We start from the raw sequence: 72089 nt of genomic DNA on the forward strand, positions 1-72089 counted from the left end.
GTCATCTTATATCACACAGACTATCACACCATAATCTAAATGAATAAACAAATTCCTTTAAATCAATATCAGTAATGCCTAAATATCATTAAAGCATAAACTTAACTCATTTATCTCCACAAAAATGGGAGGAAAATGCTACAAAAAGTAGACCGAGACTACTGACTCAGTGTCGTTGCCTAGGGTAATAAAAGTAGACCAGGGATGGATAAAGCAATATTTAGTTTGATGTTATCAATACTTAATGCATTAATTAATATTATACCTCTCATACTGTTGTTTACCTGACATATATTTTCAAACATTAAACATACATAGATGACCTACGATTTCGTCCTGTAGAATGGAACATCGTAAAAACAAATATACGGAATGTTATTAACAAATTGTATATATATATATATATATATATATATATATATATATATATATATATATATATATATATATATATGTTAGGAGGAAGTCAGGGTATAAAACTTCTTAAGTAGTTATTTAACGTCGAGTGTACCTTTTTCGTTGGCATTTTCACAGTTAAGGACCATTTGTCATTCGATTAAATGTGTCGAAAATATATATAAAAATATAATTGTCCACGCCTTTTTCTTAAAATAAACCATTTATGCCGAATATTTGACAGGTGTCTTTGTCTTTCTTGCAACACCCAGAGCTCTAGAAACAAAAACTTTTGTCAGACGCAGGCAAGGTCATGTAACCTTTCAAAAAATCAGGTGAGTTATTTAAATATTTACTTGTCTCAAATAGCCTTTTAGGTACTGTTTTTATAAAACAAAAGCAGCTCGCTCTTCCGGCAAATACCTGTTAGACGTATCTGGTCCTATGTCAAATTTATACAGGTCCTAAATATACAGGTATCCTTTTTTGTTTTTGATGGGAGGATGGTGTATATTTTAAATAAACAACGGTTTTCTCATTGTCGTTTTATTTCATATTTTGTCAAACGGAATGGTTTCTAAAAGTATGTATATCCTAAAAGCGGCATGTGTATGTTATCAGAACAGAAAAATCTAAACATCTGCTTAATTGCCAATAAAAGCGGCATGTGGCGGTTATCGGAACAGAAAAATCTAAACATCTGCTTAATTGCCAGATTATATGACATCAACATTACACAAGAACATAATGTGCTGCATAGTTCTTTTTTTTTTTTTGGTTGTTGTCAGAACGGAAATGGAAGTCACGGTAGACTGACTAATGTTCCAAACGGAAATGCAAGTCACCGTAGACTGATTAATGTTTAAAACAGAAATGCAAGTCACCGTAGAATGACTAATGTTCAAAAATAAAAAGTACAAGTCACCGTAGGCTGACTAATGTTCGATTAAGAAATACAAGTCACCCTAAACTGACTAATTTCGATTAAGAAATACAAGTCACCCTAGGCTGACTAATGTTTAAAAGAGAAATGCAAGTCAACTTAGTACTGACTAATGTTCAAAACGAATCTTGATAATTCTTGTTTGAAAGACAAATCTTGAATGTAATGGATATAAAAACAAACAGGACGCCGTGGCTTGAGACTAGCTTCCCAAGCTCTAGTAAAAGCTTTAGAATAAAGAAACGAGTATCAAACACGTCAGCCCGTACTCAGATGCGCATGTCAACGTGCAAACTCGGGAGGTTTCAATACAGACTAAATCCACGTTGGAAGAAAAAAATTGTCGACAACCGATACACCAAGGTAAAGACCCACAAATCATACCCTAACACGAAGGACCTACAAATCATACCCTAACACGAAGGACCCACAAATCATACCCTAACACGAAGGATCCACAAATCATACCGTAACACGAATGACACATTTCTCTCACACCCTTGATAAATCCCGACCTTCTTGTAAAACGTTTTATTTTGGATGAAATGAATAAATGTCGTGCTGGATTAACATACAAATAACAATCCCACACAGTTTGTAAAGTTAAAATGTTTAACAAAACACCCGTGAGATAACTTTACCCCTGATGTATGACTGTCACATTCATGCAAACGTTTGAACTTCTCAAACAATGTTCAATGTGTATTGCAATTAAAGCTACTCAATAGTCAAAGGACTTTTCAAAAGCTAAAAATATGTCCACAATTAAATTTCCATTTTGTACAAATCCCACAGAGTTCGTTGGTCGCTAGTATTCTTTGAAATAATCAATGATCAACACATAAAAGTGAACTTGATGCACGTATTCCTAATTTGTGCGGAATCGAATAGGATGACAAGCTTCTATAGGAAGTAGTTAACTGACTGGAACAGGTTAACAACACACACGCACACGCGCACACACACGAACATTAAGTTGTTAGCTTTCATAACAACATGCATTGGAAAACACTGTTAATGTTTAGTTAAGATGTATTATAAAATATTAATATATCTTACGGAAATAAGATATTTGACGAACGAGTAGACAAACGAAATGTCGGAATGCCAGCATCCGAACGCACTCTTTTATTTGAAAAACGCGTAACGGATTATTTCATGGAGCTGGTATGGATTAATGGTTGTGTTCCAGTAATCACAATCAGTAGGTTGTGGATTCAAATCCTGCCCTGAGCAGCCTATGACCGCTGCAGTGACGTGTGTATCTCTCAGCAGGGAGCGCCACTTCCATTGCATCGGCACTATAAAGTCTTTGATATGCTGTTATGTTGTTGTCAATCAAACATACACCCGATGAAACTGACCTTTGCTACGCACAAGGAACATCAAACTAACTCGCGAGGCAAACATAATTACATTCAGTAAAATGGACTGTCGCGGTAACTCAAATATAAAGACAACTGAAACACGTTTTTAGTGTTTAATTCGCAGGGCTGAGTCCTTTGACTTCTTTTCGAAAAATAAATAGTCCAACGTTATGGATCCCTTCCAACAGTAATTCGCACAAAATTCTACTTAGGGTATGAAGACATTGAAATGAAGACCTAAACTGACATTTGGAAAATTATACGAGAGGTAATCAGGCTGTCAATCAGTTCCAAACTTAACGTTGAGCTAATACGTAAAAGCACAGTTAAAAGGAAGAGAGATAGCGCTTAAAGGAAGGGTTATTAAAACAAAATTAATGAAAAATAAAACAGAATCATTCTAATGTCGTTAAATCTTCTCCAAATCGAAAGCAAAGACTAAAATGAAGCCGACTGGGGATGCTGCTAGAAGCAAGTACTGATACTTGAGCTAACGGTACCTGGAAGATGTTGACCATACTTCAGTCTCTACATTTGTAACAATTTAAAGTTCGTTGATTAATTCTGATTCTCTCTCTCCCGGTGGCTTAATGGTTAGAGCGTCCGTCTCAGACGCGAGAAGTCGCGAGTTCGAACCCTGGCCGAGTCAAACTAAAGACTTTCAAAAATGGTACTTACGGCTGCCTCGCTAGGCGCTTACAGTTAAGAGGCTAGTGTTAGGGCTGGTTGGTCTGGGGTCAGGATAATGTGACTGGGTGGGACATCATGCTAAATGTCTGTGGCTTGATGCCCCAGTACTAGACATCACTATTAACTGCCACACTGCAGACATCGTAGCGATATGACTGAAAAATTGTTAAAGTTACGTTAAAAACCCAAATCACACACACACACACACACACACACACACACACACAACCATGCTTGGATTCTTTCGCCAAATTGAATTTATGTCGATTGCTTGCTTTTAATACGTTTAGCTCTACAACAATCAAGTTATCACTACTTCATAAAGCAACAATTGGTTGGTGTAACAACTGATAGGGAAGTTTTTTTGAGTTGAAAGCTTCGTATGTACGTGATTAGTTACTGTCCCGAGATGTACATATAAACAGCGCCATTTTTTTTGCACCCGGGAATTCACTATTAGGGTTTACATAACAACATACAAGGCACTAATCATTATCTTACTGCACTATTTTCAGAGCTATAAATTGTTGTCAGTGCAAATTACAGATCAACACCATGTATAGTTTTCAAAGCTTCGTTTGCACATAATTTTTTTAATATCATAAAATCAACTGCTAGATGGGAAGGACTCGAACGTGACTGTATATGCGTCTGCAACTAACGATGTCAAAATATAAATATATTCAAAGTGGACAACAATAGGACGACTTCTGCACTTGAAATATATTTCATAGGATTTAATACGGTTGTAACAACATAATTCCACAGATAGTGAAAATACAGGTCTCAATGATAACATGTGCTCCATCTACAAACGGGTCCAGACATCCGATATCGGGGAAAATAAGGTAACCTACTGTACGGACAATTGCTCTTTGATCTTCAAAATATGCGGACAGAAGCTTTTAAAAAGGAATTTATAATTAATAGAAGTGTAGGAAGATGCAGTCTGTTCCGGTTTCATTTTGAACAGTTAAAGTTTTTAAAGAAATATTTGTTAGAAAAGAATTATTGTTTCAGCTGTGATTCTATCGATTTATTTGCTATCTATCTATCTGTCTGTCAATCTATCATGATCGATCGAGTGAACTTTAGAGTTTTTAGTTAGTTAAGGCCTTTATCCAGGGAGCGAAGTCATGGTGGCCTTACAGGACTGGTTCACAGTTCTTCCGTATAATTAGTACCGTGTGTCCTATATTGGAGACAAGAGTTTAGAACCGAACCGAGCAGAACTTGAATGATTCGACAAAACCCACATAGCCAGTACAATATAGAACAATAGATTGTTCAATAAATGAAGGATCACACGAATGAATAATGGCGACACAATCTCTGTGTGCACATAAATCCTAAATAGAGGTGGGGAGAGAGAACAATAGTGAGAAAAAATATTTTAAGTTGGAATGTATTATACACATATTTATCTAAGTATTTTGAAGTTTTAAAAACTTCATTTTTAAGTAATTGTATTAGTTTTTGCGTGCTTAGGTTTTTGACAAATTAAGGATCAATATAAGAATTTCTAAGTGAGACGTATAGAGGTCTGAGGAAGACAAAGTGGTATCATCTTTCAACATTATTATCTTCACACAGTTTACATCTTCTTTAATGCCGTTCGTTTTCTACATGTTTGTCAATCTCAATACTTGAAGACTTTATATGGCTGGCATTAACAAATATTATAATATAGGAAATGCTTCCGAAGATATTTTTAGGACTTCAGAAGCATGCCGTATTTTGTCACCATGTATGGGGTTTATCTTCTTGCCTTCATATTTGAAACTTACCTCATATAAATTTTGTAACATTTTGGAAGATTAAATCAACAAATCATTATCTTTTGAAATAGTTATTCAAACAATTTCTGATCTTTCAGTCGTTATAATGGCTTCCAGCGTAATTTGTTCTCCATAGAATTGTTGTCAGTCGAAACAAAAGGACCAGTAAACTACTGATAGAAAATACATCTTTCAGTTTCAGCATATCATGAATTTCTTTGCTAAGGACACTTATTTATTTATTTAAGGCACTTCTTTTTTTAAGGCACTTATTTATTTTATTTAAGGCACTTATTTATTTATTTAAGGCACTTATTGATTTATTTCTTATTTACAATTCAGAACAAGCATATTTAAAATATCTATTGCTTTTTCTCTTCTTCGCATCTCTCGTGTAGATCTCATGAATGGATGTTATTTACACACTCAAGTTTTAACGCTCAAAACTAGTTATTATACATGTACGGTTTTCTTTAATGGTTTGTAAGCCTTCAGTTATTATCCATCGATTGATGACGGAGATCCGATTCAGTTGGCGTCGAAAACGATGGAAACCATGTAAAATCTCTCTCTCTCTCTCTCTGTCTCTCTCTCTCTTCGAAGGGTCTCATTACGGAGCCAATAAAATAAATCCTTTATGAGTCTGACTTTGACAGTCCATGTTTCCCCTATTTCCAAGGACCTCAAGACAACATACTTTGTCAACTAAAAGGTTCTCAAACTCCCAAACACTAAAGAAAATGTCTAATTTTCCCGAACGACCAAACATCACGAAACTCCAATAATGTCACAGTTGTATGGTCTTCTTGTTTCACATTTGCACGATTCAACAGTAAGCCTTTCAATGCCAAATATTAGTACTTCACACCTTCCAATACGAAACACGACCCAAACACCCAATGCAAAGAATTATTCATATCTCAAGTTAATAAACACGTACACTTAAAATAGCCAGATAATTCACTTCGTTAAGATGCTAGGGAAGGTCCATTTTACGAAAATAATCCATGCCAAGATACAGTCCCGTGAATGCCGCACATTAAAAGGCCTGCTTCTAGAAATTGGCTAATTAGTTAGGCTGAGAAATGTCTTCACAAAACCGAGTGACACAAACGTCATACTTGTGGTCATGAATCACTGTTGATTACTCCTCCAGAATCAACCACCAACCTGATTCTTGATTCCACTGAAATAAGATAAAGCATCATCATTCCTCGCGTAAAAATGAAATACATGTAAACAGTGAACAAAATGTACATAACGTTCAACCAAACATGACCATGACACTACTTTGACTGGAATATCAAGGCAGCAAATTCATGTATATTACTAACAGATTACATGTATATTCAAACAAAGCTTTATCTACTCGAGAGAGATCATTAACAAAAATGATGGCCACGTTTATAGTTACCCTGATGTCTTACTATTTGATCGACAAGTCTTCCGCAGTAAAAGGAAGGAAGATGACATTTTCTCTCTTTTGCAACAACTATTACCTCGAATATCTCCGTTACAACCAACAAATGGTCTAACTAGTAGATACCTGCTACCACGACGAATATACTACAGGCAGAGCGATGGCGATTCTTACTGGCTGACCAACCGTTTTCTACAGAGAAACTCACAATGTTAACTTCGCCAAGCCTCTGACATCACATCCTCACTATCAGCAACAAGTCTTCCAACATGCCCACAAAGAGAACTCGCGCGATACACTGCTGCTCACATTTACAAACTCAGGCTGTTATGACCACTAAAAGGCTTTCTCAGGAAGCTTTCATTACAACATCCACACGATCAAAGGTAACTCCTGAATGAATGCGTTTCCAAAAGAGAGCTTTGCACGTTCTAGGCTTTCTAAGCCAAAATATTCGGTCATTCTTCGGCCGAACCAAGAAATTTTACCCCTGAGACCACAGCCCAAAACAATATCAAGTAGATGCTTACAAATAATCCACGATACCCAGTATCATTTCAAAAAAAATATCACAAATAAGTTTTCATATGACATTGCAATGGTCCATCTATCAATGCTGCTAATTGATCTTCGCGTGGTATGAGCAATCTTTCAGAGATTCCTCAAAGAAACATGATCTTTGCGAGCTGATGCTTCTATTTATGCATGATGAAAGCCCTATTAGACTATTACCGATGCTATGCTGGTACCCAACAGTTTTCGAAGTACACAGTAGGAAAAGCTTCTGAACATGCAGGTGCCTAACAGGTAAAAAATACTGCCCATTCCTCCACCTTGCTTACCACGTCGAAAACGTAGGTACAGAGATTGCGATTCCCACAGGTCAGCGCTTCACCCAGGACCTCAGCGACCACGTTTTACAGCACAAAATCTTAAGTAACCTCCAGACCATGCTAGCTGAAATTTCATCCCCTCATCCAACATCACTATTAATAAACAAATGCTACAGCGACATGAGAAAACGTTTACTAGCATCTAAGCAATTGCATCTTTGAATGGGTTAGTTAACTACTTTTACCAACTCTAATTTACTCAAATCTTGCTCAAAAAGAAGAAACAAATTGTTTCTGGAAGCTGATCCCACACAATTTATCAAAAACAAAACAGGCATTTGCCTATACATACAAATATTAAAACTCAAGTCACTGTAGAGGACGTCGACTTTGTATATTCAACACATTGTTATAACCCAATCATTCACCACGGATAGAATGCGTAAAAGGCATGCCATTCAAATTCTAGCAAAAGCCTTGACATAGCATCGGTGCGCCCTCGTACGCTGAATTAACTTAGCTCTCTGATCAGATGTAGAATCTGCCACACCCGCTTGGTACTAACATATCGTTCTCATGTTCGTTTTTTTTTTTTTTTTTTGACTCCTGGCCTGCCCTCCGCCATGCCATAGGCTCAGCTCTTTTTTATATCCGCAATGAGATATGGCGACCTTTCCTCTTCTTCCTCTGTCTCATTACTCCCATCAGATGACTCTTCCTCGATGTTGGTAGGTTCATGTTCGCTCTCACTTCACCAGTCATGGCTTCAATAAACTGAAGAGAACAATGTGAGTCGATCTTGCAACCCTGGTGACCTTAATATTACACAAAGGCACCGCCTCATCGCACTTCCAATTCCAAATTCTATGGACAGAAGTCCTAATGTACAGTATTTATGAGACTTTATGGCAGCATATGTTTCGTAAAATGGACCCTCCCTAATTTCTTACCATAGGATATTATTTGGATATTTTAGCCGTACTTGTTTAGTAATTTGAGATAAAAAAAAAAAATTGTACTGGGTGTTTGGGTTGTGTTTCGTATTGCTTGGCGGGAAATATTAATATTCAGCTTGGAAAGCTTGGAAAGGCTCACTGTTGAATCGTGCAAATGTGGAAAAAAGAATTAAAAAAACATGCAAGTTTCGTGATGTGTGGTCCTTAGATGATTAGAGCCAATTATTGTAGTATTTGCGCGTTTAAGAACCCTTCAATTGTCAACGAATGTTATCTTAAGGTTCTTATGTATAGGGGGTGATGCCAGGATATAGCCTAATATAAATATCATAATAAACCCTGTTTTGTGGCATCTTTTACACCTAGTACAAAGGCCCGAGTGTCGACTTTGAAACACCGTGATCAGACATGATCTAAATGGCCCCAACCATTACATTAAATTTTCTTATCTCAGAAATGAACTAAAAGTAAATGCAATCGTGCTTAGAGATTATTCTGCAATTTGAGAAAGCAGTAATTCTACTTCTCGATCAGACAGTAAATTGAAATCTTGACTAATTAGGAATCAGAGCAAACAAAACTTGTCCCACGCGCTATCTTGATATCGGTCAATTCTGAAATAAATGTCTTTTAATTTAGTCGCTACCAGGTAAGAAATGAGTAATCTAAGTGTCATTTGTTCCCGGGCAACTAATTGTGCAATTATAAAACTATTTTCTTGAATTACTGCGGTGAATGTGCGCAGTTATAGAAATGTTTTCTTCCATTAATTCCGTGCTCTTAGGGAAAAAAAATCAAATTAGACGTAACGTAATTTTTGTTGTTTTAGGCATTTATGGAAATGGAAATATGTTTTCAGTTGGAACAGAACAACAAAAGCCTTTTAAAACATATCCGTCATCTTGTATTTTAATTATTATGCTATTTTTACCCCCCAAAATCCTACATAGCCAAGATTCAATTAAGATTTCTGCAGTTTGACGTAGTTTGAACCATTTCTTTGTCGTTCAACGACGGTCTTAATGTTAAAGATATAGTCTCAGTACAAATACAGAAATAACTTGGCTGTGCCATTTTCTTTGGGACTGTGGCAGTGAAAAGACATCTGACAAAGCACCTGATTGGTCATTTACTTGCCTGATCGTTTTGATTGACGAGGCTGGCCTCACACAAGAACAGACTAAACCGGTAGGTTTGAAAGGCCGTTTTTTTCAGTAAGGTAAAGGAATATAAATAAAATGTGATCAAACATTGACTAACTGTTGAGAGTAATACTTCTATAATCTAACTGCCTCCTCAAGTAAATGTTTTACTACAGGTACTTTTTAACACATGTAAATTTATTTTCGTAAGACTTTTGAGTCTTTTCCAGTCTAGGTAATTCGTTTTTGACTTCCTTTGAGCATTTATTTTGCACATTTGGACTCTCCACATTTGTTTTCTTTCATTAGTAGTTTATTGAAGGAATTCAGTCACAGCTTCATGTTTACCTTAGCTAATATATAGATTGGAAGAAAAATATTAATTATCCGAGAGATGTATGGTTAATACACCTGGAAACGTAATCAAAAGGTGTTGCAGTACATGTGCCAAAAGTATATTAAGATATAGAATATAAAAAAATTGAATCTTTAAAAAAAAAATCTTTAGTCTGAATCTTTATGAAAATGTCATGCTAAGCTGATGGTTGCTGGCGAATACGTTCTAGCTATTTTGGCAAACTCTTAACTGGTAATTGATAATTCCTTAAGTGATAATATGTTTCTTTTTTATCTCTCACTGTCTTTATTCCAGTCTCTGGCGTTTAAGTCAGTTAGGCAAGCATGCACATCTATTTGCTGTCTCGTTTGTCAAGTAAAATGACTTTAAATGACGTAATTGGGACAGCACATAAGACGTCAACATGTGTGGCTTGTTCTAGAATGGAAATCTACAAAACGAATAAGACAAACGTTGTGGTAAAACAGATTCGGATTCGTGCAATGTCGTTTCAGGAACAGGTCTTCATCCTGTGAAAATGTCCATCCAATGTCCATCCAATTTGTATGTACAGTGTTTGATCTGATCACATATAATCTTGTAATTTTCATCTGTAAATAGTTCTTTATCGCATATACCAAGATGGTTTGATGGGGATAAGTTTTAGGGAGGAACAAAACTGCACTTAAAATACGTTATTATATTATTCGAGAAACAATACGTTCTTTTCCTTTAGGTGTTTTTATGTTAAAGAGACACAATTTACTCTAGTATTACTATCATTATTTTATAAATCCGTCGGTCTTGGAATGCCAGCTATGGTCATACCAAATATTGCGCAGAAATTTAAGCATATGAAAGAATAATAAATAAATATCGTCCTTTAGTTGATGACGCCTCTTTTTTAATAAATATTATTATCTTTAACTCTGCTTCATTCTTTTTGCATAAAGTCTTTTGGAGAATTATTGCACAGCAATTTCTTGCCTAGCTTGTCGCGTGAAAAAAGAACTATAGTATATAATATCGAAAGCCCATCTCTTGCGGCATGGCAGGTCGGTTCTAAAGTCACGGTTGCAATCGTTATCTTGAAAAGGTCTGGAACGGAAATAGAAATTTGAAGTCATGCAAAATTATATCATAACTAGCCGTTATCTTCTGGCAGTCATCCTTAACAGTTCTGTATTACGTGTAGTGTTTGATCTTCGGTTGGAACAATTTCGATCTTTCATTTTTTAGCAGTAAACTAATTTCGCTATTAAGTTGCAGTATTTGTACTGATATGACGCCAATCATAAATCTCCTTTTACTTTCTCCATCTGTCATGAATAATGATTGTGGCGTGGGAATTTGATGGGGGTGGGGGGTGGGGGGTGGATGAATGTTGTGGAAAGACATTCGTTCAGATTTTTAACTTCACAAGCAATGTCATTTTCTCTACTAGTTCATTTTAAAATTTAGTATACGAAATTGTTTTATTTAAATTTGGATTTTTAAGACAAATATCATTGTGATAATTATCCTGGTTTGATTCGGAATCTGAGACAGATGAGATAATGTGAGAAAGATATGCGTAGAAGATACCGGGTAAGTGATAAGATATATTCGAACCGATGACGCATTAATTTTTTTATTTTTTCTGTTGGATTGCAATGGCAAAGATTTGTTGGATGCCATAGGAGTCATTCCTAAGTCTTATATCGTACATATACTATGTTCATTTAATTTTTGTACATGGGCGTCGAAAAGATTTCTGCATCCATTTTTCTGCCCGTGTCTGTTAACGTGGTGTGCCCTTGCGATATTAGCAAATCTTCCTCTTTCCTTTTGACCATGGCTCCTGTGCAGCCCACTTAACGGATATCGGTGGAATGCTAATCCAATTAATTATAATTCTGGACATTTTATTCTTCTTCATGTTATCTCAAAGACCATGTCTACAGCCTTTGTCATCTCGTACAGGTCATTGTTTGTAATCAATCATCCAATATTTAGGGAACCTAATTGTTATTCATCAGTGCTTGTCGTAGAGGATATCACAAGAAGACCTTGGTTAGAAATTAATGTATTTAGCCCCTACCCCGCTCTTTGGACCCTGACTACAAAGTCAGTTGCTATCATACTTGGCATGAAGATGTTTGGACCCTGACTACCAGGTCGGTTGTTATCACACCTGACATGGAGATATCTGGACGCTGACTACCAGATCAATTGTTATTGCACTTGACATGGAGGTGTTTGGACCCTGACTCCCAAGCCAGTGGTTATCACACTTGGCATGAAGACCAATACAGATCGTCTAAACGTTCTCAAGCCTACTTGACGTCCTTTTTATCTCTCGAGTTCTGCCAACGACTATGCAATGAATTCCGGCCATAAAGTATTCAGTAATTGTCATTGATAATAGACACGAATGCTTAATATTTGACGTGAAAACACTTCCTATTTTACAGACATCCGGTTTGTCAATTCTTTTTCTTTTGTTTCCTAAGCCTTTCTAATCGACGACGCGTCACCTTTACCATTACTTAAAAGACGTTTTTGTTGTTGTTTTGTTCTTCATTTTTTGTGTGTGAAGTATTTGCATACAAAACTTTGAAGTACTAACTTTTAAGCCAAATTTGATACGCAGAATAACTGCCATGTCTGAAACTGATGAAGCTATCTAACCATAACATTATTCCATAAGCGTTTGATTTTTTACATTGCGTATGATTTTAACTTACATTGGTGTTCATCCAGTGTGAGAACTTAGTAATTCAAAAGACGCAGTATCACATGACATTACGAAAATGAGTACACAGTAGTCATGTACCATAGTAATTCAAAAGACGCTGTATCACATGACATTACTAAAATGAGTATACAGTAGTCATGTACCATAGTAATTCAAAAGACGCTGTATCACAATGACATTACTAAAATGAGTATACAGTAGTCATGTACCATAGTAATTCAAAAGACGCTGTATCACAATGACATTACTAAAATGAGTATACAGTAGTTATGTACCATAGTAATTCAAAAGACGCTGTATCACAATGACATTACTAAAATGAGTATACAGTAGTCATGTACCATAGTAATTCAGAAGACGCTGTATCACAATGACATTAGTAAAATGAGTATACAGTAGTCATGTACCATAGTACAATAAAATAGCTTTTTTTTTTGTGGAGTTAGTTCATCGCAGCTTTCATATTGCAACATACTTCCGTTTTTGCAGGTCACCCTCTGGCGAGTTTGCGTATTCGTTTTGTCGTAACATTATATATGACATGTCCACTCTAAAAAATACACAGTATGCGAACGGACGCATGCACGGAGACGACAGAACACACAGTTCTTGCTTGTGTGATCAGAGATGGGACAGCTATATGGAATATTAAAATCGATCCGATGTAGGACAACTGTATGGAATAATAAAATCATTCCGATGCAGGACAAATTTATGGAATACTAAAATCATGATACAGAACAAAATATATGGAAGACTAAAATAATCCCAATGCAGGTCGATGTAAATATCATATTCTCACATTTCAGTTCTTGCGAAAATAATCAGAAAGTAGTTGCAATCGGTAACAAATATATGGTGTTTATTAATAAGCGTTTTATGTTATTAATTTCGCATAGTAATGAAGAACACATAGTATATCTATACAAATGTCAGTTAAGCATAGTAATGAAGAACACATATAGTATATTTATACAGATGTCATTTAAGCATAGTAATGAAGAACACATATAGTATATCTATACAAATGTCATTTAAGCATAGTAATGAAGAACACATATAGTATAAAGAACACATATAGTATATTTATACAAATGTCAGTTAAGCATAGTAATGAAGAACACATATAGTATATTTATACAAATGTCATTTAAGCATAGTAATGAAGAACACATATAGTATATTTATACAAATGTCATTTAAGCATAGTAATGAAGAACACATATAGTATATCTATACAAATGTCAGTTAAACATAGTAATGAAGAACACATATAGTATAAAGAACACATATAGTATATTTATACAAATGTCAGTTAAGCATAGTAATGAAGAACACATATAGTATATTTATACAAATGTCATTTAAGCATAGTAATGAAGAACACATATAGTATATTTATACAAATGTCATTTAAGCATAGTAATGAAGAACACATATAGTATATCTATACAAATGTCATTTAAGCATAGTAATGAAGAACACATATAGTATATTTATACAAATGTCATTTAAGCATAGTAATGAAGAACACATATAGTATATTTATACAAATGTCATTTAAGCATAGTAATGAAGAACACATATAGTATATTTATACAAATGTCATTTAAGCATAGTGATGAAGAACACATATAGTATATTTATACAAATGTCATTTAAGCATAGTAATGAAGAACACATATAGTATATTTATACAAATGTCATTTAAGCATAGTAATAAAGAACACATATAGTATAAAGAACACATATAGTATATTTATACAAATGTCATTTAAGCATAGTAATGAAGAACACATATAGTATATTTATACAAATGTCATTTAAGCATAGTAATAAAGAACACATATAGTATATCTATACAAATGTCAGTTAAGCATAGTAATGAAGAACACATATAGTATATCTATACAAATGTCAGTTAAACATAGTAATGAAGAACACATATAGTATAAAGAACACATATAGTATATTTATACAAATGTCATTTAAGCATAGTAATGAAGAACACATATAGCATATTTATACAAATGTCATTTAAGCATAGTAATGAAGAACACATATAGTATATTTATACAAATGTCATTTAAGCATAGTAATGAAGAACACATATAGTATATTTATACAAATGTCAGTTAAACATAGTAATGAAGAACACATATAGTATATCTATACAAATGTCATTTAAGCATAGTAATGAAGAACACATATAGCATATTTATACAAATGTCAGTTAAGCATTCAATGGTCGTCATTCAATTTATTTATACAAATGTAAAACTTCTTATAATATAATTGGACTGATTTTTTCACTTCTGATCACGTCAATGCGTTATTACCAACTACCATTTTTAGAGTATCCCAAATGTTCTTTATATATTCAATTAAAACAATGCAGTATCTGTTTCTTCAGTAGAAAGCTGGAAGCTTATTGAAAACTGTCTCTCCTACTGGAAGCTTATTGAAAACTGTCTCTCCTCTTGGAAGCTTATTGAAAACTGTCTCTCCTACTGGAAGCTTATTGAAAACTGTCTCTCCTACTGGAAGCTTATTGAAAACTGTCTCTCCTATTGGAAGCTTATTGAAAACTGTCTCTCCTACTGGAAGCTTATTGAAAACTGTCTCTCCTATTGGAAGCTTATTGAAAACTGTCTCTCCTATTGGAAGCTTATTGAAAACTGTCTCTCCTACTTGAAGCTTATTGAAAACTGTCTCTCCTACTGGAAGCTTATTGAAAACTGTCTCTCCTACTGGAAGCTTATTGAAAACTGTCTCTCCTACTGGAAGCTTATTGAAAACTGTCTCTCCTATTGGAAGCTTATTGAAAACTGTCTCTCCTATTGGAAGCTTATTGAAAACTGTCTCTCCTATTGGAAGCTTATTGAAAACTGTCTCTCCTATTGGAAGCTTATTGAAAACTGTCTCTCCTATTGTAAAGAAGCTCGAGCGGTATCAAAACTGAATTACTTGAAATTGATAGATCTCTAACACACACACCTCTATCTGTCTATCTATCTATCTATCTATCTCTCTCTCTCTATCTATCTATCTATCTATCAATCTCTCTCTCTCTCTCTCTCTCTCTCTCTCTCTCTCTCTCTATATATATATATATATATATATATATATATATATATATATATATATGTATATATGTATGTATGATAGTATTATTTGTATTGAAATATTAATTCTGCCTACTATTATCAAGCGTTCTTCTATAAGAATCCAGGGATAGCACTTTCCGTTCTGTCTGGTGTATATTTATAATTCTCTCTCTCTCTCTTTCTCTCTCTCTCTCTCTCTCTGCAAAAAGCGTCGAGAACAATATCATTCGAAACGACTAATGTATATGTAATCGACGTGTCAGTTAAAAACATTAAGATAATTTCATAAAGGTTTGAACTGCAGAACTATATTAGTATATTCATTTCATCAAACGACTTGATAAATCGATTTGTCAGATGAATGTTATCTCCCCGGATATGTTGTAAATATTATGGATGTTTTTAAGTTCTTATGATTGCAGTTCCATATTAGAATTTTAATTTGCATTTTAGTGATTTTTTCATCAGTTGTTCAGATGATAAGAGATAGATATGTTTTTATTGAATTTTGTTTCCATAACATTTATTTTTCATTTAAGACCTCAATTAAACCGAACATCAGGTACTCGTCTTGGCCGATGCTTTCCTAGTCTTTGGAGTAATCAATATAAATACCGGTTCGACAATACCTTCGATCATTTTCCCGTTCTCTTAATGTGCAATATCTAGGAGAAAAGAAGCTGGGCTGATTATAATCAAAAACACTAAATAAACACTGAATATTAACATTGATTTTTTTACACCTAATCGGATGAATATTGCTTTCTGTGATCCATTATTAGTTTCAATACTGGACTTTGAAAGAACGACTTGAGTGATAAACATTCTTTTATGCCTGTTCAAACCTTATTCATTTTACGTCGACTGATTAACATATTCGTTCAACTTATACAAAACTGTTCTTGACGACTCAGATATTGGCGTATTGTGGTCTTTCATGGTCGAGGAAACCTGATAGCCCGTAGGAAACCACCTACCTTGGATGGAACTTGGCATTACGTGCTTACAGTTGTATGATGGAACTTGGCATTACGTGCTTACAGTTGTATGATGGAACTTGGCATTACGTGCTTACAGTTGTATGATGTATGGAACTTGGCATTACGTGCTTACAGTCGTATGATGTATGGAACTTGGCATTACGTGTTTACAGTTGTGTGATGTATGAAACTTGGCATTACGTGCTTACAGCTGTATGATGTATGGAACTTGGCATTACGTGCTTACAGTTGTGTGATGTATGAAACTTGGCATTACGTGCTTACAGTTGTATGATGGAACTTGGCATTACGTGCTTACAGTTGTATGATGGAACTTGGCATTACGTGCTTACAGTTGTATGATGGAACTTGGCATTACGTGCCTACAGTTGTATGATGTATGGAACTTGGCATTACGTGCTTACAGTCGTATGATGTATGGAACTTGGCATTACGTGTTTACAGTTGTGTGATGTATGAAACTTGGCATTACGTACTTACAGCTGTATGATGTATGGAACTTGGCATTACGTGCTTACAGTTGTGTGATGTATGAAACTTGGCATTACGTGCTTACAGTTGTATGATGGAACTTGGCATTACGTGCTTACAGTTGTATGATGGAACTTGGCATTACGTGCTTACAGTTGTATGATGGAACTTGGCATTACGTGCCTACAGTTGTATGATGTATGGAACTTGGCATTACGTGCTTACAGTCGTATGATGTATGGAACTTGGCATTACGTGTTTACAGTTGTGTGATGTATGAAACTTGGCATTACGTACTTACAGCTGTATGATGTATGGAACTTGGCATTACGTGCTTACAGTTGTGTGATGTATGAAACTTGGCATTACGTGCTTACAGTTGTATGATGGAACTTGGCATTAAGTGCTTACAGTTGTATGATGGAACTTGGCATTACGTGCTTACAGTTGTATGATGGAACTTGGCATTACGTGCTTACAGTTGTATGATGGAACTTGGCATTACGTGCTTACAGTTGTATGATAGAACTTGGCATTAGGTGCTTACATTTGTATGATGTATGGAACTTGGCATTACGTGCTTACAGTTGTATGATGTATGGAACTTGGCATTATGTGCTTACATTTGTATGATGTATGGAACTTGGCATTACGTGCTTACAGTTGTGTGATGTATGGAACTTGGCATTACGTGCTTATAGTTGTGTGATGTATGGAACTTGGCATTACGTGCTTACAGTTGTGTGATGTATGGAACTTGGCATTACGTGCTTACAGTTGTATGATGTATGGAACTTGGCATTACGTGCTTACAGTTGTATGATGTATGGAGCTTGGCATTACGTGCTTACAGTTGTATGATGTATGGAGCTTGGCATTACGTGCTTACAGTTATATGATGTATGGAACTTGGCATTACGTGCTTACAGTTGTATGATGTATGGAACTGGCATTACGTGCTTACAGTTGTATGATGTATGAAACTTGGCATTACGTGCTTACAGTTGTATGACGTATGGAACTTGGCATTACGTGCTTACAGTTGTATGATGTATGAAACTTGGCATTACGTGCTTACAGTTGTATGATGTATGAAACTTGGCATTATGTGCTTACAGTTGTATGATGTATGGAACTTGGCATTACGTGCTTACAGTTATATGATCTTCTAAAAAAATAGTATAAAAGTCCATGAAAGTTACTAAAAATAAGCATGACTCTTTACTGATTGCTTCCTTTGCATTGCGTGTATTGTGTTTTCAGTTGTAGTCCCCTCTCAAGCATGACGATTTACATTTGTCTTTACAATGACGAATTACTTTTGTCTTTACAATGACGAATTACTTTTGTCTTTACAATGACGAATTACATTTGTCTTTATAGATCACTAAGTCTTGCTGTACAGTTAGGCAATTTTGAATTTTAAAATATTTAAATTCCTTAGTCTAACACATTCTTTCAAAATATGAAAATGTGAATATGAATTAAAATATAAATTTTAAAATATATTTATTCTGTAGTCAAAAACATGCTTTCATACGTTAATGCATTCAGAGTCATTGAAAAAGTATTCAAAAGGATGATTAGTTTGAGCGACAAATTACCAGTTGTTCTGAATTTTTGTAGAATAAAATTTTGATGTGATTGTCGATGACCAGATTATATAAGAATTGATTTATGGTAAATAAAATGACGGGTCCTCTCAATTCTTTACATTATATTATTTAAATCAACTAATAAATTTCAGGATCAATCCCAAGATTATGCGTCAGCAATGGTGCGTATTCTAAATTGGAGATCATGACATGAGATAATTTAGTGTTTAACTTGTGCTATATTTATTTAAGTTTTATTTGTATGTTAATGAATGTATAATAGCAGTAGGATAACAGTAATATAGATAACACAAATTTATTATTATATCGATTCATGTGCAAGGAACCCTTACAGACTAAATATTCGGTACCCCCGGGTAATTTGTTTTGAACGAAGTCGATTACTGCTTGTTTTATTGCACATTGAGTCACCCTTGGGAGATTATTTAGGCTAATATGATACAGCAAGACATACAAGTAAACACATTTTTCATAAATTTAGGACCGCCAGTTTTTACAAGTAAACTCATACTTCTCACAAATTTTGGACCCGCCATTCTTATACTTCTTACGAATAAACACGATAATGCCCTAGTCAAACTGGGCTTAATACTTTTCCAGTCACAAGTTATTCTTCAATTTAAAAATGCACACTTTTTTTGCCCAACGAACGAGACCGGATCTTCAATGAGAATGTTTATTTTGATGAGGGTGTTACCACTTTCACGAAAAATATTACAGTTCAATATTTAGTATTTTTATATTCTCATTCTTATCTCCGTTAACTTTACATTATCAAAATTGTGCAGTACTTTACGATACTGAACACCCTGATATTGTATGCACGTGCACGACACGTGGACCTCAAAATAGTATAGTGTAGTGTGAACTACATTGTAAACAAACCATGTACGCTCATGTAGTAGGCGCTTTAGGTTTTGGTTGATTAGTAGTCCGAGTTTCCTCTGACCCTTGCCACCCCATTTTTTATATTTGGACATTTATGTTGGGATGTAGTGTCAGAGTCCATTCTCGATCGAAAAGTTGGAATTCGCCGACACCATTTGGTGTCGGTAAGAGGTAGCCGCTACTAGCCGGCCCAGCAAACTTGAACGACCTTTCATCAAAATATACCTACATGAAATCGATAGGAATGAGTTATTTTCTCAGAAATTGCGATAATAGCATTCGTTATGTCTTTAATCCGCTGACAGACGAGACGAAAGTACATCGTTGCTAAAATTTGACCTGGATCTGGCCATTTGCATTCCTAGTCACGTTACTACACAACTCTCGCAACCTACACGTCAATGACATCAGAGGTTATACAGTAATGTGATATCAACAGTACACCATTTCTAGTGTTGCTGTAGGAAAACAAATCGAACATATAAATGAAAGTCACATAAATGTTAAAGAAAAATGAAACAAATAAATAAACTTCTCAAAATATTTATTGTGGAAATAACGACCGAAAATCGGTAAATGTTGCAGCAACTCGAAGAAAACTAGATTCACTACGCAGAGAGCACATGTCAATGTGGTTATCATGTGACACCAACCAACACATCGCTGACACATGCTCGGTACTTCTTGAAAATGGTTTTCTCCACCCTGCTGCGATACGACATGTTTCTGGTCGTTGTTCTTAGAATAAATATGTTGAGAATTAAGTGGGCATTATATTTATTTATAAACATTAAGTGACTTCTACACAATATGTCAAAATTTTATCTACAACAACTTTGGAAATTTGTTTATTGTCGATATCACGTGACTCTATGACCTCTGATGTCATTAACATGTAGGTTTCGAGATTTGTATAGTCATGTGACTCAGAATGCAAATAGTCAGATCCAGATCAAATTTCAGCAACGAAGTACTTTCGTCTGTCAGCGGATTAAAGACATGACGAATGCTAAAATCACGAATTCTGAGAAAAGAAATCATATACCCATCGATTTCATGCAGATATATCTCGATGAAAGGTCGTTCAGGTTTGCTGGGCCGGCTAGTAAGCGGATATCCCATGCCGACACCAAATGGTGTCGGCGAATTCCAACTTTTCGATAGGGAATGGACTCTGACACGATACCCCAACATAAATGTCCAAATATCAAAAATGGGGTGACAAGGGTCAGAGGAAACTCGGACTAGTTGATTAGATTTCTTTGTAAATGAACTTAAAAAGCTGCTTCGTCCATCTGAAAGCATAGATGATAACGTTAACAGTGTGGACGAATTCACAGAATCAGAAACGAAACTTTCAAGCAAGCACACGAATGAACGGGATATTCGCAATGTCAACAACAAACGTGAGAGACGCAGTAATTGAAAATATCGTTCTGACAATTGAAATAGTTATTCAGGAGAAATATATATATATATATATATATATATATATATATATATATATATATATATATATATATATATATATATATATATATATATATATATATATATTCGCAAATAAAATGGTTCCGACCATGACTGATGCTCTCTGGGGTTATAACCTAAAAATAGCATAGTATCATATTGAGGGCAAGGGCTATCGCATATCTAATATGCACAGGGCAAGGGCTATCGCATATCTAATATGCACAGGGCAAGGGCTATCGCATATCTAATATGCACAGGGCAAGGGCTATCGCATATTTAATATGTACAGGGCAAGGGCTATCGCATATCTAATATGCACAGAAATTGTGAATTTGTATATCAATTCATCTCATTTGAATTATTTGGATCTTTTATTTGTTGGAACGCAAAATTTCTGTAATACTTTGTACGGCATTCTTTTTTTGTCATGTCTAATAATGATGAATTATAATTTAGCATGAAGTATCAATACTTCTGCACTTATTTATCTCACATAATCATTCGAATTCATCAAATCTGGAATTTCAAAATCAATTCCTTTATCCAAAACAAGTTTCATGAATCAATACACTTTGAAAACTGTCCTTAGACATGTGAATGTTTTCCTGTTCATTTATTATCTCTACCTCAATATTTAAATTCATCAAGTTTTGAATTTAGGAATTAATTGATTCCTTTGTTCAGCACGGGCTTTTGGTGAGTGAAAATAATCCAGACAATTTAACAGTAATAAACGATGCTTTGTTTTGGCGGGAAACGAATTGTATTGAAGTTTTATTATGACGTCATTTGATGTCCATGCAATATTTAAACTGCTTCGTTTTTTCATTCATTATTTTGTTGTTTTTTCCTTCTCCAAAGCTATTAAACTCAAACGACTGCATTAGGAAAATCTATACCTCTATTTAAGATTTAAAAAATTAACGAAACGAATAGGAAATATCTGTCACGAGTTACAATGAGTATCGCATGTACGGCTGGACAAGAAATAATCTGTCACGAGTTACAACGTTTATCGCATGAACGGCTGGACAAGAAATAATCTGTCACGAGCTACAACGTGTATCGCATGCACGGCTGGTTAAGAAATAATCTGTTCCCAGATAAGTTCTTTTTCCTTTTCCAAGACTTTGTTCGTAACTCAGTTATTTCTTTGGGAATACCCCTACAGTACAAAGTTAGTTTGATGAAATATAGATAACAAGAGTTTCAAAGAAACACTATATCTCGTCCTTTTATAGTTTGGACTCAACCTACAATCTTTTTGTTGGTTGCTGTGTAGTTAGGCCCAATCGGTTAGTGTCAGACCCAGGGACAAATTCTCGCTAAAATAATGAATTTACCAATTCATGGCAAGTTTACACATAGTTATAGGATGGAATTCTGAATAGTTTCCTAGTTACGACACAAAAGTCTTTCCACAGGGAGTGCCCGACAAACTTGGGTACCTATGCTAGTTGCATAAAAATCTGATCATTGCAAGCCAAGAAAGTTTAGAGCTTGGAACTCTTAGGATAAAAGCAGATCTAGGAACCAATGCAACTTAAGTTAGTTCCCTTTATGAGAGTCTAATGCAGTCATAGCTCTCCTTCAGGGTCTGGGCACTACAAAGCGGAAAGAGACAATGGAGCAAAGTTTATTTTTTTAAAAAGTTAGCAGTCTACTAAAACAATGTTCCAAAGACACACGCATATTTCACAGGAAAGTTATATTTAATTATAAGAAAACATGTATAAAGTTAAAGGTCATTTTTGACCTTCATTACCTCCTCACCAACAGAAAATCTTGGAAGTATTTCACTTTGACAAGGTTAAACATTTCCTATTCTCTACATTTTATGTATATCACGTTTCATCAATTTTCTATGAGTAGTATTTAGACGCATGAGTGTGCACAAAGATATGGATAATGAGTTGACGCCCTAAACACCCACGATGGATGAGATTGGCATCGCTACACATGATATATTGGTTTGTTGACAAATGTATTTTGATTCGTATCGGTCCCAAGATTCGAGAGAAAACTGGATTCTGAAAGTGTTCTGTTTCTCGAGTTTAAATCATTTCTTGGAAATTAATAACGCTAGGATTTTAATGATCCGTGCAAAGTACTGACGGTTATGTTTGTATACTAATTGATTTGTTTGCATAGCTATATCAGATGTGTGTAAGAAATACATAGCTATATCAGATGTGTGTAAGAAATACATAGCTATATCAGATGTATGTAAGAAATACATAGCTATATCAGATGTGTGTAAGAAATACATAGCTATATCAGATGTATGTAAGAAATACATAGCTATATCAGATGTATGTAGGAAATACATAGCTATATCACATGTATGTAGGAAATACATAGCTATATCAGATGTATGTAAGAGTTATATCAGATGTGTGTAAGAAATACATAGCTATATCAGATGTAAGAAATACATAGCTATATCTGATGTATGTAAGAAATACATAGCTATATCAGATGTGTAAGAAATACATAGCTATATCAGATGTGTGTAAGAAATACATAGCTATATCAGATGTATGTAAGAAATACATAGCTATATCAGATGTATGTAAGAAATACATAGCTATATCAGATGTATGTAAGAAATACATAGCTATATCAGATGTGTGTAAGAAATACATAGCTATATCAGATGTATGTAGGAAATACATAGCTATATCACATGTATGTAGGAAATACATAGCTATATCAGATGTATGTAAGAGTTATATCAGATGTGTGTAAGAAATACATAGCTATATCAGATGTAAGAAATACATAGCTATATCTGATGTATGTAAGAAATACATAGCTATATCAGATGTGTAAGAAATACATAGCTATATCAGATGTATGTAAGAAATGCATAGCTATATCAGATGTATGTAAGAAATACATAGCTATATCAGATGTATATAAGAAATACATAGCTATATCAGATGTATGTAGGAAATACATAGCTATATCACATGTATGTAGGAAATACATAGCTATATCAGATGTGTGTAAGAAATACATAGCTATATCAGATGTGTGTAAGAAATACATAGCTATATCAGATGTATGTAAGAAATACATAGCTATATCAGATGTGTGTAAGAAATACATAGCTATATCAGATGTATGTAAGAAATACATAGCTATATCAGATGTATGTAAGAAATACATAGCTATATCAGATGTGTGTAGGAAATACATAGCTATATCAGATGTATGTAGGAAATACATAGCTATATCAGATGTATGTAGGAAATACATAGCTATATCAGATGTGTGTAAGAAATACATAGCTATATCAGATGTATGTAAGAAATACATAGCTATATCAGATGTATGTAAGAAATACATAGCTATATCTGATGTATGTAAGAAATACATAGCTATATCTGATGTATGTAAGAAATACATAGCTATATCAGATGTATGTAAGAAATACATAGCTATATCTGATGTATGTAAGAAATACATAGCTATATCAGATGTATGTAAGAAATACATAGCTATACCAGATGTATGTAAGAAATACATAGCTATATCACATGTATGTAGGAAATACATAGCTATATCAGATGTGTGTAAGAAATACATAGCTATATCAGATGTGTGTAAGAAATACATAGCTATATCAGATGTATGTAAGAAATACATAGCTATATCAGATGTGTGTAAGAAATACATAGCTATATCAGATGTATGTAAGAAATACATAGCTATATCTGATGTATGTAAGAAATACATAGCTATATCAGATGTATGTAAGAAATACATAGCTATATCTGATGTATGTAAGAAATACATAGCTATATCAGATGTATGTAAGAAATACATAGCTATACCCGATGTATGTAAGAAATACATAGCTATATCACATGTATGTAGGAAATACATAGCTATATCAGATGTGTGTAAGAAATACATAGCTATACCAGATGTGTGTAAGAAATACATAGCTATATCAGATGTATGTAAGAAATACATAGCTATATCAGATGTGTGTAAGAAATACATAGCTATATCAGATGTATGTAAGAAATACATAGCTATATCAGATGTATGTAAGAAATACATAGCTATATCTGATGTATGTAAGAAATACATAGCTATATCTGATGTATGTAAGAAATACATAGCTATATCAGATGTATGTAAGAAATACATAGCTATATCAGATGTGTGTAAGAAATACATAGCTATATCAGATGTATGTAAGAAATACATAGCTATATCTGATGTATGTAAGAAATACATAGCTATATCTGATGTATGTAAGAAATACATAGCTATATCAGATGTATGTAAGAAATACATAGCTATATCAGATGTATGTAAGAAATACATAGCTATATCTGATGTATGTAAGAAATACATAGCTATATCAGATGTATGTAAGAAATACATAGCTATATCAGATGTGTGTAAGAAATACATAGCTATATCAGATGTGTGTAAGAAATACATAGCTATATCAGATGTATGTAAGAAATACATAGCTATATCAGATGTTTGTAAGAAATACATAGCTATATCAGATGTATGTAAGAAATACATAGCTATATCAGATGTGTGTAAGAAATACATAGCTATATCAGATGTATATAAGAAATACATAGCTATATCAGATGTGTGTAAGAAATACATAGCTATATCAGATGTATGTAAGAAATACATAGCTATATCTGATGTATGTAAGAAATACATAGCTATATCAGATGTGTGTAAGAAATACATAGCTATATCAGATGTATGTAGGAAATACATAGCTATATCAGATGTATGTAAGAAATACATAGCTATATCAGATGTATGTAAGAAATACATAGCTATATCAGATGTGTGTAAGAAATACATAGCTATATCAGATGTGTGTAAGAAATACATAGCTATATCAGATGTGTGTAAGAAATACATAGCTATATCAGATGTGTGTAAGAAATACATAGCTATATCAGATGTATGTAAGAAATACATAGCTATATCAGATGTATGTAAGAAATACATAGCTATATCAGATGTGTGTAAGAAATACATAGCTATATCAGATGTGTGTAAGAAATACATAGCTATATCAGATGTAAGAAATACATAGCTATATCAGATGTATATAAGAAATACATAGCTATATCAGATGTGTGTAAGAAATACATAGCTATATCAGATGTGTGTAAGAAATACATAGCTATATCAGATGAATGTAAGAAATACATAGCTATATCAGATGTATGTAAGAAATACATAGCTATATCAGATGTGTGTAAGAAATACATAGCTATATCAGATGTGTGTAAGAAATACATAGCTATATCAGATGTGTGTAAGAAATACATAGCTATATCAGATGTATGTAAGAAATACATAGCTATATCAGATGTATGTAAGAAATACATAGCTATATCAGATGTGTGTAAGAAATACATAGCTATATCAGATGTGTGTAAGAAATACATAGCTATATCAGATGTGTGTAAGAAATACATAGCTATATCAGATGTATATAAGAAATACATAGCTATATCAGATGTATGTAAGAAATACATAGCTATATCAGATGTGTGTAAGAAATACATAGCTATATCAGATGTGTGTAAGAAATACATAGCTATATCAGATGTATGTAAGAAATACATAGCTATATCAAATGTATGTAAGAAATACATATCTATATCAGATGTGTGTAAGAAATACATAGCTATATCAGATGTGTGTAAGAAATACATAGCTATATCAGATGTGTGTAAGAAATACATAGCTATATCAGATGTATGTAAGAAATACATAGCTATATCTGATGTATGTAAGAAATACATAGCTATATCAGATGTGTGTAAGAAATACATAGCTATATCAGATGTATGTAGGAAATACATAGCTATATCACATGTATGTAGGAAATACATAGCTATATCAGATGTATGTAAGAAATACATAGCTATATCTGATGTATGTAAGAAATACATAGCTATATCAGATGTGTGTAAGAAATACATAGCTATATCAGATGTATGTAGGAAATACATAGCTATATCACATGTATGTAGGAAATACATAGCTATATCACATGTATGTAAGAGTTATATCAGATGTGTGTAAGAAATACATAGCTATATCAGATGTAAGAAATACATAGCTATATCTGATGTATGTAAGAAATACATAGCTATATCAGATGTATGTAAGAAATACATAGCTATATCTGATGTATGTAAGAAATACATAGCTATATCTGATGTATGTAAGAAATACATAGCTATATCAGATGTATGTAAGAAATACATAGCTATATCAGATGTGTGTAAGAAATACATAGCTATATCAGATGTATGTAAGAAATACATAGCTATATCTGATGTATGTAAGAAATACATAGCTATATCTGATGTATGTAAGAAATACATAGCTATATCAGATGTATGTAAGAAATACATAGCTATATCAGATGTATGTAAGAAATACATAGCTATATCTGATGTATGTAAGAAATACATAGCTATATCAGATGTATGTAAGAAATACATAGCTATATCAGATGTGTGTAAGAAATACATAGCTATATCAGATGTGTGTAAGAAATACATAGCTATATCAGATGTATGTAAGAAATACATAGCTATATCAGATGTTTGTAAGAAATACATAGCTATATCAGATGTATGTAAGAAATACATAGCTATATCAGATGTGTGTAAGAAATACATAGCTATATCAGATGTATATAAGAAATACATAGCTATATCAGATGTGTGTAAGAAATACATAGCTATATCAGATGTATGTAAGAAATACATAGCTATATCTGATGTATGTAAGAAATACATAGCTATATCAGATGTGTGTAAGAAATACATAGCTATATCAGATGTATGTAGGAAATACATAGCTATATCAGATGTATGTAAGAAATACATAGCTATATCAGATGTATGTAAGAAATACATAGCTATATCAGATGTGTGTAAGAAATACATAGCTATATCAGATGTGTGTAAGAAATACATAGCTATATCAGATGTGTGTAAGAAATACATAGCTATATCAGATGTATGTAAGAAATACATAGCTATATCAGATGTATGTAAGAAATACATAGCTATATCAGATGTGTGTAAGAAATACATAGCTATATCAGATGTGTGTAAGAAATACATAGCTATATCAGATGTAAGAAATACATAGCTATATCAGATGTATATAAGAAATACATAGCTATATCAGATGTGTGTAAGAAATACATAAATATATCAGATGTGTGTAAGAAATACATAGCTATATCAGATGAATGTAAGAAATACATAGCTATATCAGATGTATGTAAGAAATACATAGCTATATCAGATGTGTGTAAGAAATACATAGCTATGTCAGATGTGTGTAAGAAATACATAGCTATATCAGATGTGTGTAAGAAATACATAGCTATATCAGATGTATGTAAGAAATACATAGCTATATCAGATGTATGTAAGAAATACATAGCTATATCAGATGTGTGTAAGAAATACATAGCTATATCAGATGTGTGTAAGAAATACATAGCTATATCAGATGTAAGAAATACATAGCTATATCAGATGTATATAAGAAATACATAGCTATATCAGATGTATGTAAGAAATACATAGCTATATCAGATGTGTGTAAGAAATACATAGCTATATCAGATGTGTGTAAGAAATACATAGCTATATCAGATGTATGTAAGAAATACATAGCTATATCAAATGTATGTAAGAAATACATAGCTATATCAGATGTGTGTAAGAAATACATAGCTATATCAGATGTGTGTAAGAAATACATAGCTATATCAGATGTGTGTAAGAAATACATAGCTATATCAGATGTATGTAAGAAATACATAGCTATATCTGATGTATGTAAGAAATACATAGCTATATCAGATGTGTGTAAGAAATACATAGCTATATCAGATGTATGTAGGAAATACATAGCTATATCACATGTATGTAGGAAATACATAGCTATATCAGATGTATGTAAGAGTTATATCAGATGTGTGTAAGAAATACATAGCTATATCAGATGTAAGAAATACATAGCTATATCTGATGTATGTAAGAAATACATAGCTATATCAGATGTGTAAGAAATACATAGCTATATCAGATGTATGTAAGAAATACATAGCTATATCAGATGTATGTAAGAAATACATAGCTATATCAGATGTATGTAAGAAATACATAGCTATATCAGATGTATGTAAGAAATACATAACTATATCAGATGTATGTAAGAAATACATACAGTCGCATATTACACAAAAGTATTGTCTTGTTAATTATTGTCTTATCTTTATCTTAAGAAATGCTACAATGCATTAACTACATTAAAAATTAATATGACTATATCGGTTCGGAAACGGCTTTTCAACATATGGGGCCGTCCATTTAATTTTTCTAATAAGGAACTTGTTCGGCTGGGTTCAGTTGGCGTTTGAATTTTAGCAGACACTAGATAAACGTTTTAAAGTGACTCAGCTTAATTCTTTGATGGAGCCAGACATTCAAGGTCGGTGGACTATCTGTTTTTTTAAACACGTTAATATTATTAATCCTTGATCGTTTCTGCGTGGATTAAATATAAGCCGTTCTACAGAATTCGGGGTGGGGTGCGTCAAGCGTACGTATGCAGGTGGATGTGTGTAAAAAGGTACGCTCGTGTACAGGGAGGGGGGAGAGGTCAAGCTTTACCGGATTTTTGCGCACGTACTAAATGGATGGCCACTATCCTGAAACGATCCCATAAATCTAACACGGAGTCTTATAAAGTAGTATATTTTTTAGCCTTCATCTATTTTAAAATTTAGTTTTGGGCTCCTCTATGATATATTTGCCAAAGATTCCTCATTAAAATGCGTGTATGTTCATCAGTGCTATCAACACTTAAGCATGTCTGCTTCAGTCAGTGTTTTATTGTACACTAAATCAAATCAAACGGTCAAATACTTCGGTCATAAAATGAAATAAAAATAATTAAAAGAAACAAAAAAGATGGGGGGGGGGGGGAAGAAAAACTCAAACCAGATGTTCTCGATTCATGCTGATTTTCATAATCAGGCTTTCATTTTCTATCAAAATGATTACACATTTTTTCAAACAGCTTTGAATCGCCACTGATCGTTTCCATGGGTGACGGATCACAAGCCGTTATAATGTTTCAATACTTATTTATGCTAGTCAGATGTCAAAATGTATCTATACTTATTTATGCTAGTCAGATGTCATAATGTACCAGTACTTATGTATGCTAGTCAAATGTCATAATGTACCAGTACTTATGTATGCTAGTCAAATGTCATAATGCACCAGTACTTATGTATGCTAGTCAAATGTCAAAATGTATTAATACTTATTTATGCTAGTCAAATGTCAAAATGTGTCAATACTTATTTATGATAGTCTCTTGTTTGTTGCACCATTATTTTAATTCTTCATAGTTTGAATTTTCATTTGTTTCGGGAGCAAAATTAGCTTCTATTTTCCTGATTATACTCTGATCAAAATATCTATGACCAATACCATATGAATACCAATACAATACTATGACCAATACCATATGAATCCCAATACAATACTATGACCAATACCACACGAATGCCAATACAATACTATGACCAATACCATATGAATACCAGTACAATACTATGACCAATACTATATGAATACCAATACAATATTATGACCAGTACCATATGAATACCAATACAATACTATGACCAATACCATATGAATCCCAATACAATACTATGACCAATACCACACGAATGCCAATACAATACTATGACCAATACCATATGAATACCAATGTAATACTATGACCAATACCATATTAATACCAATACAATATTATGACCAATACCATATGAATACCAATACAATACTATGACCAATACCATATGAATACCAATACAATACTATGACCAATACCATATGAATACCAATACAATACTATGACCAATACCATATGAATACCAATACAATACTATGACCAATACCATATGAATCACTTTATGTAAAAATGACTGCTGGATAATGTTATACAAATCAAGACGGAAAGTAGAAATCAATAACATCAATGGCACAATTTTATATTCAGACAAAGAGCGTATCTTATATACGGTAGGATAAAAGTGGTAAAGTTTTCGTGATATGTTTTTGTATTGCATTTAGCTTGCATTTAATAGTGTTTTATTTTCTTGTCAGTAATGATACAATAACAGTAAGGTTGATATTGATACAGATAACAACAATATATTGGTCAATTAATTCACGAATAAAGCTTATTAGCACACAAAATAAGATAAGTGGATTTTGTAATGTGTCCCATATGGTGGGTTTGATTTATACCCGGAAATCAATAGCCACTAGACCTTTACTACCTCCCCGAGTCATACATTGAAACACGAACCTATTTGTTAGGCTTTGTCTATTTTAAATTTGACCATCAATATTCACCAATCACCCATCACCCAAAGTATTATCTGAAAGTTTTTGTTTTTGCCATCCGCCCTATGGATGGAAAGGCTGAGTTATTTGTGTTAACAATGAGTGGAAATCGCACCTCCTCCCCATCTCTGGAACTTGCCTTTTATCATGTGTTACGACTCTATGGTTTTAAACTATGTAATAGAAAAGAAGTGAAACCAACAATTTCAGTAAAATTCAACAAATACTGTATTGGCTGAGAAAAAACAAAGTGAAAATTCAAAAGACTTTTTACAGTATTGTGAATTAAAGTCCAAATAATCCTAAATGTCCCATCACAAGTCCAAAAGTATAGAATGTTCCGAATGAAATCCAGCAGTTTGAAATATCATGATGTTCCACAGTAATAAAATCCAGAATGTCTTTGAATAGGTTCCGATGATCCCAAAGATCCCAAATTAGTTTCTTTGTCCAGAAAGCCAGCGCACTTTGTAATTCTAACGAATAATTTAAACATTAATTCCTCTAAAATTAGATCTGAACACAACTAAAAGTGATTCCACATACTGATCTTAAAAGAGGAATGAAAAATGTGTTTATAAAAAATCCATATATACATATATCACCTGTCCTGCGATGCAATAGATTGCTCTGGAGTTCTAAAATTTCGGATGGAAATTTTCACCAAATTGTCAACAAGTTCGCTTTCAGAACATTCTAACCTCGTAAACAAGGTTTGCTCTTAGACTCATATTTTAGAAAATATCTTAAAGAACGTTACAATAGTCTGGTAGGCAAAACCTCTACTCTAAATCAGGAACAAAGATCACAATATAAATGAAATATCTCTAATGCATTACATTTTATTCATTTTTTATTCTAAAAATAAATAATCAAGAATTTTTTCTGTCGTCTTGTTTAAGTTTGTTTTCAAAATTTGAAATTTGTTTACCTTTATAAATCGCTTTTCTGGCAATAAGTCAATGTTTTTCATTCACTGAAGTACATTTTTAGAAAACAAGATGGATGCCAGTACAGACCGTTCAGTTGAAAATTCTAGGTCCTTCATTTTTCGTAATAAGAATGGTTATATTACTGCCGCCATTTCATTCACGCAGATTTCGTTGTGAATTAATATATGATATTTTTGGGAAGGGTGGGTGGCAAATAAGTGATAGTAGTTATTATCACTATTTTAATTATCCATAATACCAATACTTCACCATCCATTGCAACCGACATGATACATACTCCACATCGGTGTCATCTGCCTGGGTACCACCTCTGCTGTCGGGTAAAACCATTCGGATGTACATTGTTCTTTCCTTCATATCTTTTGTATGCATGCAAAGTTGTATAAACAGAAAATGTTTGCCCATCCTCCACCCCAAATGAAATAAAAATAACATTAAATAATGAAGCTGAGTTTACCTGATAGTGCTTTTGTGTGCCAACAGAAAAAAAAATTCACAACTCTACCCCCACCCCCAAATATGTATGAGTTAAGGTTTTAGTCTAAGTATGTTGTTAGTTGTTTATTTTTCCTAAACCTGTTTAATTATTCTCTGCATACTAGGATTGCTTACTATGAAACTTAAGCAATTCATTCAGATATATGAATGCTTGCCCCTGTGACCTTCTGGTCAAGGTCACCTTCATCAAATATTTGCAATAGGGTTTGGGTAAAGTGTTTTCATATAATTATGTTTCATTAACCCCATGACGGATTTTCTTCATACTTGGTTTGAACCCTTATGAGGCTAAGACAGTGTATTGTATGACGTCATATTTTCAAGCCCATTTCATCTTCAGGTCGAGATCACAGTCACAAAAGATTTGCATTAAGGTTGTGATTAAAGTTTGTTCATCTGGTTATATTTGCTCAACCAACTGAAGTATTTTGTTCATACCTTGTTTGAATCATTTTGAAATTAAGACAATTAATTCTCTGACATGCTTGCTCAGCCTTTGACGCTTGGGGTCAAGGGCACATGTTTAACATCATCGCCTTTTTTTCTGCCTGCTAGATTCCCAGACCCCAATTCTTTTTTTATAAATAGTTGCCTTTTTAAATAATGTACAAATGCTTTGTTACATTCAAGTTCATGAGATTAAAACAGCATTGCCAGCATTGCCAGTTTAAGTTAATAAATCGTAGCCAAGGATATGATCGGATTTTGACCAGGTTGTGTACGCATGCTTGTAGCATCGAGTCCTGGAAGGAATTCGATTATGAGCAACACCTATACATGTAATGAGGCGATCTTGCATTGCATTTATTTGTTTGAGCTTGTGACATTTTCAGAGGCTAATTTTTCTTTCCTCTTTCCAATTTCAATATGTCTTTGAATTTACATTAACAAGTGGATATATCTCAAATATCCAGGTAAACGATCATGTTTAGTTGTCTTTTTGGGTGAGGTGTTGTTTTAATACAGTAGCAACTTATTCCTTTTAAAAGCAATGATTGCATAGCTTTATATAAAATTAAAAAAAATGATCGTTGGACGAGATCAGTTGTAGAAGATAGGTATATTTAATGCCTAGCATGGATTGTTGCAAACAGCGCAGTTTCAGAAAAAATCAAAATCGTTAGTAACACATACTCGGTGTATCAGAGTATGACAGACTGATGGTTGTCAGATAAAATTAAGATACTGAATCAGGCGTTGTTTATTAAGTGTCTGTCTTTATTTCTTTTGTCTAACTGAAGACGTCCAGAATAGCCTGTGACTGATTGCAAAACATTTTGTTGTTACCATGAGACACCCCAGTCCACGTACTTAATTACGGGTCTATTATATAATAGTTTGCTTTCCATATCTCTTGCTGCACTTTCAACTCTTGCATCTTAAATAATTTGAAAAATAATTGCGCATCTGTTTTCCTATCTCATTTGCTGTTTAAACATACTTAATATTACTTGACAGCAGCAACAAAGAAAGTATCATTGCTGATTGGTTCTAGAATGCACGCCTGCAATCTAATAACCGGAGATGAAGATTCAAAATCATGCAATGCCAGTTCATTATAAAACTTGCATCCTTTAATGCAGTCCTTAAATAATTCCATATCACGTGGAGTGTTTGGTATTTCGCTGGGTGGGATTTGCTCTTAAGTTTCTTTAATTTGTACTTCCCATTTATGCAATATGAACACGGGCAATCACCACATCATAAATCTCTCTTACCATCTCTCTCATAAATACTTTCTTACCATCTCTCTCATAAATACTTTCTTACCATCTCCCTCATAAATCTCTCTTACCATCTCTCTCATAAATACTTTCTTACCATCTCTCTCATAAATCTCTCTTACCATCTCTCTCATAAATCTCTCTTACCATCTCTCTCATAAATACTTTCTTACCATCTCTCTCATAAATACTCTCTTACCATCTCTCTCATAAATACTCTCTTACCATCTCTCTCATAAATACTTTCTTACCATCTCTCTCATAAATACTCTCTTACCATCTCTCTCATAAATACTCTCTTACCATCTCTCTCATAAATACTTTCTTACCATCTCTCTCATAAATACTCTCTTACCATCTCTCTCATAAATATTTTCTTACCATCTCTCTCATAAATACTTTCTTACCATCTCTCTCATAAATACTTGTTTGGATGTGTTATTTGTACCACTAATTTAATTTGTGGTAAAAATCAAAGCTTATTTTTGAAACTCATGACCTATATTGAAAGGTCAAAATTGTTGATTACGTGCATCGAAACAGACTTGCATCAGTGTCATGGATATAGTCGGAATCGACAAGGATATTTTGAGAAACGTTGTTCAGAACATTTCGTGTAAGTATCAAATAGGTAATCGATTACAAAAGATTAAACTTTCTTTCTTCTTGTTGCTTCAAATGCACTAATTTTACAAACATTTAATTTTTGAAATTTTTAAAACAAATCTAAATTTATGAAGAACCTTTCGGTTTGTGAACCAAGGAATTGTACCGGGGACTGATAACACGGTCTCCGAGGTCTGCAAAAATATTTTGAAGGGAAATGTTTAGTTCTAAACTAGTTTAAGGATGAACACATCAAACAATGTCCAAAAGCCTTGGAACAAGAAACAAAGATTCAAAATCATGTTATATCGCTTGATTATTAGCATTTATGGTATCACTGCATTAATTAAATCAAGCAGGTGTTTATTCCATAATAATGCAGTCTCAATAAAATCTTTAATATTTTTGTCTTTGATAAATTCCTGGAGACTTCGAAACCAGTGAAGTGTGCTAATTGCATTCAGGATAAAGCAGCACTGAAACCTAAACAGAAAATGAAGTGTTTATTGAGTTACCTCATGTCGTTTGCGCAAAGGAGCAACCATTTAGTCTTATGTGGTGGGCGGAGGTTGTGGATTTTCCTTCAATCTAGGATATTTTTGTTTCCTTTTCTCTCACGGTAATCTTTTCTCAAAGCTTACATGACGAATACGATGGATATGATTTATTTACATTCCTACAAATCAGACAAAAAATATTATTTTTCAAACTGTTTAGGAGCCGAAATTAATAACAAAATGTTTGGACCCAATATTAACCCGAATATTGAATTGGCGGGTCCTCAGTTGACAAAGTAAATACTTGTGATTTGAGCCGTTCCAGAAAGGTCAGTTGCACCGAAGGTCCAATCGTATGATTCACATTCAAGTATTTATAGAAAGTATAGCATAACCTACGGTGCTTTGTTGAAGGTGTTTCTTGGTTAGTACTTATAACAAGTAATACAGCTGTGGTGAATCTAAACTCATGTACTGGATTTCATAAATAAACGTTAAAAATGTATGGAAATATTTAAGGAATTCAATTAGTGCAGTGTTGCATTGATAGGGGAATATTGATGGTGAACACATTTTTAGTTTTTCTGGTCGTGTACAAGAATAGCTTATAAGATGGCCGTTTGTCGTTCCGATCGTACAATATTGTTATCACTGCTCCTCATAAACGGCTTGGAAGATTGCCACGAAACTTTAGGCACACATTCATCTCAAGGTCTAGTTGGTCAATAATGAAAATGCTCGTCTGATATCCATAATGGATACCACAGCAGCCATCTTAAAGGTCGTGTTACTTCTACCCCTTTTGAACGGATGGTCATATCAACGTAGGTTTTTCATTTTAAAGACTTCTAATAACGCTCAGCTGGATCTTTCTGAAAATGGTGTTGATCTGACGTCCAAATATAGACGCCATGGCCGCCATATTGAAAATCTTGTTATCGCTACTTCTTCTAACCGGAAGTGTGCCAATCAGATACATATTCTGGCCTCCTCAGCAGCTATTTTGAACATCTTGTTATTAGTATCCTTCATCAACAGAAAGTTATATCAGCATGTGCTTTTCACGAGATGACGTAATATGGTTTCTAGTTAGTCTCAAATAAAAACTTTGTCCATCTGAAATGTAACATGGCCACCGTAGCGACCATTTTGAAAATGTTATCGCTATTCCTCCTAGATGGAAAGTCATATCGACACTGATTCTCACCAGTTATTGTTATTTCTCCTAGATGGAAAATCACATCGACACTGATTTTAACCAGTTATTGCTATTCCTCCTAAGATGGAAAGTCATACCGACACTGATTTTCACCAGTTATTGTTATTCCTCTTTGATGGAAAGTCATATCGACACTGATTCTCACCAGTTATTGTTATTCCTCCTAGATGGAAAATCACATCGACACTGACTTTAACCAGTTATTGCTGTTCCTCCTTGATGGAAAGTCATATCGACACTGATTTTAACCAGTTATTGTTATTCCTCCTTGATGGAAAGTCATATCGACACTGATTTTTAACCAGTTATTGTTATTTCTCCTAGATGAAAAGTCATATCGACACTGATTTTCACCAGTTATTGCTATTCATCCTAGATGAAAAGTCATATCGACACTGATTTTCATCAGAAGATGTATTTTGATGTCTAGTTGGTACAAACATGAAAATGGTGCCGATCTGACATCCAATATTTGCAACAATGTCAGCCTCTTTTAAATTTTGTTATTGTTATTCTCCTATATGGAAAGTTTTACCGGCTAGGGGTTTTCGCCAGAAGACTTCTTATGATATCTAGTTGATCCTCAATGACAATTATACCGATATGATATCTAGTTGATCCTCAAGGACAATTATACCGATATGATATCTAGTTGATCCTCAAGGACAATTATACCGATATGATATCTAATTGATCCTCAAGGACAATTATACCGATATGAGATCTAATATGGCCACAATGGAGGCTATCTTGAAATATATATTGTTATCGTTACTCAACTCCTCCATAATCAATGGTCATACAAACATAGGGATTTCATCCAAATACTTCCTTTAATATCTATTTGGTCCTAGATAAAAATGATACCCTGCAGACATTCACAATGAATGTATTGAAAATCGCCACAATGGTCATAAGGGCATGACTATCTCACCAAAGCTTTCTAATGGTGTCTGGTGTGTCCGCTATGAATATGGTGCCAATCTTGCATTCATTGTGACTGCCATAGCAATTAAGTTTAAAATCTTATCACTAAAGAATATCAGAGACGGTTTCAAGAAACCCATGTAGATGTTATATTTTGAGTTTCTGAAATTTTATTCCGATAGTTGAACGCCTGTCCCTTGGTAGGACTCTTGTTAAGCGTCCGGGATGCAGTCATACCTTTTTATGCACGTAAATGAATAAACAAAAAAGTAAATAAATATAATGTTTGTGTATATTTCTGAGTGCAAAGCTGAAAAATACAAGCTTATTCCTTCCTGCAAGTGGGAAACGGGAGTTCTTTCTTACTTGTATTACCTAATGATCTGTCATCAGTTGTATGCATTTGATTTTTTTAAAACTTCATATCAATTCGAAATAAAAAATAAAAAATAATTAATTGAATAGTTCTTTATCCAGTGTATTTTCTTTACCCTTCTAGTATCGGCACGGGGCGAATAGGGCACATATCACTCGTTAGGTTCTTTCAGTTTGATTGTACGATGCCAATTGTTTCAGGTCTTGACACTGTAAATGGAGCAATGCTCAGTCGGTAAGGGTATTAATTGTCAACTAAGATATTAATAGACTTATTTCCCATAGAAAAAAGCTTAATTTGTCCATCCAAGATGAACCGTTGAACTTTGATAACGTATATATTTTGGCCTTTGATCTGGTTATTTGTGAGTAATAAAATGTTTGGCTCTGAGGACATCATGTGATCAGTTTCGCCATTGTCAACAGTCTAAATATTACGAACGATGGAAATTAACCTACGAATGAACTGATGCCACTCCCTCTGATTTCAAAGTGTGCTGTGCCAATGTAAAGGCAGTTGCAGATCTGTATTGGGCGAAATGGCCCATGGGTCTCACAACTTCTTATATTTCGCCTTAATTCCACACACATGATAAACTTTTGTTCTCGCCAGGTTGTAAGCGACCCACGGTCCACTTTGTAGAAACCTTGCACAAAGTCCCCTCTTCTTGCAAGAGGTTTATGGGTTGGCGGATTGTACCTTCTTTCAAGGTGTCCGCTTAATTTGGTTCTCATTATCTAGAGGCTGACCACTCTCGATGTTATTGCCCAGTTCGAGTAAATATAAATATAAGTGGTGCAACTTATATGTGGAAAAGATAGAGATCTGAGCAGATATATAGAATAGACCAACATGAGTCCCCGTACATGTAAACAACAATTTAATCAGTTACATAAAACAACTGTGAGAATTCATTACATCAGGAATATCCTCTGCTTCTAGAAATAAAACTTTCACCGAATTTCACAAAACACCATATATTTAAATAAAGTAGCCGATCTGTTTTACTGACATAATTAGTTCTTCATAGGATCGAATGAACAATCGAAGTCAATGCCTTGTACAATTGCATAACCTGCTTCTCCGGTTCACTCCACTTCCACTGCAGCTATTCCTTGGACTTCCCCTTGTTTTTTTCCTCTTTCGGTCCTCAACTCTGTGTGTGGCACGTAGATTCACAGATACCTGGATCTCAGGATAATACATCTCACTATGCGTCTCAGGGTACGTCTCAGAGTTAATACGTCACAGGATACGTCTCAGAATACGTCTCAGAGATAAAACGTCACAGGAGCCATTTTCTACCTTTGAGCTTTCAGTGTTCCTCGCTTCTACCGCCAAAGTTGTTCGTCGGTTTCCCTCGACAACAGTCCTCTTGGACAACAGTTTTGCGAGAGAATTTCTCCCAAATTTACTCTCGGACTCGGGGTCTTCTTACACTTGTTTTCTCTTGCAGAAAAGGTTAGACTTGATAAAATGTTCAATGTGGCGATATTAAAACTAGGATATTTAGTGTGGGAAACACGCCCTTTGTTTAGCGTAACCAATCAGAATCAAATATATATGCAGCCTTTGTCCAGAAGCGCCAAATTCGTGGTAAACTTGACCTTGTAGTTTGAGTAACAGTGTTTTGCGATCTTTCATTTCTGACATTTACACTATGGAATCGAAGTTAGCTTTTGTCTCTACCAGTATTCTGTTGCCTAAATAAACTTCTCCCCTCGAAAAGACATTACCGAACATGGCAGTATGGCGATTTGATACGCGTCTGTCCCCATAAATATATTTAATTTTTACATGGCCCAAGTTAATGTGTACTTCATAGATCGCCAGAAATTTGCCCCTTCACACAGGTCAATTTAATGATATATCAGAAGTACCGTTTCAAAAATATACTAACATTGCATAAAAGTGCTCATTACAAAAAAAATAATGATTTATTTTCTAGAAATGTATTCTAAGTAGCTTAACAATATCAAAATAATGATGAGTATGGCCGGTGAGTTCGTGATATTTGTACCTTACATCTTTCACTTTTGGCATGTTACAACATTCGACCTTGAGGACTGTCTTGCAAATCTTAAATTGCTATCTCAGATTTTGATTAATTAAATCACCAATTCTTTAATTGATAACATCGACTTTGGTTCTTTTGAAGATGAAATATTCATTTCTAATCTTTTGACATCCCTAGATTCAAGATTAAATATGAAAGAAACAGCAAGCTGTAATCTAAACAATAGTTTTACTGAAATCTTAGTAACTGCGGTTTGATTAAAATATTACAAACTAAACATTTTACACTTAAAGGTATCGATAGTGTCATTTTTATTAAAGGACGAAAAGCTTTATTTTTGTCATTATTTGTTGATTTGCGTATTTGCACATGGGATAGTGTGTAGGTCTAGCCTATAATTACACAATTTACTTCAAGAATTCTTCCAATAATAGTGCAATAGGCAACGAATCATGGGTAAGAAAGCGTTGCCGGTAATTTTCACGAAAGATGTTTACTAAACTGCGGTCAGTGACACGTTATACAGGGGCTAATTTATTCTACGTATAAGCTGATACAGGATCAGGTTTGATTGGATACCGCCTGGGACACATTATACAGGATTAATCTATTCTAGATATATGTTTATATAGGATCATGTCTGATTAGGTCACAGCAGAAAATCACACCTTCTAAAATAAATAGAAATATTGGTGGAAAAATATACGAAACATCTAGACCATAGGCAAAGACGAAAAGGTCTCCAAGTAGTTGGTTAAGGGCAAGGTGTTAATGCTACTAAGGCATAGGACCACGGGGAGGACCACATTAAAGCGTAGGACCACCGGGAGTACCACACTTAGGCATAGGACCAGGGGAGGACTACACTAAGATATATAACCATGGGGAGGACCACACTTAGGCATAGGACCATGGAAAAACACAAAGTATTCAAACTAACTGGAATTCCCGGACTTTAATGAGTAATTCTGAACAAAATGATGTTTTATTATTAACAGTAACTTTGACTTCAGAATTAGAAGAAACAAGTGTTACAAAGTTTGATTTCACATCCAAAAATGGATTAGGACGGCTTTGTCATATACCACAGATAATTATTCAGAGATGGTTTAGAACTGTTTATTGTGATTTTAATGCTATTTGTGTAAAATTTATATATATATATATATATATATATATATATATATATATATATATATATATATATATATATATATATATATATATATATATATATATATGTTACGTGGGAACGGAGATTTTTCGTCAAAGATGATGCAACGGCTTGCGTACAGTTAATTGAGGATTCATAACTACCACTGATGGCGTTACAGGTCAAATTAACCTTGTCGAGGTGATTCTGACAACGTCTAGCGCGATATTGTAACTGGAACCGTCATGTCCGACACGCAGAATTTGCTGGTCCGCTGGAATCTTAATATCTTCAGGCCAACCAAGAACCGTTCTCAATGATGACTGTGCAGTATCAAACGATCGAGATGTTCGCATGTGCAAATGTTAGAATCGCGCTTGATCACTAAGGAAATCCTTCGTAAGATCTCTCTATTCATTGATGCAATCTCGTATACACCTAAGGGAAACCCGAAAACATTCCAGGTACCTTCTCGACTTTCCACTGCTGAACACACGAGCTAGCTATAATCATTGAAGTCCCCGGATGAATGGCCATGATCGAATATTAGGCCAACTGCAATAAGCACTCAACGCCGCTAGTGCGATATCGAGTGTGCGGAATAGCCCCGTGGTTACTGGTGTACAAAATGTATAAAATTCTGGTTTATTATCATACTACTTGTTGGTTTATTATCATACTACTATCATACTACTTGTTGGTTTATTATCATACTACTTGACGATTTATTATCATACTACTTGTTGGTTTATTATCATACTACTTGATGATTTATTATCATACTACTTGTTGGTTTATTATCATACTACTTGACGATTTATTATCATACTACTTGTTGGTTTATTATCATACTACTTTTTGGTTTATTATCATGGTACTATCATACTATTTGTTGGTTTATTATCATACTACTTTCATACTAATTGTTGGTTTATTATCATACTACTATCATACTACTTGTTGGTTTATTATCATACTACTATCATACTACTTATTGGTCTATTATCATACTACTTGACGATTTATTATCATACTACTTGTTGGTTTATTATCATACTACTTGATGATTTATTATCATACTACTTGTTGGTTTATTATCATACTACTTTTTGGTTTATTATCATGGTACTATCATACTATTTGTTGGTTTATTATCATACTACTATCATACTAATTGTTGGTTTATTATCATACTACTATCATACTACTTGTTGGTTTATTATCATACTATTATTATACTACTTGTTGGTTTATTGTTATACTACTTGGTGGTTTATTATCATCATACTACTTGGTGGTTTATTATCATCATACTACTTAGTGGTTTATTATCATACTACTTGTTGGTTTATTATCATGCTATTATCATACTACTTGTTGGTTTATTATCATACTATTATCATACTGCTTCTTGGTTTATTATCATACTATTATCATAGTGCTTGTTGGTTTATTATCATACTATTATCATACTGCTTGGTGGTTTATTATAATCATACTGCTTGGTGGTTTATTATAATCTTACTGCTTGGTGCTTTATTATAATCATACTACTTGTTGGTCAGAATCGTTCAGTATTTTACGATACCCAACTTCATATTGCACTCAAAGAAACTACTTTCTATTGTAAACAATGGACGCAAATGGCCAGCACTTTTTGTAAACAAATCAAGTACACTTACATAATAGGCGGTTTACGTTTTGGTTGATTACATTTGTTTCCGAATGAACTAAAGCAGGTGTTTGGTAGACTGCCACATACTAGCTGCTTTGCTACATTCCGCGTTAGCTTTTTTGATACAGTGTTTCGGATTTAGGTGGGATATGCCAGATTTCATAAAATTGCTGGTACCTACAAATAACATGCAAGTGTCAAGGCATAAACTGTCTTCTTTAGCTGGTAATAAGAATGGCAAAAAAATATACTTACAGTTTTACATCCTGAATTTCCTTTCTTAGTTCTGAAAATCCGAATTGCATGAGCCTTGTCATGGGTTCTCAAGCTTGATTACACATTTTGAAATTGTACATTAATTTTGACTACAATCCTAGTGAAATAACATCCTCCTTACTGCACTAAAAATGAAATAAACATTAAATTCAATAACGTCTTTTTGATAATTGCAATTGAATGACTTCATATTTGTTCCCACATTATGATATCAAATATTCAATGACAGAACAGAAACACTTGCAGATGTCAACACACTTCTCCCTCGCTATTTCAATCCGATGTATTTCATGTAGAATTTGCACAGATGAGTCCAGTCCATAATCACGACATTTCAAAGAATCATAAAAATATCAAAATCGTTTCATTCCAGATCAAATGAAAAGGTTGTTGCAATGCGCATTCATTCACAATATGAATCTAAATTTCAATTTTAAGTAGACCAAAACGCATTTTCTTTCAAAAGTTATTTCTAGCGCGCGACTAAGTTCAAATTTATCTGGGCGGAGTTATGTGCGCATTAATAATGTTGTTGTGTAATGATGACTAAGCGCTTGTGTATTTAGTTTGAAATACGGCATATATTCAGTTACTTTGTTTATTGTAGTGTATTTTGTTTATATAACTAAGACTTAGGTAGAATAAGAAAATTAAGCATAAATTAAAAAGGTTACTGCATTTGTACGGGAAAATATGAATTCGTTTTGTCGGATGGATATACTTCACTCCCAAGGTCGTGCAGTATTCCATCCGAAAAACTCGTTCATATTTTCCCATACAAATGCAGTAACCTATAATTACAGATTACTAATTTTCATAGTTTTTTAGTGAATTAGTAACCTGGTAAAATTCAAATAATGTCTAAAGCAACTTAGACTAGATACGTAATTATGTAGTAAGCAACTTAGACTAGATAGGTAATGATGTAGTAAGCAACATAGGCTAGATACGTAATGATGTAGTAAGCAACTTAGGCTAGATAGGTAATGAGGTAGTAAGCAACTTAGGCTAGATACGTAACGATGTAGTAAGCAACTTAGATTAGATAGGTAATGATGTAGTAAGCAACTTGGACTAGATACGTAATGATGTAGTAAGCAACTTAGACTAGATAGGTAATGATGTAGTAAGCAACTTAGACTAGATAGGTAATGATGTAGTAAGCAACTTAGGCTAGATACGTAATGATGTAGTAAGCAGCTTAGACTAGATACGTAATGAGGTAATAAGCAACTTAGGCTAAATACGTAATGATGTAGTAAGCAACTTAGACTAGATAGGTAATGATGTAGTAAGCAACATAGTCTAGATACGTAATGATGTAGTAAGCAACTTAGACTAGATAGGTAATGATGTAATAAGCAACTTAGGCTAGATACGTAATGATGTAGTAAGCAACTTAGGCTAGATACGTAATGATGTAGTAAGCAGCTTAGACTAGATACGTAATGAGGTAGTAAGCAACTTAGGCTAAATACGTAATGATGTAGTAAGCAACTTAGACTAGATAGGTAATGATGTAGTAAGCAACATAGTCTAGATACGTAATGATGTAGTAAGCAGCTTAGACTAGATAGGTAATGAGGTAGTAAGCAACTTAGGCTAGATACGTAATGATGTAGTAAGCAACTTAGACTAGATAGGTAATGATGTAGTAAGCAACTTGGACTAGATACGTAATGATGTAGTAAGCAACTTAGGCTAGATATGTAATGATGTAGAAAGCAGCTTGGATTAGATACGTAATGATGTAGTAAGCAACTTAGACTAGATAGGTAATGATGTAGTAAGCAACTTAGACTAAATAGGTAATGATGTAGTAAGCAACTTAGACTAGATAGGTAATGATGTAGTAAGCAACTTAGGCTAGATACGTAATGATGTAGTAAGCAACTTAGGCTAGATACGTAATGATGTAGTAAGCAGCTTAGACTAGATAGGTAATGAGGTAGTAAGCAACTTAGACTAGATACGTAATGATGTAGTAAGCAGCTTAGGCTAGATACGTAATGATGTAGTAAGCAACTTAGGCTAGATACGTAATGATGTAGTAAGCAACTTAGGCTAGATACGTAATGACGTAGTAAGCAACTTAGGCTAGATACGTAATGACATGAGCAACTTAGATTTGATTGTTATATATAAAAAAATCTAAATGCAAAGTTATATAAACAAAAACCTAAATGCAAAGATTACATTCCAATCATTTAGAAGACTTCGTGTGCATACTTTCCATGGTTACAGATTACATTTGTTATTGACATTTTATTTAATACAAATCAACATAGTCAACTAATTCCAATATTGTTCTTGCACCAGCTTGCCTCCTAAGATCATCACAAGTTTAAAAAAGCAGTAGGCAATGCTATTCACCTTCAATATCACCATTTACACATGCTGGACAATATGTTTGATTTCGTTCAACTCTATTAGCACCGTGTCAACCCGTTTCAATTCTGTGTTAATTGGATGAAATAAGCAAAGTAGATAAAACAAATATGTTTACAGCTATAATGTGTATGAAGAAATTGTTGGAAGCAAGATGGACGATTTCAGAAAAATAACAAGTTAACATTTAATTCATATTTAGTTTGTTGTCAAGCATTCCATTCAGATATATTTCATCTTGTAGTCATCCATTCCATTCAGATATAGTTCATCTTGCAGTCATCCATTCCATTCAGATATAGTTCATCTTGTAGTCATGCATTTAATTCAGATATAGTTCATCTTGCAGTCATCCATTCCATTCAGATGTATTTCATCTTGTAGTCATCCATTCCATTCAGATCTAGTTCATCTTGCAGTCATCCATTCCATTCAGATCTAGTTCATCTTGTAGTCATCCATTCCATTCAGATATAGTTCATCTTGCAGTCATCCATTCCATTCAGATCTAGTTCATCTTGCAGTCATCCATTCCATTCAGATCTAGTTCATCTTGTAGTCATCCATTCCATTCAGATATAGTTCATCTTGCAGTCATCCATTCCATTCAGATATTGTTCATCTTGCAGTCATCCATTCCATTCAGATCTAGTTCATCTTGTAGTCATCCATTCCATTCAGATCTAGTTCATCTTGCAGTCATGCATTTAATTCAGATATAGTTCATCTTGTAGTCATGCATTTAATTCAGATATAGTTCATCTTGCAGTCATCCATTCCATTCAGATGTATTTCATCTTGTAGTCATCCATTCCATTCAGATCTAGTTCATCTTGCAGTCATCCATTCCATTCAGATATAGTTCATCTTGTAGTCATGCATTTAATTCAGATATAGTTCATCTAGTAGTCATGCATTTAATTCAGATATAGTTTGTTGTCAAGCATTCCATTCAGATCTAGTTCATCTTGCAGTCATCCATTCCATTCAGATCTAATTCATCTTGCAGTCTTCCATTCAGATCTAGTTATCTTGTAGTCATCCATTCCATTCAGATATAGTTCATCTTGTAGTCATGCATTTAATTCAGATATAGTTCATCTAGTAGTCATGCATTTAATTCAGATATAGTTCATCTTGTAGTCATCCATTCCATTCAGATATAGTTCATCTTGTAGTCATGCATTTAATTCAGATATAGTTCATCTTGCAGTCATCCATTCCATTCAGATATAGTTCATCTTGTAGTCATGCATTTAATTCAGATATAGTTCATCTAGTAGTCATGCATTTAATTCAGATATAGTTTGTTGTCAAGCATTCCATTCAGATCTAGTTCATCTTGCAGTCATCCATTCCATTCAGATCTAGTTCATCTTGTAGTCATCCATTCCATTCCATTCATATATAGTTCATCTTGTAGTCATCCATTCCATTCAGATCTAGTTCATCTTGCAGTCATCCATTCCATTCAGATATTGTTCATCTTGCAGTCATCCATTCCATTCAGATCTAGTTCATCTTGTAGTCATCCATTCCATTCAGATCTAGTTCATCTTGTAGTCATGCATTTAATTCAGATACAGTTCATCTTGCAGTCATCCATTCCATTCAGATCTAGTTCATCTTGTAGTCATCCATTCCATTCAGATATAGTTCATCTTGTAGTCATGCATTTAATTCAGATACAGTTCATCTTGCATTAAAACGTTAAAAATAGACAGAAGTATTGTTATGTATATCTATATTTATTGTAACTCCAGGTATATGATTTTTAAAAAAATTTGTGGTTTTTATTCATGTTTGTAAATTGTACAGAATATCTTTAGTTACATTTTGCCTACTTGACCTGCGTCCGTAAATAGAGTAACATTACATTAGGATCTATAAATAGATGGTGAGGTATGTGCTGGCAATTACTAATAATAACCTTAAAAATAAAATTTAATGGCGTCTTTGGCTTAAATTTTCATTGGCTGATGGGGTTTAGACAATTTCCGAATAATTCAGTAATTTCCGATTTGCTGGGCTATGTCACATGAGCAGGCAAATTAGAGGCACAATGGGTGGTAGGATCCCTCATGTGGGGTATATTGGGAAATATAGTTGCAATATAAAGTGTAAGTGGGCAGGGTACTGGGCAGTCGAGTTCATTCCGGTTTTGGAGTCATCCTAATTTCTTGTCTTCCTGTTAAGTCAGCAGACGTGTTTTGTGTTGTACTTATATATCTTTTGAGAGGAAAAACATCTGTTTGGACTGTTCAGTGAAAATAGAAAGTGCTCATTATTTAGGCTATAATATCATTCTGGAACTGTTGTGAATTATTTAAAGGGAGTTCTGGACGACGCTATCTTGGCAACGTCACGATTCTTGGTGGACCAGTACACTTTCGGGTTTGAAATTTATACAGAACTTCTCAAACATTGAGGACTTTCATAGAACTTTATCAGGATTATTCTAGATTCGTTTCATAATACTTTAAGTTCCTCTCACATTTTCATTTATAACTTTGATAATGAAATTATTTGTCACATTTTTACCAAATTTGTTGGTTTTGCCTCATTCCGTTACTTAGTGTTTGACCATAGAGTCGTAAAAGTATAAAACACGAATAAAATACAGAACTAGATAAATATCGATTGTTTCCTTTTTAATGCTTATGAAAAATCATTAACATGTGATGTCTCATTGTTTAATTTATTGCGCTGGAAAATTTATCGTTTTTGTGAATTGGAGTTGGGTGTAATAAATCATTACAACAATAGTGCGTGAATGATTTATCTGTATTCATAGTCAAGTTCATTGCTTAAAGATGGGTCGCCTTTCCTTTCCAGATTTAGTCAATGCGAAATTAACCGTAGCTACATTAACGTAGTTCAAGTCGATTGATCGGTCTTATATTTGTGTTATATTCTTTTTTATCTATCTGTTTATTTTCTTTTCGACAGAGCAGGCGTAACATTTTCTTACTTTATGCATTTATGTAAATATCGTAATAGTAGTTTTAGTCAGGCATGCGATTTTAATTATTTTAATTATTATTAAATCTATATTTGCACAGATTAAATTCACTACGATGAATAATTATCTCAAAGGATTGGGAAAGGATAGGTTTAGATGTGAAAAAGTACGCATTTTCGGCTTCATTGAAATATCGTTATATCTGTTGTGATGTAACAAGCATTAGAAAGTAAAACCTCATGACCAATTTAATCATTTCATTTATAATGAACAATATCCAGGAATTAAGAAAGAATTTCATGGAATGATTCTATGTCCAGAATATGATGAATTATGCAGCCTTACGACTAATGGACTGTAAAAGGAGGGTTTATAAGACAGTCTCTTTTATACGACCTATATAATCTGCAAAGACCAGTTTTGCTTCATATTCTACATTGTAAAAATACTGCAAACGTGTTTGTTACGTAACCTGAGAACCTATTAGCATCCCTTGCAAAACACATGCATTTGGTTTTACAAGCAGTGCAATGTTGATAGTCGTACAAATATCTGATCAAAATTTCGACAAAGACTTACAAATATAAGACCAACGCGTACATGGTGGAGTATCCATGATGTACTTAAAAGCAGACAAGTTTAAATACGAGTGTAATAGTCTTGTCTTGGTAAGAACGGTGAAACCACGTGACATTCATTCCAATTCATATACATTTAGTTCTGCATGCTTTTTCAATGATTTGCAACTCATTTTCCTTTCTAAACATTCTAAAGAATAATTTGTCGTCAACTTGTAACGCATCTCCACTTGTTTCCTTCCGTTCATTAATTAAAGTCTTATAATTGTAAAATTTCGCAATCTACTGTTTCACTGGTTAGCCTAAACACGAGTTTTCAATAGCGAATACTTGTTTTGAAAATTGTCAATGCATTAATATATTTTCCTTTTGATTTATTATATCTAAGTCACCATTTCATTTCAAGTTTAAAATTTAATTACGGATTGATCCCTTTGTGTATCACACGCTTTCCCGCTTGCATACGGTTAAGAGTATTATATGGTAATCAAAGGTGTTTTTTTGTTGTTGCGAGAAATAGACTGGTCTTCTGCCTTATCCGAAAGTTTGATTCTGATGTAATTGCTTGATAGCCAAGCTTCGTATTAAATAATTCTTACGTTCATTGTTTCTTTTTTGACTTAAGCGGTACAGCTCGTTTCTTACATAAACCAACTTTAAGAAAATGTGTTCTTTAAATGTTGAAGCAATCGGACAAATCTAAATAAAATGCCAAGAGTTTTTGTACAGCTGGTTAAGAAATAAAATATATTTCAGTAATTTTTCTGGACTTTGTTCCTTAGTTTTATTCTCTACGTAAAATTGATAAAGTGTTTAATGAAAATTAGATCGTTGATTTAGACATTAATTACTGTTCTATTGATGTGTGTGCATTTATTCGCAACAAATGCAGAACTCGATAAAAGGCGTACATTTATAAAATGGTCTGACCCCGGGTTAGATTCATGTTTCGAAATTTCTTGTTAGAATATGACGAATTCGTCTGAAGCCAGCTAGTCACACATGGACAGGTATAACACAAAATTATTTTAAAAACTGAAAAATATGTGATCATGCGACAAAAGAGATAGTTGGGGTTAACAAATACTTGCTTGTGAACCTCAAAAATGCATATAAAACAAATTTTAAATCAATTTTGATAGACATAATATATGAATCAATTACTCGTAAGTGAAAACAGTGCTCTGAAGAATTTTATTCTAAAATTAAATATTGGAATTTAAAAATTAATCACGCCAGTGGCAATGTTTCCTTCTCAGCTACAGCGCAGGGGGCAGATATTTTCCTTTGTATTTTTCCATGGATTATCTTTTATTATTTTTATTTTTTTTATTTTCTTATTAACAATGATACAATGACAGTGGGCTCGATAGTGATACATGTAATATATTGCTGTATTGACAATGACTCACCAAAAAAACCGGTTCGAAACAGAATGTCAGATTTTGGTTTGTATTATCTTAACAACTTGGAGACGAGTACACTGATAAGCATGATAGACGACTATTTCCTTCGTGCTGAAAATTTTACCAATAACTTGGATATCAAACGTCAATACTTTCATCACACAGAGTCAACCATCGACCTTACTGTGGCTAGCGTGTGTAGGAAGACAGACTACGGCATGCTTTAGGTAAAGAGGGACAGATTACGGCCTGCTTTAGGTACAGGGATAGACTACGGCATGCTTTAGGTACAGGGACAGACTATGTCATGCTTTAGGTACATGGACAGACTACGGCATGCTTTCGGTACAGAGACAGACTAAGAAATGCTTTAGGTACATGGACAGACTAAGGTATGCTTTAGGTACAGGGACTGACTAAGGGGTGCTTTAGGTACAGAGACATACTCCCACTTTTCAGTAAGATGCTTAAAAATTAAGAATCCATAACTCTAATAATAACTACAATATTCCGTTGCTCTAGCCAGATAAGGAGTTCCAAATCTGGTTAGTAAACCTACAAGAGAGGACAAAGGTGGAACTAGAATCATTGACCAGTGAACGTCAATTTTTGTAACTAATCTAAGATGCTAATGGCACTCTGTACGATTTCTTCGCCGCTTTAAAGATAAACTAGACAAATCAAAGGGGTACGAATTCTATTGACATTGCAATGGGAAACTTCCGTAGAGACTTCTGCCGCCTTCTGAAAGTTTTCTCCTCAAACAGTTATATTCTTTACTTGAACAAATCATTGCTTTCTGCAGCTGTTCATGTAATTAGATATGATTTAAAAAAATGAAATTGTGAGGATGATGCAGCACGGGGAATATGAGGTATGAATACTGTCATATACATTTATTGTTGGAAATATGTGCTTGTTTATATTTAGAAAAATGAAGTCTGGTGATGCAACCATATATTGGGACAAATTTCATTAAACATTAATAGGGATGGCCAGATGACGCAACTAATTATTTTCCTTTTTTTTTTTTTAACGGCCAGCACAATGAAACTTGTCAGTTGTAATGGATTACTAAATTTCAGATTTGACCACCTCCAAGAGTGTTGTCCAGTTTAGCACTCTAAATTGGCTTTTTATGACAGGTCGCTGCTTTCTCTGTCGGGTAAATGAAGATAAAGTATTTGTTTAAAAAATACATCGGCGATCTGTATAAAACTAAGATCATAGATTTAACGAATATATGAAGGACGCATATACACGGTCATTGTAACGTAATCGAGCTATCACCCTTGAGATTGAATGGGGTTTAAGAAATAACACGTATGTGAGTGACAATGAAAAATTGTATTATTCTCTCGCACTAATGATTGTAAAATAAACAGGACACCAAAATAAATACAATGGTACATATTATGGATCCAATGGAAAACAATGACGAAGAACAAATAACTAATTGGAATATTCAGTAACTCTATGACGTTGTCTTAGGTAGTCGAACACTACCGTACCTCTTGTCTCTAGTCAACCACTATACTGGCATTTCACTTTCTAGTCAAACACTATGACATTCCTCTTCTAGTCAAACACTATACTGACATTTCTCTTTCTAGTCAAACACTATGATGACGTTTCTCAAACATATGACCAATGTTTACTTGACATTTCATATGATGCACTTGACCCGCTCTCCCGGCTTGGTCACTTTAACAACCCAGACTTTCCATGCACGCTCATTGGCACTTCTCCTGGCGGTTTTTCATCTCTCCTCACTACAGCGGTTTCTAGCTGTATCTATTAGCCCGCATCCAGTTTTCCACACCTACGAGAAAACTTTCGAAATAATCTGTTTTCTGATTATGATTCGGGTTAATAACATCTGACCGTTTTAAACGAACCAATATCAACACATTTGAAATATATCCTTATGTACTACTTTCTGTAATGTGCAAATGACATACCATTGATTGGCTAAATATTACTATGGTGTACCAAACACGTCACATTAATAATACTGGAATGTATGATGGTCTAGCCAAGCCATAGTAGGTATTTCGTAACAGTCATGCTCTTTTGGCCGTTCGATTCTCCAATCCAATTACAGCTTTCAAAATTCTGAAAGTGTAAAACATCATTCGGAACATACCATTTCTACTGATAAATCTCCCGAACACGAAACGCAACGCTTTATCTGAGAGGTTATTAAAACGTTGGGACAGGGAATTCCAAAGGTCACCATGACGTAATATTTTAGCTGTGCCTCTCCGATGTATCCATTACAAGTAGATCTGTACTTATCAAAAGTAAATCTTGGTTATAATGACTAGTTTACTAAGCTCATCAATTGGGTTTGCCTAAAACAGTTCACATTTAATCTCTTTTATAATAGTTACAAATCGCACATTCAGTCATTATTTGTAGATTTAGACATTACACTGTTAAATAGTTGTATTTCAACAATGGTTTCTTGCAATTAGCGGAGGATATTTGTATTTCCTAAAGCCATAAACTGCCATTGTAAAGCCTCTGCTGAAGAAACCAACACTAGACCATAACGATTTAAAGAACTACCGCCCAGTTTTAATCTCCCATTCATATAAAAAGTCTTAGAAAAGGTTGTTCTATCCCAGCTTGTATCTCATCTAAATTCAAACAGTCTTTTTAGCAATGTACAATCTGCATATCGCCCTTGCCACAGTACTGAAACTAATCTTCTAAAAGTAGTTAATGACATTCTCTCTGCGTTGGAAAGCGGAAAGAGTACAGTCCTCACCCTCCTTGATTTGTCTGCAGCATTTGACACAATAGACCATGATATATTACCTCACCGTCTCCAGCATGTATTTGGCATTCATGATACAGCCTTACTGTGGTTCAAGTCCTACTTGGTCAACAAGTCACAAATTGTGTCTGCAAATGGAATACACTGCAGCCCAGTTGATCTATGTTGTGGTGTTCCACAGGGGTGTGTTATTGGACCTGTTCTCTTCATTCTATACACTCAGCCGCTCTCAAGTGTCATAGATCATCATCCATTGTCTCACCAATTGTACGCTGATGACACCCAAATATACAAATCTAGCCACCCAACTGAAGTTGATGCTACCATCCAATGTGTAGAGAGGTTCATTTCTGATGTAAAATCATGGATAATATGTATCAAGCTGCAGATGAACGATGATAAAACTGAGGCCATTCTGATCACAACACAAAGACTTTCTCATTCACATCCTTTACCTTAGACAATAAATATCAGCAACACCAACATTAAATTCACACAACCAGTACGAAACCTAGGTGCTACTGAGGACAGTACTCTCACATTGCACCAACATGTCATGAACATATGCAAGGCTGCATATCTTGAGCTGAGATGCATCAGCTCAATTCGCAAATAACTTTCAGTTGATGCCACTAAAACACGTGTGTGTTCATTAGTACTTTCAAGACTGGACTATTGTAACTCAATTCTGTCTGGTTCATCTCAATATCTACTCCAGAATCTTCAAAAAGTTGAAAACACAGCTGCTCGGATCATACTTAGAGTACCACGATCAAAGCATACCTCCCCGTTGCTCTGTACCCTACACTGGCTCTCCATTCGATCCAGAATCAAACACAAAATTTGTTCTCTGTGCTACGTTTCACTGACGGACTCCAGTCCAACATACCTATCCGACCTCACCCACGTGTACACAGCAGCAAGATACTTACGCTCCTCTTCTGACAATCGTATACTCGTTATTCCCACTATGAAAACAAAGTCATATGGACTGCGTTCTTTTGCATACCAGGGCCCAGTAACGTGGAATGAATTGCCCACTGAACTTAGACACAAAGACACAGTGATGCCATTCAAGAGTGCTCTCAAAACTCACTTATTTCTACTGCAAGAACAAACTTAAAGGCCTAATAATTTTTCCGACCTGAAATATTCTCAGCATGTTTTTTATTTTTTAAAATGTTTTTCTAATTTCATGGTGTTTGTTTTTATAATAATATTATTATATGTTTTTTATCTTATAGGTGTTGTCTAATGTTGTAAAGCGCTTAGAGCTTCTAAAGACTAGACGCTATACAAAATCCTCATTATTATTATTATTATTATTATTATTATATAATACATGCAAATCATATGGCGAATAACAGTTATTTCAACTACACTTGATCCAGCCAGGGATAACGTGCGTCAGGGATTGATTTATATATATATATATATATATATATATATATATATATATATATATATATATATATATATATATATATATATATATATATATATATATACATATATATATATACATATATATATATATATATATATATATATATATATATATATATATATATATATATATATATATATATATATATATATATATATATATATATATATATATATAGAGAGAGAGAGAGAGAGAGAGAGAGAGAGAGAGAGAGAGAGATGTTCTAACACGAGAAGGGCCTTGGAAAACCTTACTTTTTGAGGCTATCTTGAGGTTATTTCCAAGGACCTCAAGAAAACTATCGCTGTCAACTGAAACAATTTTTGACGTGCCAATACCACACATAATTTTCCGCTAATCTCTTATACATACACACATACATACATACATACATACATACATGCATGCATACATACATACATACATACATACATACATACATACATACATACATACATACATACATACATACATACATACATATACAGTGTCACACTTTTTAACAAGTATTTCAAATCTAGGACCCCAAGCGTTCAATAATATGTTTTGAAGAAATACTTGAATGGGAAACAGTTTAATATAGAATATAACTGTTTCAATGATTTATATTTTTTCTAGATTTATATAAATTTTAATTTCGCTCTTTTGTATTCTGCATGAAAGGCACTCGGATCTGAGTGCCATTAAAACTTATAAAGCGTGATTCGCCAAGAAGTATGACAGTGTTACTCTCTTTTATTCATTTCAATGTATGTTTTATGATGGTTTCATTCGTTGCTGCCATTTGTACAAATATGACACTTTGTCACTCGATGTTCAGAGACATTGTTATCCGAGACAAACCATTCATTAGTTTTAGTAATTTTCAATCGAAAATCAAATCTAATTTGATATGATGTACAAAAATGGAATGGAATCAGGGTTTGGCTCGCCCAACAGGATATTGAGAGATTTCCCGAGGGACGACGGTATGTTAACATTGTCTGGCTCCCAAAACCTGTAATTGTCTGCGATTTCCACGGGAAGGGGTGGGCCTCCAGTCTAAATTGGGATGGAATCCTAGATATAATTCAATACATCAGTATAATTCAAACGGGAATAACACAATATTAAATCTATTTTCTTTGGACCACAGACCGTATTTCATAATGTCAGTTAGTGTATTGGTATGGACCACAAACCGTACTTCATAGTGTCGGTAGTGTATTAGTATGGACCACAAACCGTACTTCACAGTGTCGGTAGTGTATTAGTATGGACCACAAACCGTACTTCATAGTGTCGGTAGAGTATTAGTATGGACCACAAACCGCACTTTATAGTGTCGGTAGTGTATTAGTATGGACCACAAACCGCACTTTATAGTGTCGGTAGTGTTGTAGTATGGACCACAAACCGTACTTCATAGTGTCGGTAGAGTATTAGTATGGACCACAAACCGCACTTTATAGTGTCGGTAGTGTATTAGTATGGACCACAAACCGCACTTTATAGTGTCGGTAGTGTAGTAGTATGGACCACAAACCGTACTTCATAGTGCCGGTAGTGTAGTAGTATGGACCACAAACCGCACTTTATAGTGTCGGTAGTGTATTAGTATGGACCACAAACCGTACTTCATAGTGTCGGTAGTGTATTAGTATGGACCACAAACCGTACTTTATAGTGTCGGTAGTGTAGTAGTATGGACCACAAACCGTACTTCATAGTGTCGGTAGTGTATTAGTATGGACCACAAACCGTACTTTATAGTGTCGGTAGTGTAGTAGTATGGACCACAAACCGTACTTCATAGTGTCGGTAGTGTATTAGTATGGACCACAAACCGTACTTTATAGTGTCGGTAGTGTAGTAGTATGGACCACAAACCGTACTTCATAGTGTCGGTAGTGTATTAGTATGGACCACAAACCGCACTTTATAGTGTCGGTAGTGTATTAGTATGGACCACAAACCGTCCTTCATAGTGTCGGTATTGTAGTAGTATGGATCACAAACCGTACTTTATAGTGTCGGTTACGTGTGTGTGTGTGTGTGTGTGATTTGGATTTTTTTAACGTAGCTTTGACAATTTTTCAGTCATATCGCTACGATGTCTGCAGTGTGGCAGTTTATAGTGATGTCTAGCACTGGGGCATCATGCTGCAGACGTACAGCATGATGTCGCACCCAGTCACACATATCCCCTTTTCGTTCGCAAAACAAGCAAAGATTAAATGCTGTCGCTTGTGCCAATAAGACTAATTGTTTATAACCGTTTGAACTGACACGGTTCGTGTGAGGACACGCCTTCCATTGAAAATATGTTTTATATTTTCTGAATCAGCGTGAACATTATTTCGTCTCAAGTTAGCACCATTATCAAATACCATTTATACCCTCTTATGAGTCTGTTACAACTGAAAAGTGCATAGAACCAGATCAGCGTCGAATAATGCGCTGGCAGAACTAGGTCTATGCAATTTGTAAGGAGTGATCGGTAGAACAAACAACGTAGACCCTGATCTGTCGGCACTTTATGATGCAACTGAATATCTGGGTCTGTTGTGTTTGCATTTGGACCCTAGAGAGTATCTACGGTAAATGTCGAGTCTAATCAATTGGTTTAATTACAAAACAAGGATTTATCAACCCGTTTGAGTAAACATATTCCCATCAATTTTACTGTCACGTAAATTAGGACACAATGTAAACTTACACATCTAATTTAAAAATGCAGTTCCAGGTTACAGTACATACGCATACATGCACGCAAAAGATGAGTGGAAAGTGATTACATTTCCTACAAGCCAATTATTTTATCACCCATTTTTTTCGAGTTTCGTTTATAGAAAATTATCAGCAAAGTATCAGAAATGTATAATGTATTGCTATTGAAAATGATTCACTGCTTAATTAGTATTAAATGCAATTGATTCATTACAGTAAAGGTAACTTGAATAATTCATCTGAATAGATGACCGAGCTAAGTACAAAAAGATTTATGATTTTTCAGTTAGAGTTTAAGTCAATGCGTAATTGCCCGTATCTACAGTAGTGGGGTCTGAATTAATATAATAGATAACGACAACAATTCAGCCTCATATGTCATAAATACTGTGAATGGTGATAAGTACAGATTACTTTTCCTGTGGTTATAGTTTCTCACATCTGAATTATATCTGACTCGTCCAGTATACAAGTCATTCTAGCAGAAAGCTTACCTTTTCTTTTCAAATTTTATTGCAACGTTTAGACAAAGTGTTACTATTTTAGTATTGCTTTGGTTACAGGATTTTATAATATACATATAAATCGTTTTGCCCTTATGTACTACGATGTGCCGGATTAAAAAGAAAGTGAAATTCTAGTGTCTTCCTTGAGACAACTAGTGGGCATCAGGCGATGATTATTTTTGGCTGGGATATACTTTAAGTTCAGATACCTGTAATGGACATTTAAGTGGTCGGCAATGTGCATCTGAAAGGTATAATATAATCAAAACTTGAGTTGATTTGAGCAAAAAAATGAGAAAAGTAATATGGGAAGAATGTCAATTTCATATCATTTAGTTATTTGTTACATATGTGTGTTAGATTTAACTGTCCTCAGACATCACGGGTTTTTAAAGATTAATTAGGTCACCTTGATTGACCTTGATTACTTTATATCTATTTCTATTGTCACAATTTGACTTGAGATATATTGGCATCTCAGTACACTGTAAAAAAAGAATGTCATATTTTTCAGTATAAATATAAAATTGAGTTTTTTTAAATATATAATCGCTGTGTTATACAACTCTTACTCAACATTAAGTATGACTAATAATTATTTTTAGCAATACTACCATTACAATTTAATCAATTATTTTAAGAAAAACTATATTCATAATTATTAGTGTGCAGTATTGAGGAACGGTCATGGGTGGGTGATTTATCAGTGATAGATTTGGTACTGCACTATTCATCAACATCATCGAGACAGCCAGATAAACAAAATATACAATTGTTTGTTTTTCCTTTTCCTTTTAAATGAAAGGAATAAAACAGAAAATGAAGCATTTTAGGAAAGATTAAATACTAAAAATATATTAAATATGTTTTTTCATGACCTTCATAATTGACATGAGTATATAAAATAACCTTACAACCTTTTTTATTGACCAATACAAATTCTTTTCATTGTACATATTTTTTTCTCTGCATTTTATGTTTTGCGAATACGTTAACACTTGTTTTTCATATTCCATGTAAACTGATTCATTGTCATTTATATCATCATGAAGTTAACATGCAAACTTCATTCAGATTTTACACGAAAAGGTTTAAAAAAAAGTGGAAACTCCAGGTGTGGACAAATCCCAGCCAACATTTTGATAACTAAAATGCGTGAGAAAAAAAGTGAAATTGTCAGGGCGTTGCGCAGCATTTTACATTACTATGATCAAGCTTGTGAATTTTAGAATGGGTATTTATTGAAATTATTATTCGACCTCCTCGAAGAATGAAGAGGCTCAATTTGTACGGAAATACTGATATTTTCCAATTAATTTATTTCTCTAATACCTTTATCATTTTTCATGGTTTGATTTTTATCATGTAATTGTTCTTTTGTACAGCATGAGTTCTCGTGCGTGAGTCAATCTTAGACTGTCGAAATTATTCAAAATAGATTTTGTTTTACCAGGAAATGGGTCGCTCTTCTGTATTTTAATAACATTTAATTTTATAGTAATCATTCACGGTCTTTTTGTCAGTGAAATTTGCCAGAATCGTTTCAAGGACAAATTTGGTAATATATTTTGCATTTCCAATTTTGTCAAAGCAGTCACCGATTCTTGGCAATAGAAATGAATCTCTTTTGGTCCCATTGTTCACTTTTCTATAGTCTGTGCATATGCGGAAAATATTATCTGGTTTCGGCACAAGAATACGTGGTGAACTCTAGTTACTTTTACTCGTTTCTTTGAAATCATCTGCACCAATTACTGCATTTGATTTTAGAAACATTCCTGTTTGAAAGGGTTCAACCTGTATGGATGCTGTTTCACAGGTGTGAAATCCACAATTTCAAAGTCAAGGTAGATTTTAGAACATCTGGAAACAAGTGTTCATATTCAAGTAATAGCTGTTTAGTTCACTCTTTTCTTGTGGTTACAGATGTGAAAGTTTCTGGTCCAGATTATTCTGTATTTCTGAAATCCGAAGATTGTTTACTCCAGATTAATTACAGTCCTGATGCATTCCATCACTTAAATCCTCATTGTGTGGGACAGGTACAACTAAATTGATGGCATGATTAACTTAGCTATGTCTATCAACATATTTCCTTAACATATTTATATGGCAGTTTTATGTTTTCGCCTCTCAAGAGCATTAACTGTGTAACGACCATAGTACTTAGCCTGAAGAGGATTTGAGGTAAGGACAAGAGAGCCAGAACTCTATCACAAAGCTGAAAACTCTATTCCTTTGTATCAGACCTTAATTTCATTTTTTACTGACTAGAGTGCAGATTAGTTCTTGCGACTTCACAAGCATTTGACAGCTTGTATTTAAAACTATAAGCATAGTCGCAAAGATTAATTTATGCATCTTAATTTGAAAGAAGTTTCTCTTTAAACAACTTCAATGGCTCACCGACAGAATGTCCAAAACTAGTTCAAAGGGACTAAATCCTAAAATAATTTACAAGTTCTTCCCTAGCAGCAAGCATCAGTAAATGCACGTCTTTTCCCCAGTCCTTTCAGGTATCAAAATAATATGACAGGTTCATATTTTTCATAGTCTGGTGAAATATTTCTAAAGTCCCTTGGCTTTAAGGGTGATGGGTGATGGGTGATGGGTGAAAGACTGAAATTGCTGGATGCCTAATTCTCTTTTCTACATAAAATTTAATAAGCACCAGATAAATTATTGAATCAATATCTGATACGAACGAACAACAGTCGTATTGAATCATGATCTGATACGGAGGTACAGCAGTCGTATTGAATCATGATCTGATACGAACGAACAATCGTATTGAATCATGATCTGATACGGACGTACAGCAGTTGTATTGAATCATAATCTGATACGAACGAACAGCAGTCGTATTGTATCATGATCTGATACGAACGAACAGCAGTCGTATTGAATCATAATCTGATACGAACGAACAGCAGTCGTATTGAATCATAATCTGATACGAACGATCAGCAGTCGTATTGAATCATAATCTGATACGAACGAACAGCAGTCGTATTGAATCATAATCTGATACGGACGTACAGAAGCAGTCGTATTGAATCATGATGTATTTTAGACCGGACGACATAACTTTCTGTCATTTTGCACGATTTTTATTTGTTGCTTATTGACCGTATTATGAATTATGTTCATTATTATTACATATTTTCTTGTCAGTAATAATACAGTAACAGAAAGATGGATGTTGAGATAGATAACAAGAATTTATTGCCTTATTATCATTGCTTTGCCAGATCAAGAGATAGATACAGAAATAACTTTTCAATGTTACTTTTTAACTGGGTTTTATTTATGATAGGAAATGAATTATAATTAACATCCAGTACTTAGAGAATACCATCGCCTAACTACTGTGCTTGTCTTATATCGTCAAGCCAAATGGTTCAGTTATATTCCTCGAGCATATTTAGTTTAAAGTTAATTCACGTTTTAAGTTTCCTGCAATTATTACCAGTATCTGAGCAGAAATTAAGGATAGCAAAGTAAGTCATATATATATATATATATATATATATATATATATATATATATATATATATATATATATATATATATATATATATATGCAGATACATAGAATCTTGCTCTGTCATTATCTGGTACGATATGCTGTCTAGTCGGAATGCCTAGACATGCTTATTTTTTCTCATAATGTTTACTTAGATTTTCTCTTTTATTAATTAATGACAGATAATTTTCAGCAAACTCCGCGTGCAATGCTGTATTAAGTATAACGAGAATTTACTGTGCATTATGAAGATGGTTATGGAATACACTACATGTAATTATTGTTTCTATTTTCTACTTGTGTAAAGGCTATGATCAGAAAGCACATATTTTTCAGTATTAAGAAATGCCGTTAATGCAGTTTGGAATATCAGACTTTTCTTTTCAGCCTGGTTCCTATTTTCTTTGAAAACGTTAACTGCTAATTATCATTACATGGCCCTAATTCTTCTGACGTTCGGTCAAATTCTGTACATACATACATACATACATACATACATACATACATACATACATACATACATACATGCATGCATACATGCATGCATGCATGCATGCATGCATGCATGCATACATACATACATACATACATACTTGCATGCATCCAACCCTAATATTTATATATTTTACAAACCTAATATTTATATTGTTTACAACCCTAATACTTATATTGTTTACAAACCTATAATTTAGATACTGTACAGCCATAATATTTATATACTGTAAAGCCTTAATATTCATATACTGTACAGCCCTAATATTTATATACTTTACAGCCCTAATATTTATATACTGTACAGCCCTGATATGTATAGACTTTACAGCCATAATATGTATAGACTTTACAGCCATAATATGTATATACTTTACAGCCATAATATGTATAGACTTTACAGCCATAATATTTATATACTTCTGTTCTTTTTGCAAATTCATTGAAAAATTTGATTTTTGGAAATGAAGAGCAAGGGTTTCTGGAAGATTCTTACAGAAATTAATATTTGTTGGCAGTGGCGTTTATAAAAGAGTTATTGCGCCAACTGGGTAGCAGCTTGAATTGGGGCCTATAGACAAACAAAGTAAGTGTAGAAAGGGGCGTGTTGAACTGTGAGTAGCTGTTTGAACTGGGGCCTATAAACAAACAAAGTAAGTGTAGAAAGGGGCGTGTTGAGCTTGAGTAGCAGTTTGAATTGGGGCATATCGACAAAGTAAGTGTAGAAAGGGGCGTCTTGAACTGTGAGTAGCAATTTGAATGGGACCTATATACAAAATAAGTAAATGTAGAAGTGGGTGGGGGCGTCTTGAACTGTGATGTGCTATTAGGTCTTGCAAACATTATCTATGCAGATGGTTTTGGCGGGCCTTTACTATTTGGCTAATATTTTATACTCGAATCCTATAAACAATCTCGCATCATACAAACTTTGAAATGTTTTCGCTCCGATTTTGTTTATTAGATACCGCATATCAATATGTTGTTGTTTATTAGATATCTCATATCAATAGGATTTTGTTTATTAGATACATAATATCAATAGGATTTTGTTTATTATATACCGCATATCAATATGATTTTGTTTATTAGATACATCATATCAAAAGACTTTTGTTTATTAGATATCGCATATAATTAGGATTTTGTTTATTAGATATCGCATATCGATAGGATATTGTTTATTAGATACCGCATATCAATATGATTTTGTTTATTGGATACCGCATATCAATATGATTTTGTTTATTAGATATTGCATATCGATATTATATTGTTTATTAGATATCGCATATCGATATGATTTTGTTTATTAGATATCGCATATCGATAGGATTTTGTTTATTAGATACCTCATATCAATAGGATTTTGTTTATTAGATACCGCATATCAATAGGATTTTGTTTATTAGATACCTCATATCAATAGGATTTTGTTTATTAGATACCGCATATCAATAGGATTTTGTTTATTAGATACCTCATATCAATAGGATTTTGTTTATTAGATACCTCATATCGATAGGATTTTGTTTATTAGATACCTCATATCTGTCGCAGAATAGAAACCGAGTGAGTTTTTGGACTAAATGAATAAGACAAACACAATGTGAGAAAGATGTGAAATTTATGAAATGAATTAATAAAGAAAGAAAAAATATATGATGTAAAAATATAATGATGCTCTCTTGTTCTCAACATACGACCGACTCAGATCACTCTACACAACATTCACACATTGAAAATAAACCATAAATATTAAATCATTATGAAGTACAGATCCAAGAAACCTCATGGACTGCAAATACGCTTCAAGCAGTATTTTACACTGCAAGAGAGATTCACACAATCTCGAATACGAACTCCTATTAAGATTCAAAATAATCTTATGAACATAAAATTGCAATTGGAACAACAATTGAACCAAAAGTATGCTTCTAGACCCCTTGTACAGTCGCACGATTCCTTGGGTTGGCCCACACTCTTATCGGCCGCTCGCACCCTTTATGGATCCACCACATGTACAGTCATACGTATACACACGTACAGAAAGCATACAGCACCCTTTTTAATTTGCTACGTCTACGTCCGTGGCACAGACATACATACATACATACATACGTATCGACAGCACGCAGCCTTAAATACTCTGGAAACTCCAGACAGCTCTAAACAACTTAAGACAGCTTCAGACAGCTCTAGTCATATTCACAGTCACAATCACAGCGACAGTCACAATCAGCCCTATGGCTGGAGAACAATGGAGAGCGTACACTCCTTGACGTGATCCAAAACGACAAGTGTCGGTTTTAGACATTGATCTTACTTAAATCCATAGGAGAGTGAGCAAACGTCAGGGTAAAATACCCGTGCATATCATGTTATTAATGTTCCTTCGTCACAAGCAATTTCTGTCGAGGTACATGTTAATACAGTCGCTTACCTGGAAAAACACGTATTCACCCTAGATAACGTTGTACGCATGTACAACGAGAAATAGTCAAGTAGTTCTAACGCAAAACCAAGTTATTTCTTTGCCTAATTCTGTGACAATATCAATAGGATTTTTTTATATTAGATACCTCATATGAATAGGATTTTGTTTATTAGATACATCATACGAATAGGATTTTGTTTATTATATACCGCATATCAATATGATTTTGTTTATTCGATACATCATATCAATAGGATTTTGTTTATTAGATACCTCATATCAATAGGATTTTGTTTTTTTAGATACGCATATCAATAGGATTTTGTTTCTTAGATATCGTATATTATTAGGATTTTGTTCATTAGCTATCGCATATCGATAGGATATTGTTTATTAGATACCGCATATGAATAGGATTTTGTTTATTAGATACATCATATGAATAGGATTTTGTTTATTAGATACCGCATATCAATATGATTTTGTTTATTAGATACCTCATATCAATAGGATTTTGTTTTTTAGATACGTATATCAATATGATTTTGTTTATTAGATACCGCATATCAATAGGATTTTGTTTATTCGGTACATCATATCAATAGGATTTTGTTTCTTAGATATCGTATATTATTTGGATTTTGTTTATTAGATATCGCATATCGATAGGATATTGTTTATTAGATACCGCATATCAATATGATTTTGTTTATTAGATACCGGATATCAATATGATTTTCTTTATTAGATACCGCATATCAATAGGATTTTGTTTATTAGATACCGCATATCAATATGATTTTGTTTATTAGATACCTCATATCAATAGGATTTTGTTTATTAGATATCGCATATCGATAGGATTTTGTTTATTAGATATCGCATATCAATACGATTTTGTTTTTAGATACATCATATCAATATGATTTTGTTTATTAGATACATTATATCAATATGATTTTGTTTATTAGATACATTATATTAATATGATTTTGTTTATTAGATATATTATATCAATAGGATTTTGTTTATTAGATACATCATATCAATATGATTTTGTTTATCAGATACCTCATATTGTTAGGATTTTGTTTATTAGATACCACATATTATTAGGATTTTGTTTATTAGATACCGCATATCAATAGGATTTTGTTTATTATATACCGCATATCAATAGGATTTTGTTTATTAGATACCTCATATTATTAGGATTTTGCATGACATTAATCTAATATGAACCTAATATTGTGAAAGGCTAAGAGAAAGCCTGTCTACATTCGGAACAATATATACGCATGCGCATAATAAACCTCATAACCTATGAAAACCATTTATTGGAAATTATTAAAAGCTGTATTATTTTATGAGGCTATCATTAGTAAATGAAATTATGTTTTTATTATTCTGTAATTTAAATAAAGCAATTTAGATAATTATTCATGATTAATTTTGAATCAAACAAAATATCCGGAAATATTTTAATATGGATGAGTATTTTGATTGATATTTCCGTTTAATAGTTACCTGGCAAGAAATTTATCATACTGCTATGCGCAAAGCAACTGCTTGCTCAATAATAGCAGTGTTAAATTTGTCAGTATATTTGTTTAAAATGAGAATAAGCTCACTGACGTCATTATGGCAATTTTGCCATGTACACAAAAGCTAACGTCAACTCGAACCCGACGGTCTTCTTTTAATTGTCTCTTCCTAAATTTTATTCCATTTTGCCATGTTGTAAAGAAAACAGAGTAGATTGGAAGTCATGTAAAAGTATACGGCTTTCCTGCAGCGAGCCTCTTTTTCAGAGAAAGGAATACAAATAATTTTGATGAGACTGTGAAAAACTCACTATGTCAAATTAATTATCTTGCATTTTTTCAACAACTATCTCCATCTTATATCCATCCTATGATTTGTTGTCTACCAAATATTGCAACAAAACTAATCTAGTTTTGCTACATTGTAATTACTTTGATATTTTGGAACAGATAAACTGGAGTCATCACTTCATCTGGCAGGTAGCCAGTTTTACTTATTATCCAGTTTCATTCCTCGTTCGTTGCTCACAGACAATTTAACTGCGAAATATCTTTATAGACAATGATCTAAAAATAAAACCTCTCACTTTTATATGCGCTTGCTCTTAACAATGCTTGCTGTCTTAATATAAATATAAACAACTCCTTACAATACCTTATCATATCCATGCAAATAATATAAACAAGTCCTTACAGTACCTTATCATATCCATGAAAATAATATAAAAAGTCCTTACAATACCGTATCATATCCATGCAAATAATATGAACATGTCTTTACAGTACCTTATCATATCCATGCAGATAATATGAACAAGTCTTTACAGTACCTTATCATATCCATGCAAATAATATAAACAAGTCCTTACAATACCGTATCATATCCATGCAAATAATATAAACAAGTCCTTACAATACCGTATCATATCTATGCAAATAATATGAACAAGTCTTTACAGTACCTTATCATATCCATGCAAATAATATAAACAAGTCCTTACAATACCGTATCATATCCATGCAAATAATATAAACAAGTCTTTACAATACCTTATCAGTTCCATGCAAATAATATAAACAAGTCCTTACAATACCGTATCATAGCCATGCAAATAATATAAACAAGTCCTTACAATACCGTATCATATCCATGCAAATATTACTTGTATGGATCACCTTTGTGTATTTCACTCGTGGTAGTTTGTTAATTTGTTAAGCGCTTTTCTTGGGGGTAGGGGAGCTGCACCGTAGTTGGAGAGCTTGATGCCCAACCCCAAGTACTTCCAGCATATGTCAGTAAGATAGTTATAAACTTACAAGAAATTTTTATCTAACATTGAAAACATGAATAGCTTTGCTAATGGTTCATGTACCGGCAATTCGATCAATAATTAACGCATCTAAGCGATAATAGGCAGCAAAAATAAAGCAATTAATCACATGAATTTTACGGAAACTACAACTATTACTACTAATGGCATCTTGATGTAAAAAATCCAGCTCAGTTTCTTTTGAAGAAATAATCTTAGTATCTCTGTTATGCATAATATGATATATGTATATTTTACACCTAAATATTACACCAGTAAGGGAGCAAACACATATACATTCTCACCTGTTTCTACATAGTTTAACTAATAAAACAAAAAAAGATTATGTTACATATAATATTCTTGCACACACATCTAAGTACAGCAATACACACACATCTAAGCACAGCTCTGCACGTACATCTAAGTACAGCGATGTACAATAAACTACGTACAATTCTGCACGCACATATACGTACTGCAATGCACACATATCCAAGTACTGCGAGGCACACACATCTAAGTACTGTGATAAACAAACATATAAGTAAACTGATGAAGACACATCTAAGTACATCTTTGCACGAACATCTAAGTACTGCGATGCACAATAATTTAATACTGCAGTTCACACACATCTACATCGATGCACACACATCTAAGTACAGCGATGAACACACATCTTAGTACTGCGATACACACACATCTAAGTACAGCTCTGTACGCACATTTAAGTACTGCAATGCACACACATCTAAGTACAGTGATGCACACGCATTTAAGTACAGCTTTGCACTCATATCTGAGTACAGCGATGCACACACATCTAAGTAAATCTTTGCACGTACATCTAAATACAGCTCTGCACGCAAATATAAGCACAGCTCTGCACGCACATCTGAGTACAGCGATGTACACACATCCAAGTACAGCTCTGCACGCACATATAAATACAGCAATGCACATACATCTAAGTACAGCTCTGCACGTACATCTAAGTACTGTGATGCACACACATCTAAGTAAAGCTTTGCACGCACATTTAAATACAGCTCTGCACGCACATCTAAGTACAGCGATGCACACTCATCTAAGTACTGCGATGTACGCTCATCTAAGTACAGCAATGCACACACATCTAAGTACAGCTCTGCAGATACATCAAAATACAGCTCTGCATGCACATCTAAGTACTGCGATGCACACACATCTAAGTACAGCAATACACACTCATCTAAGTACAGCTCTGCAGATACATCAAAATACAGCTCTGCATGCACATCTAAGTACTGCGATGCACACACATCTAAATACAGCAATGCATACTCATCTAAGTACAGCTCTGCACGCACTGCTAAGTACAACGCTGCACACATATCTAAGTGCAGCTCTGCACACACATCTAAGTACAGCTCTGCACGCATATCTAAGTACAGCTCTGCACGCACATCTAAATACAGCAATGCACACTCATCTAAGTACAGCTCTGAAGACACATCTAAGTACAGCTTTGCACGCACATCTAAGTACTGCGATGCACATAAATCTAAATACAGCATTGCACACACATCTAAGTGCAGCTCTGAAGACACATCAAAATACAGCTCTGAAGACACATCAAAATACAGCTCTGCATGCACATCTATGTACTGCAATGCATGCTCATCTAAGTACAGCTCTGGAGATACATCTAAGTACAGCTTTGCACGCACATCTAATTACTGCGATGCACATACATCTAAGTGCAGCAATGCACACTCATCTAAGTACAGCTCTGAAGACACATCAAAATACAGCTCTGCATGCACATCTCAGTACTGCAATGCATACTCATCTAAGTACAGCTCTGCAGACACGTCAAAGTACAGCTTTGCACGCACATCTAAGTACTCCGTTGCACACACATTTAAATACAACAATGCAAACTCAACTAAATACAACAATGCTCACGCATCTAAGTACAGCTCTGCACACACATCTAAATACTGCGATGCACACACATCTAAGTACAGCGATGCACGCACATCTAAGTACTGCGATGCACGCACATCTAAGTACTGCGATGCACGCACATCTAAGTACAGTGATGCACACACATCTAAAGATAGCGATGTACACACATCTAAGGACAGCGATGCACAGAAAGCTAAGGACAGCGATGCACACACATCTAAATACAGCGATGGGAAAACGATCCATGTGTACAGCAAAACCTATAAACGTATACTGACACTGAAATATAGTCCTCATACTTTACTCATACGTAATGCAATCAAAATGCATATATATGAACGTTAATGAAGAGAATCCGTGTTAAAATGTGCATGGACATGTCGACAGGAAGTTGTGAAAACTATATTTAACTTTCAAAGTGTTAGATACACGGAGTTTGTGTAGGTTTACACTAGTAAAATTACAACAAAAATATTGCAATATATAAAAAATATGACTGAACAAAAAATAAATAAATGAAAAACGTAATGTTATGTTTCAATGGATCTAAATTTCTAATTTTCTTAAGTAAAGAAAGGTAAGAATTAGTTATTTAACGATATGATTGATTTGCTCATTTCATTTAGAAACCATTTATATTCTTCTTCATAGTCTACTTCTTCTTTTTCTTCTTCTTATTATTATTATTATTATTATTGTTATTATTATTATTGTTATTATTATTATTATTATTATTGTTGTTGTTGTTGTTATTATTATTATTATTATTATTATTATTATTATTATTATTATTCACGATTAGTAAGCTGGAATTATCATACATGTAATCTTGATCACCTGTGTTTGGTAGTGATAAGTAAAACATTGGTTTTGTCTGTATGACATAGGATGGCATGTTCATCCCGCTATGTCTGAAGCTCTTTGATTGCACATTCAAGGTCTCTATTTGAGTATTTGCATCCAGTCAAGGTCTCTACTCGAGTATTTGCATCAAATCAAGGTCTCTATTAGAGTAATTGCATCCAGTCAAGGTCTCTACTCGTGTATTTGCATCAAATCAAGGTCTCTACTAGAGTACTGGCATCCAACCAAGGTCTCTACTCGAGTATTTGCATCCAGTCAAGGTCTCTACTCGAGTATTTGCATCAAATCAAGGTCTCTTTTAGAGTAATTGCATTCAGTCAAGGTCTTTACTCGAGTATTGGCATCCAATCAAGGTCTCTACTCGAGTATTTGCATCAAATCAAGGTCTCTGCTAGAGTATTTGCATCAAATCAAGGTCTCTACTCGAGTATTTGCATCAAATCAAGGTCTCTACTAGAGTAATTGCATCAAATCAAGGTCTCTACTCGAGTATTTGCATCAAATCAAGGTCTCTGCTAGAGTAATTGCATCAAATCAAGGTCTCTACTCGAGTATTTGCATCAAATCAAGGTCTCTACTCTAGTATTTGCATTCAATCAAGGTCTCTACTCGAGTATTTGCATCCAATCAAGGTCTCTACTGGAGTATTTGCATCCAATCAGCTGCATCATCTGCGTAAGGATTACCTGTATGTGTAGCATTTTCTATAAGCAGAGGGTAGTTATAGAGAGTGGGCCTCAACTTGATCGCGTATAGCAATCCACAACATACTAGTTCTGATCAGGAAGATGACCGCTGACAGAGACCTCTTTAAGATGGTTGTTTAGGCATGGTTCAAGCAATATATATTTCTTAAAGTGATAGATTTTCATGATTTACTAAATTAACAGCGTTTCTGAAGTCAGCCATTACTGTTCCATCCAACTGTTAGCCACTTCACCAACATTTATTATAAAGCCGTTTGAAAAGAGCAGAGTTGTTTATTTTATAATTAAACAAGACCTACATGCAAGGGAAGAGTAAATAGTTGTTGACGTCATCCTTATTTCCATTTTTAAAAAGGGGCGTCACTTTAGCTATTTCCTATAATTTATGTAATTAAGCATTCGTTATACCATAATTACATTAAAGAAAACAACACTCAGTAATATGAGTATTGTTATATCGTGATTACATATGAAAGTAACACTCAGTAACATGAGTAATGTTTATACCACGATTTCATATGAAAGTAACACTAAGTAACACTAGCAGTGTTTATACCATGATTACATTTGAAAGTAACACTTAGTAACATGAGTAATGTTTATACCACAATTGCGTATGAAAGTAACACTCAACAACAATAGTAGTGTTTATACCATGATTACATTAGAAATTAACACTCAGTAACATGAGTTGTGTTTATACCATGATTACATTTGAAAGTAATACTAAGCAACATGAGTAGTGTTTATACCATGATTACATTTGAAAGCAGCACTCAGTAACATGAGTAGTGTTTATACAATGATTACAGTTAAAAAGCAACATTCAGTAACATGAGTAGTGTTTATACTATGATTACAGTTAAAAGTAACATTCAGTAACACGAGTAGTGTTTATACCATGATTACATTTGAAAGTAATACTCAGTAACATGA

This window comes from Sinohyriopsis cumingii, chromosome 1, assembly GCF_028554795.1.
Source record: "Sinohyriopsis cumingii isolate HCF-2022 chromosome 1, ASM2855479v2, whole genome shotgun sequence".
NCBI classification, from domain to species: domain Eukaryota; kingdom Metazoa; phylum Mollusca; class Bivalvia; order Unionida; family Unionidae; genus Sinohyriopsis; species Sinohyriopsis cumingii.